General features: G+C 31.2%; 1 protein-coding gene across 1 annotated transcript; it reads left to right on the top strand.

Annotated features, from left to right (window-relative positions):
- The first annotated feature begins 20,634 nt into the window (after positions 1-20,634).
- Positions 20,635-34,051, top strand: LOC142231414 (uncharacterized). Its single transcript, XM_075302022.1, has 4 exons — positions 20,635-20,677; positions 20,919-21,859; positions 21,909-22,059; positions 33,876-34,051. Exons 1-4 carry the CDS (start codon positions 20,635-20,637, stop codon positions 34,049-34,051), a joined length of 1,311 nt encoding a protein of 436 aa, XP_075158137.1.
- The last annotated feature ends 28,278 nt before the right edge of the window (positions 34,052-62,329 follow it).

Below are 62,329 nucleotides of genomic sequence, written 5' to 3'. Positions count from 1 at the left end.
TACGTATGTATGCTCTGTTGTCTCATAACCAAACGGATATAACTTTTTTAAAAATTGTAAAAGACTCATCTTCAGAGTGGTGAGGTTAAAACAAAGTGGAAAGAACCAAAGACATGTACAGTGGTCAGGGACAGTGTTAACGTTGTGCCACTTTAGTGTCATATTTTCTTCAGGTGATGATACTTGTTACAATTTTGTGCCACTTTTGCAAAATTATTACTAAAGTTTATTTTATTTTTGTTATTTGCAATTAGTTAGGTAATTTTGGAGGTGCCTATAGCAACAGTTTATTAAGAAATATTTATTCAACTTTTAGTGTTAGGTCATTTGGCACACACACACTTGGCACAATATAACAATGCCTTCGTTTCTCCATTCACTTTTTTCTACTATTTTAAAAATAACAATTGACTAGTTATTGTATTCTGCTATTACTTTGATAAAAAAAAAACTATACAATTTTAGAAGAAAAAAACTATGTTGAAATGTGAAGCAGTCAGCAGTTATAAATGGAACGAGGTCACTATCATTATTACGAATTGTTTCAATTGAACTACATGCAAGGATAAATTGAGGTTTATTAACAATTGGAAAAGCATGGACACATACCAATAATTGTAAGTTTATATCAAAAGCTAGGACATTTTAATAATTTCAATTTTAAAAATAAATTCTTAGTTTTTTGTGATTTCAGTTTTGTCAGTCCTTCCTTTCACATTCATTATACGTTTTTATACCCTCCACCATAGGATGGGGGGTATATTAACTTTGTCATTCCGTTTGTAACACATCGAAATATTGCTCTAAGACCCCATAAAGTATATATATTCTGGGTCGTGGTGAAATTCTGAGTCGATCTGAGCATGTCCGTCCGTCCGTCCGTCCGTTCGTCTGTTGAAATCACACTAACTTCCGAACGAAACAAGCTATCGACTTGAAACTTGGCACAAGTAGTTGTTATTGATGTAGGTCGGATGGTATTGCAAATGGGCCATATCGGTCCACTTTTACGTATAGCCCCCATATAAACGGACCCCCAAATTTGGCTTGCAGACCCTCTAAGAGAAGCAAATTTCATCCGATCCGGCTGAAATTTGGTACATGGTGTCAGTATACGGTCTCTAACAACCATGCAAAAATTGGTCCACATCGGTCCATAATTATATATAGCCCCCATATAAACCGATCCCCCGATTTGGCTTGCGAGGCCTCTAAGAGAAGCAAATTTCATCCAATCCGGCTGAAATTTGGTACATGGTGTTAGTATATGGTCTCTAACAACTATGCAAAAATTGGTCCACATCGGTCCATAATTATATATAGCCCCCATTTAAACCGATCCCCCGATTTGGCTTGCAAGGCCTCTAAGAGAAGCAAATTTCATCCGATCCGGCTGAAATTTGGTACATAGTGTTAGTATATGGTCTCTAACAACCATACAAAAATTGGTCCACATCGGTCCATAATTATATATAGCCCCCATATAAACCGATCACCAGATTTGACCGCCGGAGGCTCTTGGAAGACCAAAATTCATCTGATTCAGTTGAAATTTGGTACATGGTGTTAATATATGGCCTCAAACTCCCATGCAAAAATTGGTCGAAATCGGTCCATAATTATATATAGCCACCATATAAACCGATCACCAGATTTGTCCTCCGGAGCCTCTTGGAAGAGCAAAATTCTTCCCATTCGGTTGAAATCTGGTACGTGATGTTAGTATGTGGTATCCAACAACCATGCAGGAATTGGTTCCTATCAGCCCATAATTATATATAGCTCCCATATAAATCGATCCCCAGAGTTGACCTCCGGTGCCTTTACGAGAAGCAAAATTCATCCAATCTGCTTGAAATTTGGTACGTGGTGATCGTATATGATATTTAACAACCATGCCAAAAGTGGTCCATATCAGTCCATAATCATATATAGCCCCATATAAACCGATCCCGAGATTTGGTTTTGGAGCCTCTTGGAGGAGCAAATTTCATCCGAGTCAGTTGAAATTTGGTACATTGTGCTAGTATATGGTCTTTAACAACCATGCCATATCCGTCTATAGTTATATATATATCCCTCAGATAAAGCGCTTTCCAATCACACAAAAATTGGTCCATGTCAAGTTCATAATTGTATGTAGCCCCCATATAAGCTACCCCCATATTTCAATTCTGGCTCTCTACGTACCGTGCAAAAAGTCCATATCGATTCGTAATTATTTGTAGACTTAACTATACATAACTTTTTTGTCTAATACATATATACCACGTATGGACTAACTCACAATTTAGAAAACGATGTTAAAAAGCTTTAAGATACCACAACCCAAGTAATTCGATTGTGGATGACAGTCTTCAGTAGAAGTTTCTACGCAATCCATGGTGGAGGGTACATAAGATTCGGCCTGGCCGAACTTACGGCCGTATATACTTGTTTCTACTCTTCTTACCACGACTTAGGTTATCCGCTTTGCTTGAAATGTTCATATTTGGGCGAAGAAAATTCCCTCCTTTTCCGACCACTTTTTTTAAGGTTACTTGGGATATCTAAAATGGTTTCCAGCAAAAAGCCGCTACACTTTTTTGATATTTTCCCGGGGAGGAAGAATCCTATTTTTTAAATGAATAGAGAGATTTTGCGCTATTCTTTTAAAAAAAAACCTCTCCGATATATTTGACATTTATAGGGAACGTGGTAGAAGGAGTATTCACAGAACAAAATTTCCTTAGTTAAACTAACTCTAAATGTAACTTATTTTTATTGGAAACAATTTATTTGCTAGTAGTTATATTTTATTATTTTTATCGAAATTTTCCACAGCTTAATGAAATCTTACTTTTTTTAAGTATGTCTCAAAAATTTTATGAACTAAACGTGAGTATAAAGTTCAATGACCGTACACATAAGTTCAATATGAACTAAAGCAAAAGAAGATTTTCGTGCGATTCCCAAAAATAGTAAGAATGAACTACTGTATGGTTCAAATGGTCATGATTTGGCGCCAATGATTTTCTTCCTTACTTGTAGTTAATTTTTTCTTCTATGAGAGTATGTAATTTCGTGAACTGCAGTTAAAAATTACAACAGGGCATTAAAATTTCCTGGTTCTAACAACGCTATGTGGAAATCTCAAAATGTGGAGCAAAATTTAGTTCAATTTTCGTGCGAGGTAGTTCATTCTTCCCATAAAACAGTTCACTTTTTTTCGGTGTATGATTTTTCGATATCAGATAGGGGAAGTGTACGTGATGCTTCGAAATCTGGTCAAAAATATTCTACCAAAATTTTAACAACTTTAAAAAATCTTGTTATGCGATTTTTCATCAATTTTTTTTTTTCAAAATCTTATTTCTATAGAAAATTTTATTAGAATTTAATTTTAATAGAAAATTATGTCAAAATTTTATTTTTATAGAAAATTTTGTCAAAATGTTATTTCTAGAGAAAATTTTGTCAAAATTTTGTTTCTATAGAAAATTTTGCCAACATTTTATTTCTATAGAAAATTTTGTCAACATTTTATTTCTATATAGAGAATTTTGGCAAAATTTTATTTCTAAAGAAAATTTTGTCAAAATTTTATTTCTATAGAAAATTTTGTCAATATTTTATTTCTATAGAAAATTTTGACAAAATTTTATTTCTAATAGAGAATATCATTTCCATAGAAAATATTGTCAACATTTTATTTCTATAGAAAACTTTGACAAAAATTTATTTCTGTAGAAACCTTTGACAAAATTTTATTTCTTTAGAAAATTTGGACAAAATTTTATTTCTAGAAAATTTTGTCAAAATTTTATTTCTATAGAAAATTTTGTCAAAATTTTATTTCTGTAGAAAATTTTGTCAAAATTTTATTTCTATAGAAAATTTTGTCAAAATTTTATTTCTATAGAAAATTTTGTCAAAATTTTATTTCTATAGAAAATTTTGTCAAAATGTTATTTCTATAGAAAATTTTGTCAAAATTTTATTTCTATAGAAAATTTTGTCAAAATTTTATTTCTATAGAAAATTTTGTCAAAAATGTTTTTCTATTAAAAATTTCGTCAACATTTTATTTCTATAGAAAATTTTGTCAAAATTTTATTTCTATAGAAAATGTTTCCAAAATTTTATTTCTATAGAAAATTTTGTCAAAATTTTATTTCTATAGGAAATTTTGTCAAAATTTTATTTCTATAGAAATTGTTTTCAAAATTTTTTTCTATAGATTTTTTTATTTCCATCGAATTTTTGTCTATAGAAAAATCTGTCAAAATTTTATTTTTATAGAAAATTTTGGCAAAATTTTAGTTTTATAGAAAAATTTGGCAAAATTTTATTTCAATAAAGAATTCAGTCAAAATTTTATTTCTATAGAAAACTTTGACAACATTTTATTTCTGTAGAAAACTGTGATAAAATTTTATTTCTATAGAAAATTTTGTCAAGATTTTATTTTTATAGAATATTTTTTAAAAGTTGTATTTATTATTTAATTTATTATAAATAAAAATTATAATAAACTTATTTATTCGGTAACTAGCAACTAGAGGCTATCGGCCTAAGAAATTTTTTTAAAAATGATATTTCTGTAGAAAATTTTATAAAAATTTTATTTCTAAGAAAATTTTGCCAAAATTTTATTTCCATTGAAAGTTTTGTCAAAATTTTATTTCTATAGAAATTTTTTGAAACATTTTTAAAAATTTTATTTCTATAGATAATTTTTAAAAAATTTTATCTCTAAAGAAAATATAGTAGTAATTTCTCTAAAGAAATATAGTAATAATTTTAATAGAAAATTTTGTCAAAAAATTATTTCTATAAAAAATTGCATCAAAATTTTATTTTAATAGAAAATTTTGTCAAAATTTTATTTTTATACAAAATTTTGTCAAAATTTTATTTCTAGAGAAAATTTTAACAAAATGTTATTTCTAGAGAAAATTTTGTCAAAATTTTGTTTCTATAGAACATTTTTCCAACATTTTATTTCTATAGAGAATTTTTTTCTTTTTCCATTCTTTTTGTTTTGTTATTGTTGGTTTTGTTCTTTAAGCATTCAACCACCTTGCAGTCTATAGGGCTTTGCCCAAATAAATTTGACAAACATTCTTTTCCTCTGTTGGTTAAGCTACACTTGTAGTTTAGTCAAAGTATGGTTTTAAGCTGCAATAAAAACAACAACAAAATTTTATTTCTATCGAAAATTTTGTCAAAATTTTATTTCTACAGAAAATTTTGTCAAGATTTTATTTCTATAGAAAATTTTGTCAAAATTTTATTTCTATAGAAAATTTTGTCAAAATTTTATTTCTATAGGAAATTTTGTCAAAATTTTATTTCTATAGAAATTGTTTTCAAAATTTTTTTCTATAGATTTTTTTTATTTCCATCGAATTTTTGTCTATAAAAAATCTGTCAAAATTTTATTTTTATAGAAAATTTTGTCAAAATTTTAGTTTTATAGAAAATCGTGGCAAAATTTTAGTTTTATAGAAAAATTTGGCAAAATTTTATTCTGTCAAAATTTGATTTCTATAGAAAACTTTGATAACATTTTATTTCTGTAGAAAACTGTGATAAAATTTTATTTCTATAGAAAATTTTGTCAAGATTTTACTTTTAAAGAATATTTTTTAAAAATTGTATTTCTATAGAAATGTTTTATTTATTATTTAATTTATTATAATTAAAAATTACAATAAACTTATTTATTCGGTAACTAGCAATAGAGGCTATCGACCTAAGAAATTTTTTAAAAATGATATTTCTGTAGAAAATTTTGTCAAAATTTTATTTCTATAGACAATGTTGTTAAAATTTTATTTCTTTACAAAATTTTATAAAAATTTTATTTCTAAGAAAATTTTGCCAAAATTTTATTTCCATTGAAAGTTTTGTCAAAATTTTATTTCTATAGAAAATTTTGGCAAAATTTTATTTTATTATTATTTATTTTATATTTGTCAAACCTTTATTTCTATAGAAATTTTTTTTTTAAATTTTATTTCTATAGATAATTTTTAAAAAATTTTATCTCTATAGAAAATATAGTAAACATTTCATTTCTACAAAAAAAATGGCAAAATTTTTATTTCTATAGAAAATTTTGTCTAAATTTTATTTAAAAAAATGTGAACATTGTATTTCTACTAAAACCTTGCCAAAATTTTATTTCTATATAAAATTTTGCCAATTTTGTATTTCTGAAGAAAATTTTCCCACAATTTAATTTCAATATAAAACTTTGTCCAAATTTTATTTCTATCAAAAATTTTGTCAAAATTGTATTTCTATAGGAAATTTTGTCAAAATTTTATTTCTATATAAAATTATGTCAATATTTTATTTCTATATAAAATTTTGTCGAAATTTTATTTCTATATAAAATTTTGTCGAAATTTTATTTCTATAGAAATTTTTTTAAACATTTGTAAAAATTTTATTTCTATACAAAATTTTTAAATATTTTTAAAAATTGTATTTCTATAGACAATTTTTTAAAAATTTTATATCTATAGAAAAAATTGTTAACATTTCATGTCTATAAAAAAAAATTTTTTTAGTTTTTATTTCTCTAAGAAATTTTGTCAATATTCTATATAAAATTATGTCAATATTTTGTTTCTATATAAAATTTTGTCGAAATTTTATTTCTATAGAAAATTTTTTTAAACATTTGTAAAAATTTTATTTCTATACAAAATTTTTAAATATTTTTAAAAATTGTATTTCTATAGACAATTTTTTAAAAATTTATATCTATAGAAAATATTGTTAACATATCATGTCTATAAAATTTTTTTTTTTAATTTTATTTCTCTAGGAAATTTTGTCAATATTTTATTTTATATAGAAAATTGTGTAAATTTGAAACTTGCTATTGCAAAATTGAAAATTTTTATAGAAATTTTCATTAAAATTTTATTTTTGTAGAAAATTTTATGTCTATAGCAAATTTTTTCAAAATTTTATTTCTATTGAAAATTTATTTCAAAATTTTATTTCCATAAAAAGTTTTGACAAAAATTTTATTTCTATTGAAAATTTTGTCACAATTTTATCTCTATTGAAAATTTTGTCACAACTTTATTTCTTTTGATTATTTTATTTCTATAAAAAGATTGGTCAAAATTTTATTTCCACAGAAAATTTTGTAAATTTGTAAATTTTCTCTTGAAAATTTTGTCAAAATTTTATTTCTATAGAAAAATCTTCAATTTTTTGTAGAAATGAGAATTAATAGTCTTTTGTCATATTTACAACACTCAATACAAAAGTTTTCTTTAAGTTTTATAATGCTTTTGCTCATCTTTCGATTGCTTTTCTATTGGCCTAAAGGGAATCGATTGTGAAAACAAAATCAATAAAATTCTATAACCGAAGGTAATGCTACTACATAAATGTATCCAGAGTAAAGTTTTCAGTTTCATGATTTTTTAGATTTTCTCTCACATAGTTTCTTCTTAACAGTTTCCTTTGATTCCCGGCCCCCATATATAAGTCATCACATAAAATTTCCTTTCCCCAAGCGTATTATTCTTATGCATGACAGGCCATTGACTTTTAGTACCTCTGCAAACAGAGCACCAAGCAAAAATGTAGAAAGAGCATTTGAACATAGAACGAAAAAAAGCACCAAAGAAATTTCTTAAGAAAATCAAATGAACAAAAAAGAAAACAGGAAATATGACTTCGTCTATACTTGGCGTAGCAAAATTTCACAAACTTATGGAATTTTCTTATTTTTCACATCTGAAGTATGGACTGCAAATACATTTTCTAATTGAAAATGTTAAAGAAATTATTTAGCTATAGCAACCAAAAGCAAAAACAAAAACTATACTACCAAAGTTTCCAGGCAATTCAAATACCAACCGAAAAGTTTTCATGAAGAATTTTGGCATTTTGTCAAAATCCAGACCTTCAACCCGCTCGCTATCTCATGTGATGAGTGTAAAAAAGAAAAAAAAATCAAGAAAATTTTCAATATCCACTCTTCTTTACGTGTTATATGGCAATTTTGAATATTTCTCGAGTGAGAAGGAAATTGTCCTAAATTTTCCAGCAAATTGAAAATTTCCTGTTCCCAGAGAATTAGCTACACATGCATACAAATATAACATTATGGTTTCATATGAGCATAGAAAACCAATGGGAATCCAATGGGAGAGAGTGAATGAAAAAAGCCTAAAAATATGCTACATAAGTTTCACACACATTTCGTGTAACAGAGAATCCTGTTTTACTTGTTTCGGATATTTGTTAAATGTTTTTTATATGCGAATACCTAGCGGAAACACATGTGTTACACGTTATCAATTTTGATTGATATCCTAGATTTGCAGAAAAAATGTTTGTGCTGGAGACATCCCTATTAAAGCAATTTCATTTTGGATATGTACGAGTGTTATCACGCAAGACTAATGTTGATGTGGGAATTGGATAAATGCAAAGATTTGTTTTTCTTTTAAAAGAAATTATCACAAATTAATATTTTTTTGCTACACTCAAAAAAATCACCGCTCAAAAAAATCACCACAAAGAAAGAAGAATAAAAAAATTAGGTTGATTTTAGAAAATCAAATCAAAATAAAATTTATAACAAATGCCGCTACAATGCCAATATCACAAAAAAAAAGATTATATATTTTTCCGACAATTATATTTCATGCATTAGCGTAGCTAGACAATTTTCCTAGGGGGGCCTATAGCCCTTCTAGCTGAAAATTTATAGACTGAACTTATAGGATCAATTATTGTTTTATTTCATAAAAAAGAATACAAAAATAGACATCAAAATAATATATAATAAAGCAACTAAAAGTAGTTCCACACTTTTCCCAGCAAAAAAATTGGAATTTGTTTTAAAGGCACAACTTTAAAAGCACTTCCAAAAATGTCCTCACAAAGAAGTTAATTATATTAACTACACAGGAAGTTTTTTACTTCAGTTTTTTTCATATTTTAATGCGTAATTTTTGTTTTCTTTTTTCAAATAGTTAAAAAAAAAGATTAAGAATAAATAAAATGGTAAAAATTATTCAAATTTTGCCACAAAAATGCTAAATCCATTATAGAAAAATCGATAATTTTTGAAAATATTCAAACAAGCGTTAGAATGCATTAAAAATCATAAAAAAATATAAAAATTATTATAAATTAATGTTTGTTGAAGCTCGAGGTCTTTATAAATATTTATATAATTCTAACAAAAGGTCGACCAAAAATCAAATAAAAAACGAATAAATAATAATTATTTATTTGGGAAAATATCACACAATTTTTTAGTTCACATGCAAAACTCTAAATTCAGATCACACCGTAAGAAGTGATGCAAATGTATTGCAACAGCTGTTGAAACGGTGGACATTCGTTCTATGACGAGTTCCTATTACATTCATCGCTTCTCCGCCAATTTTGCACCACTTCCGGACCCAAAAAGAACATTTTCACTTCTTTTTTGGCGACGCTTTTTTGCAGCATTAGTAAGATATTAATTTATGAAAGAATAGTTTTAATACCAATTAATATTTTTTAATTAAGATGACTAAACCAGACTAAACAATATAATAAAGGAGCTTTACAGCCTGTTGTATGTCGAATGAGCTCTGTGGATCAACAAAAATGGACACAAACAGCTGAATTTATAACCAAAAAACAGCTGTTTCTTTGCATTTCAGTCGATCGATTGAACTCGTTCGACATACAGAAACAGGCTGTTAGTTATTCAACTAAACCATAAGTTCAATCACAGCTCTATTTCATAAATATCAGACTTCAAACATTGCCATGGACAACTGCTACCACAACCCAAGTAATTCGATTGTGCATGAAAGTCTTTAGCGGAACTTTGTGCGGTTGTATATACTTGTTTAATTTTTATAAAAATGTAAAATCGTAAATAGGTTTTCAAATTCTGGGGGGGTGCTAAATTTTTTGTGGGGGAGTCTAAGCCCCCTCCCCAGAGGCCTTCCTACGCTTATGATTTCATGTTAGCCTGATACCGAAACAGGCAATTGACGTCCAAATGCATTATATCTAATTATACAATTATTTTTCGAGCTTCATGGACAGATTAAGGAACATGGTTAACAGAGCCATTGAAAAGAAAACGCCAGATGCAAATCTATACACGCCTGGACTGTACATGTTTCGGTTCGGGCGAACCAGGCGTGTATAGATTTGTGTCTGGCGTTTTTGACAATTTTAAAAAATTCATTTTTTTTTTCATCTGTTAAAGAAAATTTTGTTGTTTAAAGGAAACAAGTAAGGAAAGTCTAAAGTCTGGCGAGGCCTACATATTATACCCTGCACCATTTTGTAGACCCACATTTTCGATACCATAACAAATCCGTCAGATCTGTTGGGTGCTATAAATAAAGGTTTGTGATCCCATATACATTTATTTAAATCTGACTGGATATGGACAAAATTTCATAGGCTTCTACAAAATCTATAGACTTAAAATTTCAGTCGACTAATGCCCTGGGGTGGAACACAATGGTAGTAAAAAAATGTGGCAAACATTTAAATCTGAAGAGATTTTTAGGCAAATTCGCAAAGTGTATTTATGATTTATCGCTCGATAAATATGTATTAGAAGTATAAGAAAATTTGAGTCATTCTTACAAAATTTCGACTTAGCAGTGGCGATTTTTCAAGGAAAATGTTTCTATTTTAGCAATTTTTGCCAAAATCAGAAAAACATATATATGAGGCAATATCTAAATCTGAACCGATTTTAACCAAATTTCACACGTATAGTTACTTAATTCTACTCTCTGTGTAAAATTTAACTTAAATCGGATTACAAGTTTTACCTCTGTTGTCATATGAGCGTACGGACAGACAGACGCACATGGTTAGATCGACTCAGGAGTACGGTTGTCACAGTTGGTAGAATTCTACCAAAAGTGATAGATGTTTTACTTTTTGGTAGATTGGTAGAATTCTTGATGTTTTGACAGATTTTGAACAATATTTTGCTCCAACTAATGGTACTTCATACATTTTCTATACAAAGAAAACTTTGACAAAATTTGTATAGAAATAAAATTTTGACAAAATTTGTATAGAAATAAAATTTTGACAAAATTTTCTATAAAAATACAATTTTTACAAAATTTTCTAAAGAAATGAAATATTGACAAGATTTTCTATAGAAATACAATTTTGACAAAATTTTCTATAGAAATAAAATGTTGTCAAAATTTTCTATAAAAACAAAATTTTGACAAAATTTTCCATAGAAATAAAATTTTGACAAAATTTTCTATAGAAATGAAATATTGATAAATAAAATTTTGACAAAATTTTCTATAGAAATGAAATATTGACAAAATTTTCTAAAGAAATAAAATTTTGACAAAATTTTCTAAAGAAATAAAATGTTGTCAAAAATGTTTTTAGAAATAAAATTTTGAAAAAATTTTATATAGAAATATAATGTTGTCAAAAATTTTTTTTTGGAAATAAAATGTCAAAAAAATTTTAGAAATAAAATTTTGGCAAACTTTTCTATACAAATAAAATTTTCTTTAGAACTCAATTTTAACAAAATACAACTTAGAAATAAAATTTGGCAAAATTTTCTATAGAAATAAAATTTTCATTCGTTTTGTTTTGTTATTGTTTGTTTTGTGCTTTTAATCATTATTGTGGTTTTAGATTTCAGCTTAAAATCATGCATTGACTAAACTACAAGTGTAGCTTAACCAACAAGAGGAAAAGAAAGTTTGTCAAATTTATTTGGGCAAAGCCCTATAGGCACACGTTTCAGATTTACCACATTCCTCATCAGCACCCTCTACTTGCAGCAAATCTATTAACCAATTATCAGAATAAAGTCAGGCAGTTCATTAAACCCAACAATGAACCACCCTTGAACCTTCCGAAATAAAGTTTTACATGATAGCCGGCTTATGCCGAAATAAATTCGTACAAACATATCTCTTTTTCTTTGCCACCGTTAAATCATCGATTTAAGTGCAGTTGACTGGGTTTATTTTTAGCGTGCTTCCTCTTTTTTCATTCGTTTTATTTTCTTTTTGTTGGTTTTGTTCGTTAACATTGTTGTCGTTTTTGATTTCAGCTTAACACCATGCATTGACTAAACTACAAGTGTAGCTTAACCAACAAGAGGACAAGAAAGTTTGTCAAATTTATTTGGGCAAAGCCCTATAGACTGCAAGATGGTTGGATGGACGCACGATTCGGAATTACCACATTCCTCATCAGCACCCTCTACTTGCAGCAAAACTATCAACCAATTATCAGAATAAATTCATTATTTTCCTCTGTTTGTTAAGCTACACTTGTAGTTTAGTCAATGCATGGTTTTAAGCTAAACAACAACAAATAAAATTTTGGCAAAATTTTCTATAGAAATACAATTTTCATAAAAGTTTCTATAGAAATAAAATTTGGACAAAATTTTCTATAGAAGTGAAATTTTGGCAAAATTTTCCATAGAAATAAAATATTGACAAACTTTTTTTTTAGAAATACAATTTTGGCAAAATTTTTCATAGAAATAAAATATTGACAAAATTTTCTATAGACTCAAATTTTAACAAAATACAACTTAGAAATAAAATTTGGCAAAATTTTCTATAGAAATAAAATTTTGATGAAATTTTCTATAGAAATAAAATTTGGACAAAATTTTCTATAGAACTCAAATTTTAACAAAATACAAATTAAAAATACAATTTTGGCAACATTTTGATAAAATTTTATATAGAACTAAAATTTTGATAAAATTTTATATAGAAATAAAATTTTGATAAAATTTTATATAGAAATAAAATTTTGAAAAAATTTTCTATAGAAATAAAATTTTAACAAAATTTTCTACAGAAATAAAATTTTGACAAAATTTTCTATAGAAATAAAATTTTGACAAAATTTCTATAGAAATAAAATGTTGACCAAATTTTCTATAGAAATAAAATGTTAACAAAATTTTCTATAAAAAAAAATTTTGATGAAAATTTCTATAGAAATAAAATTTGTACAAAATTCTCTATAGAACTCAAATTTTAACAAAATACAAATTAAAAATAAAATTTTGGCAAAATTTTGATAAAATTTTCTATAAAAATAAAATTTTGATAAAATTTTCTATAGAAATAAAATGTTGACGATATTTTGTGTAGAAATAAAATTTTGATAAAATTTGCTATAGAAATAAAATTTTGATATCACTTGGAAATTTGTTTACAAAATTTTGATAAAATTTTCTATAAAAATAAAATTTTGATAAAATTTTCTATAGAAATAAAATTTTGACGATATTTTGTATAGAAATAAAATTTTGATAAAATTTGCTATAGAAATAAAATTTTGATATTACTTGGAAATTTTTTTTTTTATAGAAATTAAATTTTTACGAAATTTTCTATAGAAATACAATTTTGACAAAATTTTCTATAGGTACGACGAGCAGGTTGCGGTTTCGCTCTTAACAGTAACATGAAAAAATATAAACATTTTCTATTTCCAGATTTTTTCCATTTATTTACATTCTAATGGATAGGCAAAAATTCTAAGACGATATAACCATGCCCGTCTCTCGGTTGTAGTCACGCTACAGCCTTCAAAAATAATGCTATCATCATGAAATTTGACACAGAAAAACTGTTTTGAGCTGCTTAAACCGATTTTGCTGGTAACAAAAAAATGCCGGATATCAATCTACAAAGGCTTAGCTATACATGTTTCATTGCTGGCTGCAGCGAGTTTCCATAGATCCGTCGGGAAGAGACTTTTCATTGGTCTTTAGAAAATTTGAAAAAAAATGTATATGTTTAAAAATGGAGGTTTTTTTTCTGTGTGCCAAAGTTCACCTACATATACTCCTTACAAAAGCTATGAGATATTTTTATATTCTTACCTTAAATTTGTTATTGAGATTTACATTACATGTAAATTATCCATTCGCTGAAATTAAAGAAAATTTAAGTTTTATAATTAATAATGGCAAAATAATTTTTAACAATTCAGTGTAACTGAAATTGCATAGTGTCGCCAGATAGATCGATGTTATTAAAATTAATGAGAAATTAAGACAAAGAACTCAAGGGTATTTGGCTACTAACAGTTTGTACTTTTTTCTTCTTTGAACTTCTTAAATACTGCTCGTATTTAGGTTTTTGTTTTTGGAAATATTAGAGATGTACAATCTACAAAAAACATATATTTTTAGTTCTTAAACAAATGTTCACTCTATATACTTTGTATATAATTTAATACAAACTTACTGGCAAACTTATTACACTCCCATCTAAGCTACTAATATTTTGGTCATTATGAATTGAAAATGTAGAATTTTTCCTTCCATTTTAAATTTGTATCAAAAAACGACCAAGATATTGGTCACTATGAATTCAACCTGCCAGCAAAAAAATGTTCGTTTTTGATCTGGAAGCATCTGGTGCGAAATTGGGGCAGAAGCAATGAGTAGAACGCATGCCCACAATTTCAACATTGAATTTACATCACTTCTGAAGCTGTGATCGGATGTGAATTAAATTTTTTTTTGATATTTTTCCAAAAAAAAAAAAAATACTTTTTTTAATTTACTTTTTTAAATTTCGCAATTGTTGGATTGGATATTGGTTTTTTATACCCACCACCATAGAATGGTGACGGGGGTATAATAAGTTTGTCATTCCGTTTGTAACACATCGAAATATCGATTTCCGACTATATAAAGTATATATATTCTTGATCAGGGAGATTTTCTAAGACGATATAAGCATATACGTATGTCTGTCTGTTGTAATCACGCTACAGCCTTCAATAATGGGGCTATCGTTCTGAAATTTGGCACATATTCGTCTTTTGTTTGCAGGCAAGTCAAATTCGAAGATGGGCTATATCGGTCCAAGTTTTCATATAGTCCGACCTCCCGATTTAGGGTATTGGTAGTTTTTATCCAATTTGCCTGAAATTGAAAATCTAGAGGTATTTTAGGACCATAAAAAGGTATGAAAAACATGGGGCGTGTCGGTCCATGTTTTGGTATAGCCCCCATATAGACAGATCTCCCGATTTACCTTCTTGGGCTTCTAGAAACTGTACTTCCTTTCCGATTTGCCTGAAATTTGAAAATAAGAGGTATTCTAGGACCATAAAAACGTGTGCCGTAAATGGTGCCATTTGGTCCATGTTTCGATATAGTCCCCATATAGACCGATTTCCCGATTTTACTTCTTGGGCTTCTAGAGACTGTATTTACTATCCGATTTGCCTGATATTGAATATCTAGAGGTATTTTAGGACCATAAATTGGTGTGTCGAAAATGGGGTGTATAGGTCCATGTTTTGGTACAGCCCCCATATAGACCGATCTCCCGATTTTACTTCTTGGGCTTCTAAAAACCGTGATATCAATCCGATTTACCTGAAATTTGAAATCTAGAGATATTTTAGTACCAAAAGTTGGTGTAGCGCAAATGGCGCTTATTGGTCCATCTTTTGATGTATCCCCCATATAGACCGATCTCCCGATTTTTCTTCTTGAGCGTCTAGAAATGGTATATACTGGTCCATTTACCTGAAATTGAAAATCTGGAGGTATTATGGGACCACAAATAGGTGTGTCGCAAGTGGGGTGTATCGGTCGATGTTTTGGTGTAGCCCCAATATAGAAAGATATCCCGACTTTATGCCTTGGGCTTCTAAAATCCGTAGTTTTTATCCAATTTGCCTGAAATTGGAACTCTAGAGGTATTTTAGGACCATCAAAAGATGTGCCGAAAATGGTCCATATCGGTCCTTATTTGGTTATAGCCCCCATATTAGAGGTGTGCACGTGAGTAAACGTTTACTCACGCACACTCACGACTGAAAAATCATACTCACGCACACTCACGCACGATATCTTTGGTAGGACTCACGCACACTCACGAAAATAAAATTTGCACTCACGCACACTCACGCACGAAAACGTCGTGGCTCACGAAAAATATCGTGACTCACGAATAATTTTATGATTAATTTACCTTACAGAAGTGTCTGAAAACATGAGCATTATTAAAATAGAGAGTGTTATTAAACTCTTAACATCCCAGGTGCCACTAAAATTATAATTGAATTTAACTCTTAAGCGTTTTATGTTGGTGAGCAGGAATATTTTCATGAGAGTAATTCGTACGCACACTCACGATTTTCGTGACTCACGCTCACGCACGACATTTTGGTTTTTTAATCACGCACACTCACGCCGCTGTCATGAGCGTGACTCACGAATCACGAAAATTTTTGTGAGTCACGACAATTTCGTGTCACGTGCACACCTCTACCCCATATAGACTGATCTCTCGACTATACTTCTTGGGCTTCTAGAATTCGTAGATTTTACTTAATTTGTCTGAAATTGGAATTCTAAAGGTATTTGAGGACCATTAGGAGGTGTGTCGAAAATGGTGAGTATTGGTCCATGTTACCTCCCGAATTTATTTCTAGGACTTTATTTTTAATATGGTGTGTGCCGAACCATGTTGTGGCTCGACACACACCATAGACCGATCTCCCGATTTAACTCCTTTGGCTTATAGAAACCGTAGTTTTTATCCAATTTACTCGAAAATGTAAATATACTGGTATTGTAGACCCTCAAAAATCTGTATCGCGTTTATTTTAAACGAACCATTTGGTAAGGCATCGATATAGACCGATTTCTCTTCTTGACGGTACACCCAAAGAAAAATATTTTCCTCCGGAATGAAATTTTAGACAAACGAAATTACCATTTCGTATAAAGTATTTTCGTTTAGAGCAAATTGTCTCTAAAATTTGTGTCAAAAGGAAACTTTACTTGTCAAAAATGTCGTTCCTCAGAAAAGAAAACTCTTTTTTCAGTGTATAGCAGGCGCACTGCTCAAGAAATTTGCTTGAGACTGAAAGTACAATTTCCAGATTTTGCTAGTCGCATCCATTTAAATAACGACGGTAAAAATCTACAGATTTAAGATTTAAAATCAAACAAAAATGGTTCTTCTAAATCCAGAATCTGATCTAGTCTCCATAGGTAGAATCTTTAAATTTATCTTCGGGAAGCGTACTGGATGAACTAATTTGCTGGGGAAAATATATGTCATCAAACCCCCGAAATTTTATATATTATCAACTAACGTGCTACGACGAAGGGGCTTAAAAGGAAACTATTATATTTGATTCATGGTGGTGGGTGTTTAAAATTCGGCCCGTTTGTATTTACTTGTTTTTTCATCAAAATTTTAATAATTTATACCATTCTATTATATCTTGCCCTGTTTTTAATCTATTTGAAACAAAAAAAATTAAAATTATCCATTAACAAGTATATACAGCAGTAAGTTCGGCCGGGCCGAATCTTAAATACCACCACCATGAACCAAATATTAGGGTTTCCTTTGAAATGTCAGGAGGGATTGAGGACACTTCCCGAAGATAAATTTAAGGATTTCACCTATGAGGACTATATCAGATTCTGGATTTATAAGAACCATTTTTGTTCGAGTTTTAGAGGAATCGTTAACATCTCTTGTAAGTGTGCAAGAAAATTATAAAATAACGTCTTGATTTGAAATCTTAAATCTGTAGAAGTAAAATCTGGAAATTTTACATTGAGTTTCAAGCAATTTTCATGACCTTCTACACCCTCAAGAAGTGAAGTCGATCTATATGGAGGCATTACCAAATGGACCGATAAAAACTTAATCCGATACACGTTTTTGTGAGCCTAAAATACCAGAATATTTACAATTCCAGGCAAATCAGATAAAAACAACGGTTTCTAGAAACCCAAGCAGTTAAATCGGGAGATTGTCCTTATGGGGGCTATACTAAAATATGGACCGATACTCACCGTTTTCGGCACACCTCTTTATGAGCCGAAAATACCTCTAGATTTCCAATTTCAGGCAAATAGGATAAAAACTTCGGATTCTAGAAGCTCAAGAAATAAAATCGGGAAATCGGTCTATATGGGGGCTATACCAAAATATGGACCGATACTCACCATTAGCGGCACACCTCTTTATGGTCCTAAAATACCTCTAGATTTCCAATTTCAGACAATTTGGATAAAAGCTACGGTTTCTATAAGCTCAAGACCCCAAATCGGGACGTCTTTTTATATGGGGACCATACCAAAACATGGACCGATACTAACAATTTTTGGCACACATATTTGTGGTCCTACAATACCTCTAGATTTCCAATTTCAGGTAAATTGAATAAAAACTGCGATTTCTATAAGCCCAAGAAGTAAAATCGGGAGATGGGTCTATATGGGGGCTATACCAAAATATGGACCGATACTCCCAATTTTTGGCACACGTATTTGTGCTCCTACAGTACCTCTAGATTTCCAATTTCAGGTAAATTGAATAAAAACTGCGGTTTCTATAAGCCCAAGAAGTAAAATCGGGAGATCGGTCTATATGGGGGCTATATCAAAACATGGACCGATACTCACCATTTTTGGCACACCTCTTTATGGTCATAAGATACCTCTAGATTTCAAATTTCAGGCAAATTGGATAAAAACTACGATTTCTATAAGCCCAAGACCCCAAATCGGGAGGTCGGTTTATATGGGGACTATATCAAAACCTGGACCGATATAGCCTATCTTCGAACTTGACCTGCCTGCAGACAAAAGACGAGTTTGTGCAATATTTCACTACGATTGCTTCATTATTGAAGACTGTAGCGTGATTACAACAGACAGACGGACAGACGGACATCGTTATATCGTCTTAGAATTTCTCCCTGATCAAGAATATATATACTTTATATAGTCGGAAATCTATATTTCGATGTGTTACAAACGGAATGACAAACTTATTATACCCCGTCACCATTCTATGGTGGTGGGTATAAAAATATGAAAAATAACTTGCTGTGTATGTATAAATCAAGAACATTTTTGGGTGGACATTTCTGAAAGTGTTTTTGCAATTGTGCCTTTTGAATAACTTCCAAATTTTTTACTGAGCCTTTATATCTATATTGATTGTGTCTCAATGTTTGCAGTTGTAAATTACTCGTGTATTTATTTAGGTTGTCACCAGATGAGGTCAAAAGTGAGTTGCTTTGGGACAAAAAGTATTTTACAAATGTCCATAACATTTTTGTTTGTTTATTTAGAAGGATGGACGGACAACAAAAGCAAACACTTAAGGCAACTTCAGAAACGTCTTCAAAGGGAAAAAAGAAAATAAAATTGTTTATGACAATATCCATTTGCTAAGAATTTAAAAGGAAATATTTAGAAATGTAGGTCAAACTTTTCATGAAAAGAAAGCATTTTCGAAAAACTTCATCTTTTTTAAAATAAAAAACAAAATTCACTATAAAATTTTGTAGATGTCATGTCCTTACAAAAAAATTTTAATCTATACTTGTATCCTGTTTGTATACCTTGCATTTTGTTGTTTTATAGTTTTAGTTTGTTATTTTTAATGTTTTTTACATATGCAATAGAAATATGAAGTTTTTACATCTTGGTCAAAAGGGAAATTTTGCCTTGGCATAGTCCAATGGCCCCAACAACTAAACGATCTAATTTAAAGTACATACTGTGCAGCATGAAAAATGGGTTTCATATACCCACATACGTTCGTATGTATATGTGTAGTTAGTGCAATGGGTTTTTGTAATTTTAGTCTTGTGTTCTGTACACTACGCATACACACTCTACCTCTATCTCTCTCTCCCAAAGGGAAGTCATTCGGACACCAGTGCGTATGATGTATGTGCAACAGCAATGTTCTGAGAAATATTACGTATACGCACAGCTGGATGTATGCCCTTCGGTTAACAGGCTAATGTAAACAAATGGGATGATGACCCATTTAAACGTGTAAACTGAACTAACAAATTGAGGTTAACAAAATAACCAAGAATTCTAATGAAACCATAGAAGAATAAATTACATGGAATATAATGTTTTTGTGGTATTTCTTTAAATTTTTAGAAAATGAGAAAATATTTTAAATTTGTAGGGTAGTAGAAAAGAAAAATTTTAGTTCGAAAAATTTTTATTAACAGGAATTACTGTATTTTTTCAAGGACCAACCCATATAACAACCTAGGCATATTGGTATAAGCCTAATTTGCCATTTCGTTTGCAACACACCGAAATATTGTTTTCCATAATATAAAGTATATATGTTCAAGATCAGGATGAAATTCAATATGACTAAACTACAGTAATCCTGAAACTAGGCACTTAGAAAATTTTGTCAATATTTTATTTCTATAGAAAATTTTATTCAAATTTTATTTTTATGGAAAATTGTTATAAAGAAAAAATTTTCCAAATTTTATTTCTATAGAAAATTAAACAAAACAACCACCAAACACAAAAGTATTGTAAAATATTATTTCTATAGACAAATTTGTCAAAATATTATTTCTATTGAAAATTTTGTCAAAACATTAACATTAACAACGATTGGTTTGTGAATAAGACATAGAAAGATATACCGAGAGAGGTACAATGGATACTCTCACTAGGCCCCAAAACACGCTCTCCAGATATATAACAAACACAGTGGTACAAACACGAAAATATTTAAAGTACAATGACGACATTCTCATTCTAAGTGCTGACAAAGGGGGAAAACAGTGACAATGAACAAAATGGACTACGATTTAAAGATGAAGAAGATTGTACATGATATGTGTACGTATAAGCGATAAAAAGTGGATCCAACTTCGAGACTTCAGACAAAGAATAATAAATTAGTGGATAAACTATTTAACCTTCACAATTTTTAGTGCACAGGAGAAAAACAAATTGACCAGTAGGACCGCAATAACGCCAAGGATTTATGGACTACCAAAAATACACAAGGAGTGAACACCATTACGACCTATTTGCTCGTCAATTAACTCGCCATCGTATAATCTATGTAAATACATAGTAAACATATTAAAAAATATTACGGAAGATTCGAATGTGAAAGACTCGATAGCCTTTAAGACCAAAGTGAACAATCTGTTTATAGAAGATGGCGAAATTTTAATCTCCTTTGACGTTGTATCCCTGTTTCCAAGTATTCCCATAAACTTGGCGATTCAGGCGATTGAAAGAAAATGGACGAAGATTGAGCACCAAACAAAAATACCTAAGGACGTATTCATAGATTTAGTAAAATTTTTCATTAAGGATACAAGACATTTCAAATATGAGGACAAGGTTTATGAACAACTAAAAAGCATGCCCATGGGATCCTTCGCTTCACCAATTATAGCTGACATAATTATGGAGGAACTTTTGGACGACGTATTTGAGAAGATAACTAAACCACGTATAATAACTAAGTGTGTAGATGACATATTCGCGATAATAAAAAGATCAGACGTCGAAGAAACACTAAAAGCTTTAAACTCTTACAATCGACAAATTCAATTCACGAAGGAAGAGGAACAAGATCAAAAATTGCCATATCTTGACGCAATAATACACAGACAAGGCAATCAACTTAAATTAAATTGGTACCAAAAACCAACAGCTTCGGGACGTCTATTTAACTTTTATTCAAATCATAGCAAACGTATCATAATCAATACTGCGACGAACTTCATCAGGAGACTATTCAACATTAGTGATCCTAGTTTTCTTTTCGAAAATGGAGAGAAAATCAAAAGAATACTGACCAATAATGATTTCCCATTAAGGACAATTCAAAATCTAATATATAAAGTAAAATCAAAGCAGATTAACAACAAAGATGGAAATACCGAAAAAGAACTTAAAATGTACAAGCCAGTGACATATATATCTGGCTTTTCGGAAAGACTGCGCAAGTCTAATTTGTACGACAAAAAGAAATATCAGCTCGCGTTAAAAACTACGAAAACAGTAAATGGATTATTTAGTAAAACTAAAACTAAAATCAAAAATTTATAAGATTAAATGTAAAGGTGACAAATCCAATTTATGTAGAAAGACATATATTGGTACTACAATGACAAAACTGAAAACTAGATTATCTTCTCACAAATCGGATATTAAAGCCACTGAAAAACCCATGGAGCAAAAAACAGCGCTTGCGGCTCACTGTGCGCTGACAGGTCACAAGCCAAACGTAAAAATTCTAGACCCGAAAACAACTACAGACGCAGATTTACTCTTGAAATGCTGCACATTATCAACACTCCACCTGACGAGAGAATGAATTACAAGAAAGACATTGAGAACTGTGCTCGAATATATAGACATACAATACAAAAACATAAGAGAAATTTAGATTCAATGTAAAACAGAGTGTGAAGCTGTGCACACCAGAATAAAAAATAAATAAAAACATCAATCCTATGTTTTTTAATCGACCTATAGCCGAAACTATGATAAGTATTGCTTAAAAATAAAATAAAAAGGTCAACGATAATCAATCAGAAATAAAATTTTATTTCTATAAAAAATGTTCTTGAAATTTTATTTCTATAGAAACTTTTATCAAAATTTTATTTCTATAGAATATTTTGTCAAATTTTTATTTCTATAGAAAGTTTTGACAAAATTTTTTTTTTTGTATAGAAAATTTCATTTCTATAGAAATAAAAATTTGACAAAATATTCTAATGTCAAAACTTTTCTTTCTATAGAATTTGTTTTAATAATTGGTTGATATGTTTGCTGCAAGTAGAGGAAACTGATGAGGAATGTGGTAATTCCGAAAAGTGCGTCCATCCAACCATCTTGCAGTCCATAGGGTTAAGCTACTCTTGTAGTATAGTCAACCCAATGGTTTTTAAGCTGAGATCAAAATAACAAATAATTTTGTCAAATTTTTATTTCTATAGAAATTTTTTTCAAAATTTTATTTCTATATAAAATTTTGTCAAAATGTTATTTCTATAGAAAATTTTGTCAAAATTTTTTTATAAAGATTTTTTTTTCAAAATGTTATTTCTATACAAAGTTTTTTTCAAAATTTTATTTCTATATAAAATTTTGCCAAAATTTTATTTCTAAAGAAAATGTTGTCAAAATTTGATTTCTAAAGAAAGTGTTGTCAAAAATTTTATTTCTATAGAAAATTTTGTCACAAATTTTATATAAAGATTTTTTTTATTATGTCTACAGAAAATTTACCAAACAAAAAAAAAAAATATTTTGCAAAATATTATTTCTATAGAAAAATGTTGTTAAATCTTATTTCTATAGCATATTTTGTCAAATTGTTATTTCTATAGAAAATTTTGTCAACATTTTTATTTATGTAGAAAGTTTTGTCAAAATTTTATTTTTATAGAAAGTTATGTCAAATTTTTATTTCTATAGAAAATTTTGTCAAATTTTTATTTTATAGAAAATTTTGTCAAATTTTTATTTCTATATAAGGTTTTGTCAAATTTTTATTTCTATAGAAAGTTTTGCTAAATTTTTAGTTCTATAGAAAATTATATATATAGAATATTTTTTTAAAATTGTATTTCTAAAGAAAATTTTTTCAAAATCTTATTTCTATAGAAAATTTTTTAAAAATTTTATTTCTATAGAAAATTTTGTAAAAATTTTTTATTAAGAAATTTTTTTTCAAAATTTTATTTCTGTTGTTTTTTTGATTTCAGCTTAAAACCAAGCATTGATTAAACTTCAAATGTAGCTTAACCAATAAAGGAAAAGAATGTTTGTCAAATTTATTTGGACATAGAAAACGTTGTAAATTTTTTTCATATATAAAATATAAAAAAATATTATTTCTAAAGAAAATGTTGTCCAAATTTGATTTCTATAGAAGTGTCAAAAATGTATAAAGATTTTTTTTTTCAAATATTATTTCTACAGAAAATTTACCAAACAAAAAAAATATTTTGCAAAATAATATTTCTATAGAAAATTTTGTTAAATTTTATTTCTATAGCATATTTTGTCAAAATTTTATTTCTATAGAAAATTTTCTCAAAATTTTTGAAGAAAGTAGTATGAGACTTTCTGTAAAAAAGGGAAAACTAAAACCTTGGCAGAAAGTGGCAGGTCACTTTCTTTTAACAGAATAAAAGGGAGAAGTCATAGCTCATGACTTCTATAGAGAGTTTTTGTCAAAATTTTTGTTTTTATAGAAAATTTTGTCAAATTTTTATATCTATAGAAATATTTGTAAAATTTTTATTTCTATAGAACATTTTGTCAAATTTTTATTTCTATAGAAAATTTTGTCAAATTTTTATTTCTATAGAAAATTTTTTCAAAATTTTTTTCTATAGGAAATTTTGTGAAAATTTTATTTCTATAAAAAAAAATCGTAAAATTTCATATCTATAGAATATTTTTTTTTATTTCTATAGAAAATTTTGTGAAAATTTTATTTCTATAAAAAAATTGTAAAATTTCATTCCTATTGAATATTTTGGCAAAATTTTATTTTTATAGAACATTTTCTCAAAATTTTATTTCTATAGAAAATTTACGCAAAATTTTATTTCTATAGAAAGTTTTGTCAAAATTGCATGCCCGCCTTGCATACACACTATAGCTTTTAATAGAATAATTGTGTAAAAATTTAATTAAACGGAAGTATTTACAATTAAATACAATTACACAAATAAAGCCAAGCAAATATATCATGAATGCTATGGAAAATTTTAGCTTTGACCAATTTGAACTCAGCGCATTATGCATTTGTTTATCGTTCACGTATAGCTACCCCCGCTCACTATGTCGCAGATCAATTATATATAATTTCTTTGCCTTAGAAAATATCAAGAATTTTCAACAATTTGGCATTTCAATTATTCAATTTTATATGTAATTGTAATTGAAAGGCAACTGCTGGTTCATTCATTTGTACACAAAAGTCTACAAATTGTCATGGTATCGGTAACAAAAGGCTTATAGTGAAATTTGAATTCACTCGTTTGTGGCGACCGTATGGATTACAATGGAGTTATTGATGTTTCAATAGTTGATTTTAGTTTTAGTTTGAAGCTTTGACACGCCAATAACTGCAAACACTAAGAATGCCATAGAATTTGAATAGAAGTGAGGGATCTGAATGGTTCTCCACCCAACAAAAAAAGTTTGTGAAAGCAAGAAACTAGCTGAGATTGGCATGCAATAATTGAATTGCAAAAGTAATTTCAGTGAATTTAACTTTTTTTGAACAAAAAAAAAATTTAGTTGAAATGTATTTTATTGTAGCCTAAAGCAGAGCTTCCATAATATTGTCGAAATGTCATGGGGATCAATTGATTTTGATTTCACTACATTTTCTTAGAAAATAAACAATTTTAAGATTACTAAATTTTTGGAATTTTAACTTAAGAATTGTTCGTTCAACTTAGTTCGTATCCTTATTTGATGTGATGAGGCACTTTGGAGATTCAGAAAATGCCAAACTTCTGAAATTTTAAGTTATGAAAATTTCTACCGGTCGATTATCACGGATGCCATTCATGCCAAAAATAATTTACCACAAATTTATTAAATTAGCGACATAAACCAAGAAAATCATAAATCATTAAAGCAGTTTTGTGAATTTGCGTAAAGGATTTGAGATCACATTTTGAGAAAATTCTCTGATGAAACAAGTTTTGACAAAATTGGACAAAATTTTCTATAGAAATAAAACAAAATTTTCTTTAGAAATAAAATGTTGACAAATTTTTTTCAATAGAAATAAAATTTGTACAAAATTTTCTATAGAAATAAACTTTTGACAATTTTTTTCAATAGCAATAAAACTTGTACAAAATTTTCTATAAAATAAAATTTTAAAAAAATCTAAAAAAATAAAATTTTAACAAAATTTTCTATAAAAATAAAATTTCGAAAACTTTTCTATAGAAATAAAATTTTGACCAAATTTTATATAGAAATAAAATTTTGACAAAATTTTCTAAAAAATAAAATTTTGAAAAAATTTTCTATAGAAATTAAATTTTGACAAAACTTTCTATAGAAATAAAATTTTGACAAAACTTTCTATAGAAAAAAAATTTTGACGAATTTTTTCAATAGAAATAAAATTTGTACAAAATTTTCTATAGAAATAAACTTTTGACAATTTTTTTCAATAGCAATAAAACTTGTATAAAATTTTCTATAAAATAAAATTTAAAAAAAAAATCTAAAAAAATAAAATTTTAACAAAATTTTCTATAAAAATAAAATTTTGAAAAATTTTCTATAGAAATAAAATTTTGACCAAATTTTCTACAGAAATAAAATTTTATCAAAATTTTCTATGGAAATAACATTTTGTCAAAATTTTCTATATAAATAATATTTTGATAAAATTTTCTATAAAAATAAAATTTTGACAAAATTTTCTATACAAATAAATGTTTAACAAAATTTTCTACAGAAAAAATTTTCAAGAAATTTTCTATAGATGCAAGATTTTGACAAAATTTTTTATAAAATAAAATCTCGACAATATTTTCTATAGAAACACAATTCTGACAAAATTTTCTATAGCAAAAAAATTTTAACAAAATTTTCTATAAAAATAAATTTTTGACAAAATTTTCCATAGAAATAACATTTTGACATAATTTTCTATAAAAATAAAATTGTGACAAAATTTTCTATAAGAATAAAATTTTGACAAAATTTTTTATAAAAAGAAAATTTTGACAAAATTTTCCATAGAACTAAAATTTTGACAAAATTTTCCACAGAAATAAAATTTTGACAAAATTTTCTATAGAAATAATAATTAAAAAATAAAATTTTGACAAAATTTTCTATAGAAAATAATCTTTGACAAAACTTTCTATAGAAATAACATTTTAACAATCAATACAATTTTGACAATATTTTCTATAGAAATAAAATTTTATCAAAATTTTCTATGGAAATAATATTTTGTCAAAATTTTCTATATAAATAATATTTTCACAAAATATTTTACAGAAATAAAATTGTTACAAAATTTTCTATAGAAATAAATTCTTAACAAAATTCTCTACAGAATTAAAATTTTCAACAAATTTTCTATAGAAGTAAAATTTTAAAAAAATTTTCTATAGAAATAAAATTTCGACAACATTTTCTTTAGAAATACAATATTGACAACATTTTCTATGCAAATAAAATTTAGAGAAAAATTTATATAGAAATACAATTTTGAGAAAATTCTCTTTAGAACAAAATTTGACAAAATTTTCTATAAAAATAAAATTTTAACAAAATTTTCCATAGAAATAAAATGTTGACAAAATTTGCCATAGAAACAAAATTTTGACAAACTTTTCTTTAGAAATAAAATTTTGACAAAATTTTCTATAGAAATAAAATTTTGAATAAATTTTCTATAGAAATAAAATTTTGACAAAACTTTCTTTATAAATAAAATTTTGACCAAATTTTCTATAGAAATAAAATTTCAACAAAATTTTCAATAGACATAAAATTTTGACAAAATTTTCCATAAAAATAAAATTTTGAAAACATTTTCGATACAAAATAGTTGACAAAATTTTTGGAAAATTTTCGATAAGACCCTATTTCTAAAATCATATTGAAAAAACTTTCTAAAGAAATAAAATTTTTGACAAAATTTTCTATAGAAATAAAATTTTGACAAAATTTTCTTTAGAAATAAAATTTTGACAAAATTTTCTATAGAAATAAAATTCTGAATAAATTTTCTATAGAAATAAAATTTTGACAAAACTTTCTATAGAAATAAAATTTCAACAAAATTTTCAATAGACATAAAATTTTGAGAAAATTTTCCATAGAAATATAATTCTGACAAAATTTTCATAGAAATAACTTTTTGAAAAAAATTTTCTATAAAAATAGAATTTTGATATAAATTTTTATAGAAACAAAATTAAAAAAAAAAAAATGATAAAGATTTCTATGGAAGTTAAATTTTATACAAAATCTTCTATAGAAATTAAACTTTGACAAAATGTGCTACACAAATAAAATTTTGTCAAAATCTATATATATATAAAATTCAAATTATGTTTGTTTATTTGTTTGTTTGTTTGTTTGTTTATTTGTATGTTTCGGGTTGGCGCGAAAACGGCTGAACTGATTTACTTGAAACTTTCAGAGATCGCGGGGTGCACTCATGTGCTGAAAATAGGGTACCTCATTTTTTGACATATGGTCGCGGAGAGGAACCTCCCCTTTGTCCGACTTTTTGAAAATTAGACCAAAGTTGACCGATTTGCTTGAAATTTTCATTGAAGATTGGGGTTGGCATCTAGACAAAGATCCGCTACTTTTTATTTCGATATTTGGTGGCGGAGGGGGGCCTCCCCTTTGTTCGACTTTTTTTTAAGTACAGTGAAAAAACTAAAATTCTCTAAATTATCTGCGATTTACAGAGAACATGTGGTGAGGATATGGAATTAATATGGGGTACCCGATGATTTCATATGTGGATGGGGAGGGGGACCTCCCCCTTGCCCTACTTTTTGAAACTTGGAACAAAATTATGCGATTTGCTTGAAATTTTCATTGAATGTTGGGGTTGGCATCTAGACGAAAATCCGCTACATTATTTTTCGATATTTGGTCGGGGAGGGGGACCACCCCTTAGCCAGCCCGAATTTTTTTGTTTGAAAGTACAAACAAAACTAAACTCCCCCGATTGAAATTTTACGGAAAAAATGGGTTTTGAAATTTATATCAGGTTCTTGATTTTTTAATAAAAATAAAAGGGCATAGGGAGACACCCGCTTCTCTTAAGTACATACAGAGAAACAATTAAACTTTTACCGAATTACTTGAAATTTACAGAGGACTGGGGAGAGGTTACGATATTAATAGTTGATACTTGATTTTGTGATATTTGGACGGAAGAGAGGCCGCCCTTTTAGGCTTATAATTTGCTTGACATTTTCTGGGACGTTTACAAATGATACGACAACACAAAAAGTTGTTTTTAAACAAATAATTTAAAATTGGATTTTTTTTAAATTCTACAGCTTTTTGGTAATTTTTTTTTTAATTTTGGTAGATTATTTTTGGCACTAGTGGCATCCGTGTCTGAGATGGTACCGAAAATGTAGATGTACAATATGGTGCAGGTTATAATATAACCGGTCCAGCTCGACTTGCTTGCTTCTAATAAAAACAAGTAAGGAAAGTCTAAAGTCGGGCGGGGCCGACTATATTATACCCTGCACCACTTTGTAGATCCAAATTTTCGATACCATATCACATCCGTCAAATGTGTTGGGGGCTATATATAAAGGTTTGTCCCAAATACATACATTTAAATATCACTCGATCTGGACAGAATTTGATAGACTTCTACAAAATCTATAGACTCAAAATTTAAGTCGGCTAATGCACTAGGGTGGAACACAATGTTAGTAAAAAAAAAATATGGGAAACGTTTAAATCTGAAGCAATTTAAAGGAAACTTCAAAAAATTTTATTTATGATTTATCGCTCGATATATATGTATTAGAAGTTTAGGAAAATTAGAGTCATTTTTACAACTTTTCGACTAAGCAGTGGCGATTTTACAAGGAAAATGTTATTATTTTGACCATTTTTGTCGAAATCAGAAAAACATATATATGGGGGCTATATCTAAATCTGAACCGATTTCAACCAAATTTGGCACGCATAGCTACAATGCTAATTCTACTCCCTGTGCAAAATTTCAACTAAATCGAAGCAAAAAATTGGCCTCTGTGGTCATATGAGTTTAAATCGGCCGAAAGCTATATATTGGAGCTATATCTAAATCTGAACCGATTTCAACCAAATTTGGCACGCATAGCTACAATGCTAATTCTACTCCCTGTGCAAAATTTCAACTAAATCGGAGCAAAAAATTGGCCTCTGTGGTCATATGAGTGTAAATCGGCCGAAAGCTATATATTGGAGCTATATCTAAATCTGAACCGATTTCAACCAAATTTGGCACGCATAGCTACAATGCTAATTCTACTCCCTGTGCAAAATTTCAACTAAATCGGAGCAAAAAATTGGCCTCTGTGGTCATATGAGTGTAAATCGGGCGGTCAAAAACATAATTTCTATACGAATGTTGTGAGTTAAGTTGCAAATATGCTTTGGATTATTTAAAATGGCCCTAAGGCATAAGATGGAAGACGGTGTTAGAAGGTTTTAAGATACCTTGCCATCGTCAAGCGTTACCGCAACCCAAGTAATGCGATTGAGGAAGGCAGTGTTTAAAAGAAGTTTCTACGCAATCCATGGTGGAGGGTACATAAATTTCGGCCTGGCCGAACTTACGGCCGTATATACTTGTTTTATCTCATGAGGAAATTTTTCTATTAAAATTCATCTCATGAGAAAATTTTTCTATAAACATTCATCTCATGACACACATTTTCTACAAAAATTGCGTCAATAGTAACCGAGGCAATTTTATTTGCATTTTTGGCAATAACATATTTTATATGTGAATATAGCATTTCGATATATCGATAAAAAATTTAAATCCCTGACCCATTATGTCACACTTCTACTGGCCTGACCCATAAATAAAATTCCATCAAATTATATTTCACCATTATATCTAATAGCATGCTTCAGTGCTGTACATATACGCAGCTGCTTTAACCTGTACATGGTATGACTGCCTCTTTTCCTGCGATTAGTTTTAGGATTTTGTTTATTTTAGTACAGTCAATCATATAAATGACTACGTCGTTGCCTCACCTGAAGTGGACAAATGAAGGCCATGTAAATTTTAAGCAATTTGCAAGTATATTAGAAAAACTGCAAAGAGGCTCTGGCCTATACTACTGCCGGATATGTTAACATGAGTAAGAGCGACGTGCTTTGTCGGTTTTTCATTTTGTAGATTTTTTTTGTTTTTGACGAGTTTTGACAACACATGTTACATAATTTCATGAGAATAATTTAAGCCTATAAGATCATAAATTCTTAGGTTCATTATTTTAATGACTTCCTTAGGAAATGTTGAGAACTAAAATTTACTTTAGTATGTATGAGAGACTTTATTCGGCTATCACATAAAAAATAAAAAGAATGAAAAATCTTAGAGCTTTAAAAAAAACTGCTGAGAATTATGTTGGCCTTATGGAAAGAAGTCAACCAATACTCATATTCATATGAACCCTAAAATCACTATCACGTATTGATTGACTTCCATCTAATATATTCCAATCATGAGCCAAATACGTTTTTGGAAATACTCAGATGAAATCCCCAGACAGTTTGAATAAAATTTAGTATTCCACAAATGCTTCAAGATTTTCATATAGACTGAAGTACCCTTTTTGTTAGGCCATTTACAAGAGGTCAATCCATAAAAGCTAGACAGTCAAGTTATAGTGGGAGTTTGTATTTAAAGCAAAAGTCCATAAAGCGTTTCCCAATAAGAGGTGTTAAGAAAACTTCAATGTTAAATAAATGCCGAGTTGTTTATTTCATACGAGAGTTGCCATTTACATTTCGCGATTAGAGAACAAAAACAAATATTAATCATTGAAAATTGCTTTATTGTTTTTTCAAAATATTCCCCATTAAGATCTATGCAGTTTTACCACTCCCCTTGAGGTATCTCCCACACTTGCATTGTGAACGTATCAACCGCTTTTTCAGGTGGCAAAAAATGTTGACCTCTCATTTTATTTTTTAATTATGGGAATAAAAGAAGTCAATCGGTGCCAATTCAGGACTATACGGCGGATGACCCATCAAATCGATGTTTTGAGCGCCTGAATTCTTGGAAGACAACTCGCAAACAAATGGTTGTGTATGATGTTATTCTAGTGCTACGATTGTGACATGTCCAGTTTTTCCGAAAAAATAGGCGATCAATTACTTGTCACGAGGTTATAGACGCGAATTGAAGCATTTATTTCGACCAATTGACACCAACTTTTTTCTGAACGACTAATAAATTATGGGGGCTCCAACCACGGTTGCCTCTCTAGCCGAAAATAATCTACCAAAATATAAAGGAAATATTACCAAAAAACTACCAAACGAAAAAACTACTTTTTAATTGTATTTCTATTTGTCAAATTTTTTTTCTATAAAAAAAATTTGTCAAACTCTTATTTCTATAGAAAATTTTGACAAAATTTTATTTCTAGAAAAAATTTGGCAAATTTTTATTTCTATAGAAAATGTTGTCTAAATTTATTTCTATAGAAAAATTAGTAAACATTTTACTTCTATAGAAAATTTTTTCAAAATTTTATATTTTTAGAAAATTTTATCTTAAATTTATTTCTATAGAAAATTTTGTCAAAATTTTATTTCTGTAGAAAGTTTTGTCAAAATTTTATTTCTATAGAAAACTTTGTCAAAATTTTATTTCTATAGAAAATTTAGCCAAAATTTCATAGAAAATTTTGTCAAAATTTTGTTTCTATAGAAAATTTTGTTAAAAATTTTATTTCTACAGAAAATTTAGCAAAAATTTCATAGTAAATTTTGTCAAAATTTTATTTCTATAGAAAATGTTATCAAAATTTTATTTTGGTAGAAAGTTTTGTCAAAATTTTATTTGTATAGAAATTTTTGTCACAATTTTATTTGTATAGAAATTTTTGTCACAATTTTATTTCTATAGAAAATTTTTTTTTAAATTTGAGTTCTATAGAAAATTTTGTCAAAATTTTATTTCTATAGAAAATTTTGTCAAAAATGTATTTCTATGCAAAATTGTATCAATTTTTTTTTATATAGAAAATTTTTTCATAATTGTATTTCTATAGAAAATTTTGTCAAAATTTGATTACTCTGGAAAATGTTGTCAAAATTTTATTTCTATAGGAAATTTCGTCGAAATTGGACTCAGGAGTGTAGTGATGGAGCCATGTTTCATCCATTGTCACATATCGGGTGTATTACGAGTTAACAGCTGCAAATACCGCTCAGAATCATCAACAAGTTGTTGTTTTTGGTTAAATGTGAGCTCGCGCGGCATCCATTTTGCACAGAGCTTCCGCATATCCAAATATTGATGAATGATATGACCAACACGTTCCTTTGATATCTTTAAGGACTCTGCTATCTCGATCAACTTCATTTTACGAACATTCAAAATCATTTTGTGGTATTTTTTGATGTTTTCGTCGGTAACCACCTCTTTCGGGTGTCCACTGCGTTCACCGTCCCCCGTGCTCATTTCACCACGCTTGAATTTTGCATACCAATCAATTATTGTTGATTTCCCTGGGGCAGAGTCCGGAAACTCATTATCAAGCCAAGTATTTGCTTCCATCGTATTTTACCCTTCAGAAAACAGTATTTTATCAAAACACGAAATTCCTTTTTTTCCATTTTTTTCACAATAACAAAAGTTGCTTCACAAAAGACGCTCTATCTCACAAACTAATTGACTTACAGACGTCAAATTTTGACACGAATCATTTGAAGGTTGGTACTATATAAAAATAATATGCATTTAATATTAGCGACGCCATCTGTGTGTCAGACCGGGGACTTATCAGCCAAACTGTTATTATTTATACGTTAAATATTTTTTCTTCTTTTGGACTCTTTTTTTTTTATTCTTATACTTAATTTTACACACATAATTAGTCAAAATTTAGGGGGCCTACTAGGGAGCCTAACCTAACCTAACCTATGTGCCCACTTATTAAACCAAACTCATTAAAGCAGAGCATGGAAAGATCCAAATTGCATTGCATTTTACTTTATTTATAAACATGAAAAATTTAAACGGAGTTTATGTTGCTTTATTCCAGCAAAACATCCACGAGCATACGTATATTACCTAAATGCAAAGGCTGGCTGAGGGACTTAACACATAAACACAAACGGTTGCTTTAAAAATTCCCTCTGGTATATATAAATACATTGCCACACACAATCCTATCTCCATCTCTATTGTATTGTTAATATAGCACAACTCTCTCTCTCTCTCTTTCTATCTCTCTGTGGACCATTTGTTAAAAAATCAACCCATAATACTCCAATCACTAAGGCTATATTAAATCTCTCACCCATGTTCCAAGAGCAACAACAACAACATGTAACATTCTGCCCAACATATTTTTGCTTTTATCAAGGCAAAAAAGTCTCCAATATCCCCAGAATGAAAATCGTCATAAAAACAAACAAACATTTGATAAATTATTAAGCCTTCGGTTGGGCTCTTGAATGTTTGCACAAGATGTTTGATATTTTGGCAAGATTAAAATGGTCATGGTGAGGTCGAAAATAGATTGGCCACAATATCTGATGATTCCTATTGGTGGTGGCCATGACCATAATGACTATGATGATGAGCATGATAAAAGGGATAATAATGATTCTAATGATGAAGATAAAACAAGACTTTTGCCAATAATAGATAATATTTTATTCGCTGTTGAGAACAAAATATGGTCAGATCATTTCCCAATAATGGTAAAAATAGTTTTCAAATACGATTTAGAAAGAATAGAAAATATGTCACTGTTGCCAAAAATAACTTGGAATGATTATGCTAAAGATCAATACCAAAGTACTTTGTTTGCAAATATTTGTAACGCTGCAGACCCAAATCAAATGAGTCTCAGTGAGATATGTGAAATAATAAAACAATCTTCTCCAAAAACCAGCAGAAAACGGTCTTTTGAACCAAAATATAAATGGTACGATAACGAATGTAACAGAGCAAGAATAGCGAGCTTCAAACTGCTAAAAATTTTTAGAAGAACTAAAGATTTGGAAGACAAAAAACGATATATTGCAGCACAAAAACATTACAAAACAAGTAAGGAAAGTCTAAAGTCGGGCGGGGCCGACTATATTATACCCTGCACCACTTTGTAGATCCAAATTTTCGATACCATATCACATCCGTCAAATGTGTTGGGGGCTATATATAAAGGTTTGTCCCAAATACATACATTTAAATATCACTCGATCTGGACAGAATTTGATAGACTTCTACAAAATCTATAGACTCAAAATTTAAGTCGGCTAATGCACTAGGGTGGAACACAATGTTAGTAAAAAAAAAATATGGGAAACGTTTAAATCTGAAGCAATTTAAAGGAAACTTCAAAAAATTTTATTTATGATTTATCGCTCGATATATATGTATTAGAAGTTTAGGAAAATTAGAGTCATTTTTACAACTTTTCGACTAAGCAGTGGCGATTTTACAAGGAAAATGTTATTATTTTGACCATTTTTGTCGAAATCAGAAAAACATATATATGGGGGCTATATCTAAATCTGAACCGATTTCAACCAAATTTGGCACGCATAGCTACAATGCTAATTCTACTCCCTGTGCAAAATTTCAACTAAATCGAAGCAAAAAATTGGCCTCTGTGGTCATATGAGTTTAAATCGGCCGAAAGCTATATATTGGAGCTATATCTAAATCTGAACCGATTTCAACCAAATTTGGCACGCATAGCTACAATGCTAATTCTACTCCCTGTGCAAAATTTCAACTAAATCGGAGCAAAAAATTGGCCTCTGTGGTCATATGAGTGTAAATCGGCCGAAAGCTATATATTGGAGCTATATCTAAATCTGAACCGATTTCAACCAAATTTGGCACGCATAGCTACAATGCTAATTCTACTCCCTGTGCAAAATTTCAACTAAATCGGAGCAAAAAATTGGCCTCTGTGGTCATATGAGTGTAAATCGGGCGAAAGCTATATATGGGAGCTATATCTAAATATGAACCGATTTCAACCAAATTTGGCACGCATAGCTACAATGCTAATTCTACTCCCTGTGCAAAATTTCAACTTAATCGGAGCAAAAAATTGGCCTCTGTGGTCATATGAGTATAAATCGGGCGAAAGCTATATATGGGAGCTATATCTAAATCTGAACCGATTTCAACCAAATTTGGCACGCATAGCTGCAATGCTAATTCTACTCCCTGTGCAAAATTTCAACCAAATTAGGGTAAAACTCTGGCTTCTGGGACCGTATTAGTCCATATCGGGCGAAAGATATATATGGGAGCTATATCTAAATCTGAACCGATTTCAATAAAATTTGGCATACTTGACTATAGTGCTAATTGTTCTTCTTGTGCAAAATTTTAGGCAAATTAGGGTAAAACTCTGGCTTCTGGGGCCATATAAGTCCATATCGGGCGAAATATATATATGGGAGCTATATCTAAATCTGAACCGATTTCTTCCAAAATCAATAGGGATCTATTCTGAGCCAAAACACATACTTGTGCCAAATTTGAAGTCGATTGGACTAAAACTGCGACCTAGACTTTGATTACAAAATGTGTTCACGGACAGACGGACAGACGGACAGACGGACAGACGGACAGACGGACAGACGGACATCGCTATATCGACTCAGGAGCCCACCCTGAGCATTTGTGCCAAAGACACCATGTGTCTATCTCGTCTCCTTCTGGGTGTTGCAAACATATGCACTAACTTATAATACCCTGTTCCACAGTGTGGAGCAGGGTATAAAAATATGTAGCACTAAAAAATATATATATTACAACACAATTGCGAGCAAATTAAACTGTGTAAATCAGTCAAAGGAATGGTGGAAAATGGCGAGAGAAATACGTAATCAAAGGAATCTGGTTGGAACGGGAATTACCTCCGATATATTTAGACGCCATTATGATGAATTGCTGAATAGCAATGAAGAAACTACCTTAATTTATTATGCGCCTCCATTCAAGGAAGATTTTGACTTAGATAGACCATTTTCTAACTCCGAATTAAACCAAATTCTGTCCAAAGTAAAGAACAATAAGGCCCCAGGCGAGGACAGAATACCCTTTGAGTTTTTCAAAAATGGTACAGACATATTCCACAACTGTCTTCTTAAAACATATAATAATATTTATGCAAGTGGAAAAATTGACCCCGTATTCACAAAAACAATAATTTATCCGATATATAAGAAAGGAAATATTAGTGAGGCGGCAAATTACAGAGGCATATCATTTATGAACTGCGCAGCAAAAATATTTATGGGTTTAATAAATGAACGGCTCTATAACTGGGTAGAAAACCATGAAATTTTAAACGAATACCAAGCTGGATTTCGAAAAAAATACTCTACAATCGATAACATTTACAATCTTTCTGCGATAGTCAACATAAAACTAAGAGAGAGGAAGAAAGTATATGCGTTTTTTATAGATTTTAAAGCCGCTTTTGATAATATATCAAGGCAAGCTTTAATATATAAACTTTTCCGAATGGGTATATCACATAAATTAGTGACTTTAATAGAGAAAATATACAGCAAGACTAAATCAGCCGTGTGGAACGGCAGAGAACTCTCCGAGTACTTCGAAACGAAAAAAGGAGTAAAACAAGGATGTCTGCTATCACCATTATTATTCGCTCTTTACATCAATGATATGCATGATTTTCTGGAAGGTGGTATATATGTGGAGAATATCAACATTAGACTTCTTCTATATACAGATGATATTGTTCTGCTAGCAGACGATATAAATATCCTACAAAACATGATAGCAAAACTTGAAATTTATTGTAAAATGTGGAGTTTGGAAGTAAATTTATCAAAATCTGAAATTATGGTCTTCAGAAATGGAGGAAAATTAAGTAGATATGAGAGATGGACATACAACGGATTGGAAATAAAAATAGCAAACGAATTTAAATACTTGGGGGTCACATTTACACCAAAAATGAAATTCAATAAGCATGTGAAAAATAGAAACAATGAAGCAAAAAATGCAATAAATGCAACATGGAAACAATTTATAGGAAGAGAGGATATAAGCATGAATGCTAAGTGGAGATTGTTTCTTGCTGTCTGCCGATCAATCCAGGCATATGGGGCACAAGTTTGGGGGTTTTCTCACTTCGAAGAAATTAATATGGTACAGCGATATTTTCTAAAACGGATTCTAAGAGTACCAAGTCATACCCCAAATTATATATTAATGCTTGAAACGGAAGTGGAGGACACCCAAATTTATACACTGGGACTTCATTTGAAATATATAGAAGATACCCTGTTCCATTACTCACAAAAAAGACTCCCAAATAGACTTTCTGAGATAGTATTCCATCAAGCTTGTTTCTGGGCAAAAGAATTAAAAACACTGTCACAAACCTTTAATCTGCCATGGCCAAATGTATCCTCTTTATCGGACTGGAAATTATTCGCACAAAATTTAATAAGTAGCATAAAACAGCAGAAGAATGAAGAAAGACTGAACCGAAAACAGGATAGTCAAAGTTTAAGGTTATATAAATATTTGAGCTCAAGCAAGGCTCACATTTATTTAAATGAAAAGTATTCATATGAAAAGGTTGTGTGGATTTTTAAGGCTCGAAGTGGAATGATTCCTCTTGGATATAACCAATTTGATACTAGCGAACAGAACAGAATATGTAAGCTATGCAATATGCGTGAGATTGAGACTCTTCAACATTTCTTGGGAATATGTCCTGTCCTCAGAGAATATAGATCTGTCATATTTGGGAAACCCACGGTGTACATGGAGGAAATTATAAAAATACTTGATGGAGATGGCGAAGGAGACTGGGATAAACTAGTAAACTACCTACAAATCTGCTGTAAATATCGGCAATTTTTGATTAATGAATATCATTAAAAAAAAACAAGTAAGGAAAGTCTAAAGTCGGGCGGGGCCGACTATATTATACCCTGCACCACTTTGTAGATCCAAATTTTCGATACCATATCACATCCGTCAAATGTGTTGGGGGCTATATATAAAGGTTTGTCCCAAATACATACATTTAAATATCACTCGATCTGGACAGAATTTGATAGACTTCTACAAAATCTATAGACTCAAAATTTAAGTCGGCTAATGCACTAGGGTGGAACACAATGTTAGTAAAAAAAAAATATGGGAAACGTTTAAATCTGAAGCAATTTAAAGGAAACTTCAAAAAATTTTATTTATGATTTATCGCTCGATATATATGTATTAGAAGTTTAGGAAAATTAGAGTCATTTTTACAACTTTTCGACTAAGCAGTGGCGATTTTACAAGGAAAATGTTATTATTTTGACCATTTTTGTCGAAATCAGAAAAACATATATATGGGGGCTATATCTAAATCTGAACCGATTTCAACCAAATTTGGCACGCATAGCTACAATGCTAATTCTACTCCCTGTGCAAAATTTCAACTAAATCGAAGCAAAAAATTGGCCTCTGTGGTCATATGAGTTTAAATCGGCCGAAAGCTATATATTGGAGCTATATCTAAATCTGAACCGATTTCAACCAAATTTGGCACGCATAGCTACAATGCTAATTCTACTCCCTGTGCAAAATTTCAACTAAATCGGAGCAAAAAATTGGCCTCTGTGGTCATATGAGTGTAAATCGGCCGAAAGCTATATATTGGAGCTATATCTAAATCTGAACCGATTTCAACCAAATTTGGCACGCATAGCTACAATGCTAATTCTACTCCCTGTGCAAAATTTCAACTAAATCGGAGCAAAAAATTGGCCTCTGTGGTCATATGAGTGTAAATCGGGCGAAAGCTATATATGGGAGCTATATCTAAATATGAACCGATTTCAACCAAATTTGGCACGCATAGCTACAATGCTAATTCTACTCCCTGTGCAAAATTTCAACTTAATCGGAGCAAAAAATTGGCCTCTGTGGTCATATGAGTATAAATCGGGCGAAAGCTATATATGGGAGCTATATCTAAATCTGAACCGATTTCAACCAAATTTGGCACGCATAGCTGCAATGCTAATTCTACTCCCTGTGCAAAATTTCAACCAAATTAGGGTAAAACTCTGGCTTCTGGGACCGTATTAGTCCATATCGGGCGAAAGATATATATGGGAGCTATATCTAAATCTGAACCGATTTCAATAAAATTTGGCATACTTGACTATAGTGCTAATTGTTCTTCTTGTGCAAAATTTTAGGCAAATTAGGGTAAAACTCTGGCTTCTGGGGCCATATAAGTCCATATCGGGCGAAATATATATATGGGAGCTATATCTAAATCTGAACCGATTTCTTCCAAAATCAATAGGGATCTATTCTGAGCCAAAACACATACTTGTGCCAAATTTGAAGTCGATTGGACTAAAACTGCGACCTAGACTTTGATTACAAAATGTGTTCACGGACAGACGGACAGACGGACAGACGGACAGACGGACAGACGGACATCGCTATATCGACTCAGGAGCCCACCCTGAGCATTTGTGCCAAAGACACCATGTGTCTATCTCGTCTCCTTCTGGGTGTTGCAAACATATGCACTAACTTATAATACCCTGTTCCACAGTGTGGAGCAGGGTATAAAAAAAAATTAATTACAATATTAATACGCTATGCGACTGACGTAGTTGTTTTGTTTACATAGTCGCAAATATATAACAAATCTTCTTAAATTGAATATTATGTATAAATGTTCCTTTAAACAATTGTATAACTGAAGATAACTATTGTATTCAATAAAGAAGTACTTAACTAACTAAACTAACTAATAGATAATATTCTGACAAAAAAAGAACTACAACCAAATGTAAAATAATTTTTTTTATACAAAACGGAAAAATTAATGAAATAAATATAAAAAAGTGAAATGACAAATAGCCTGTTCATACGATTACTGGACAAAAACAAAAAAAAATTAGCAAGGAAAAATTGATGAAAAAATATGAAATAATAAATAAACTCTTTCAGTAGTTTACTGGACCCAGACAATCAAGAATATTTTTAACACAAAATTTATTTTATTCCCCATAGGATGGGATGGATATATATGGGAGCTATATCTAAAACTGAACCAATTATGCCAAATTTGAAGTCGATTGGACTAAAATTGCGACCTACACTTTGATTACAAAAATGTTTTCACAGACGGATGGACGGACGAGGCTAGATCGACTCAAGGGCCGGCCCTGAGCAATATTGCCAAAGACACCATATGTCTATCTCGTCTCCTTCTGGGTGTTGCAAACATATGCACTAACTTAAATACCCTGTTCCACAGTGCTGTGCAGGGTTTAAAAATAAGGGATTTATTTAGAGACCACCCTCATCCTTCCCCGGAATTTCAGGAAAATCGATGAAATAATGTTTTCGAGTCTCAAAATGGCGGGTATGGGGTATCTCCTTCTTCCCGTCTAACTCCCCCCACGTACTCTGTAAATGTCAAGTAAATCGGAGAAGAATAGTTTTTTGTGTCCCATTAAAAAAGAGCCGGACAAAGGGGGTGTCTCCCTCCCCGTCCAAATATGAGACATGTATATAGGGCTGTAAGTTCGGCCAGGCCGAATCTTATATACCCTCCACCATGAATTGCGTAGAAAGTTCTACTAAAGACTGTCGTCCACAATCGAATTACTTGGGTTGTGGAAATACTTGCCGATGACCTTGCCATCTTAAAACTTCTTAAAATCGTCCTCTAAATTGTAAGTTAGTCCATACGTGGTATATATTGAACACAAAAGATATATATAAGTCTACAAATAATTACGAACCGATTTTTTTTGTTTGGCATGGTTGTTAAAGACCATATACTAACACCGCGTACCAAGTTTCAACCGGGTCGGATGAATTTTGCTTCTCCAAAAGGCTCCGCAGGTCAAATGTAGATACCAGTTTATATGGGGCCTATACACTAACAGAAAAAGTTTCGTTATATTAACGAAATGTGTCGTTAAAAGTCAGCCAATGAAACAAATTCGTTAATACAACGAATTTTTTCGTTAATATAACAAATTTTCTGCCAATCAACGTAACGTTTCGTACTATTAACGAATATTTTCATTGTATTAATGAAAATGTTTCGTTATATCAATGAAAATTTTTCGTTGGCTGACTTTTAATGAAATTTTCTTTGTGTGTATGTAATTGTTAACCGATATGGAGTAATTTTTGCATGGTCGTTAGTGTCCATATAGTTACGTAAAAACTTCAAATGAATCGGATCGGAATCGGCTATATATAATTATCGCCCGATATGAACCAATTTTTGCTCGGTTGTTAGCGGCCATATACTAGCACAATGCAAAAATTTAAACCAAATCGGATGAATCTGGGGGTGGGTTTTATATGGGGGCTATATATACTTGGACTGATATGGACGAATTTTTGCATGGTTTTTAAAGACGAAATTTGGTTCTCTTAATGGCTCCGCAAGTCATATCTGGGGATCGATATGGACCAATTTTTGCATGGTTGTAAGAGACCATATACTAACACCATGTACAAAATTCCAGCCGGATCGGATGAAACTGGCTTCTCTTAGAAGCTCCGCAAGCTAAATCTGGGGAATTTAAACCGAATCGGATGAATCTGGGGATGGGTTTATATGGGGGCTATATATACTTGGACTGATATGGCGAATTTTTGCATGGTTTTTAAAGACGAAATACTTAGACCACGTACCAAATTTCAACCAGCTCTCCAAGAGCCTCCGGAGGTCTCCAGCTACTCAAAGAGCCTCCGGAGGTCAAATCTGGGGATCGGTTTATATGGGGACTATATATAATTATTCACCCATATGGATAAATTTTTGAACGGTTGTTGGGGACCCTATTCTAAATACACGTACCAAATTTCAGCCGGATAGGATGAAAGTTGCTTCTTTTAGATGCTCCGCAAGCCAAATCTGGGGATCGGTTTATATGGGGGCTATAATAATTATGGGCCGATATGGACCAATTTTTGCATGATTGTTAGAGACCATATCCTAACACCATGTCCTTTTATATGGGGGCTATACGTAACAGTGGACCGATATGGCCCATTTACAATACCATTCTACCTACATCAATAACAAGTACTTGTGCCAAGTTTGAAGTAGATAGCTTGTTTCGTTCGGAAGTTAGCGTGATTTCAACAGACGAACGGACGGACATGCATAGATCGACTCACAATTTCACTAAAGGGTTATACGGTCAAAATTTGGTCAAGGGAAAACGCGTGTAAATCGGTGAAATCGTTTATTTAAAAAATCAAATTAAATTTCTTTTTCAAGTTCAATTAGTATAAAATTCAGGAAAAATATTCAGTTAGGCTTTCGCTTTTCCAAATCCGAATTGCCGGGCCTCACGCTTGACACCTGCCATCAGATTTTGTACAGCCACCTTGTCCACCTTCTTCGCCGCAGATAGCCAGTTTGCCTTGAACTGCTGCTCGTCCTTAGCAGTTTTCTTGGTCTTCTTTAGGTTCCGCTTGACAATAGCCCAGTATTTCTCAATTGGGCGGAGCTCTGGCGTGTTGGGAGGGTTCTTGTCCTTGGGAACCACCTGCACGTTGTTGGCGGCGTACCACTCCATGGCCTTTTTACCGTAATGTCAAGATGCCAAATCCGGCCAAAACAGTACGGAACAACCGGGTTTCTTCAGGAAAGGCAGCAGACGTTTATTCAAACACTCTTTCACGTAAATTTCTTGGTTGACAGTCCCGGTAGCTATGAAAATGCTGCTTTTCAAGCCACAGATACAGATGGCTTGCCAAACCAGATGTTTCTTTGCGAACTTTGCCATTACCACGCAGTCAAACTTCGTCAGCATCGTCGTGTACAGCCTCCTGGATCGCGCTTTGGCCATCGTATTCTGCTTATCATCGCGATTTGGAGTCACTACCTTCTTGTAAGTCGATAGTCCGGCTCGTTTTTTGGCTCGATGCACGGTTGTAGACGATACACCCAGCTTATTTGCGGCATCTCGGAGAGAGAGGTTAGGGTTTCGCTTGAAACTACCGGCAACTCTCTTTGTCGTCTCAGCGGCTTCCGGTTTGCGATTTCCCCCCGATCCAGACTTCCTGGCTGTCGACAAACGTTCCCCAAACACTTTAATTACATTTGTAACGGTTGATTTGACAACTTTTAGCGATTTTGCCAGCTTTGCGTGCGAGTAGCTCGGATTTTCGTGATGCGCGAGCAAAATTTTGATACGCTGCTTGGACGGCATTTTGACAACTGAAGAGTGAATTCCAAAATCAAAATAGGAGCAACATTCTACACACACACACCTTCAAAATGAGGGGTGTTCAGGTTTTTTAAATGCAAAGTTGAAAGAAATACGTCAAGTTTATATTGACCAAATTTTGACCGTATCACCCTTTACGACCCAGAATATATGTACTTTATGGGGTCTTAGCTCAATATTTCGATGTGTTACAAACGGAATGACAAAGTTAGTATACCACCCATCCTATGGTGGAGGGTATAAAAACGATGCCTCGTATTTATTTCATAACCTCTTCCCACGTGCCAGTCTAGCAAAGGGAGGTCCGCTCGCAATGAAGCCGTGTCAATACCCTGATGTCTTGCATTATTTTCTTGCTTAAATCTTTGAAATTATTTCTCTCAAAGCCCACATATGAAATTTCAAAATTGTCATAATTCCAGCTACACTTTACCGACATTCATCACATTCGTATTTCCAGCAATCCATTATGAATTTTCAAAAAGTTTCATTTAGACAGCATCAATTAAAACCGGAAAAGATATCTTCAAACATTTCCAAAACCATCTGCCTTTATTCATAACTACCAAAAATACAGAGAGAAATTCATCTTTTCCTATCTGACTTATGGTTTAGGCATGAACATTTTTCGAAATCCAAGCAAAAAAATGAAATTACTCTCGCAAATAACAAGGATAAAAAAAAACAGAAAGAAAGTTCACTTAATACCCATAAATCCTCAAAGTATTCCCATCAAGCTGCAAATCACACCAAGTGTCATAGAGACAGATGTACAAAATCCATATGCACATGGAAGGATCTTAAAATGTAATTGGATTTATGGATATGTGAGTGTTATTGATTGGTCCATTTATCCAAACTAAAACATGGGGATTTAAAGACGAGTTATGAAACAGAAGCAGAAGCTTAATAAAGGAGCTGCTGATGAAAAAAGAGAATCTTATTCATTTTTTTTTTATGTTGATGAGATAAATATCACAATAGCCATTGGACTATTCTTAATACGTCAAAGAAAACGCAACTACATAAAGCAGTAAGTTGGGCCGGGCCGAATCTTAACCCTTTAGGATAGGTAGGATAGGTTATGTGGCAGCCCGATATATCAGGCTCACTTAGACTATTCAGTCCATTGTGATACCACAGTGGTGAACTTCTCTCTTATCACTGAGTGCTGCCCGAATCCATGTTAAGCTCAATGACAAGGGACCTCCTTTTTATAGCCGAGTCCGAACGGCGTTCCACATTCCAGTGAAACCACTTAGAGAAGCTTTGAAACCCTCAGAAATGTCACCAGCATTACTGAGGTGGGATAATCCACCGCTGAAAAACTTTTTGGTGTTCGGTCGTAGCAGGAATCGAACCCACGACCTTGTGTATGCAAGGCGGGCATGCTAACCATTGCACCACGGTGGCTCCCTTAACCCTTTGATTACCGACGTCCACTACAGAGGTTATACGAAATCAATGAAAAATACGCAATTTCGAGACTTCTACCGTACGTCTCTCGTAAATGGACATTCATACCAAAACTATAGCTGATATTATTACAGAATCTTTTTTGTATTTTTTTCTCAAAACTTTTGCATACTTGACGTGTGCAGCAAAATTTGACTTTGTGTTAAATTCGAAGACGAATTTAACGCAAAATATGACCCGATTTTTTTTAAATCGGTCCATACATATATATGGGGTTATATCTAAATTTGATCAGATTTCTCCAAATCCAAAAGCGTTCCTCCTTGAAGTAAATAATCACCCTGTATCAAATATCATCAAAATCATTTAAACATCTCGTTTAGGAGTGCTAGAAAATGCGAAGAAATAACACTAAAAGTATGGTCACACTGGACAAAAATGTTCCCAAAATGAGTGTCAAACATTTTCTAGGCACACTTTCGAAATATCTGTATACCGTTCTTGAAAAATACTCTTATCGTGATGTCACATATCCAATATGAACTAAAAACTTTTGCTGGTTTGGCTGTGACGATGAATTCTTTTTCTGTCAAATATTTGTTTCATAGCTTTTGTAGCTATTTACACCTCACATCTAAACATTTACTTAAAATACCGCTAGATTTACAATTTCAAGATACTTGGATAAAATTTACCAGGATGACCAGAAATTCAAAGCGGAAGATAGGTCTATACTGGGCCTATAATAAAATAGAGACAGTCCTATTAGGCATCCCTATTTATGGACCTAAAATACCTCCCTACCTGGGTGTATTAAATATGTCCATATAGTAGAAATAAAATTTTGATAAAATTTTGTAAAGAAATGACATATAGAAATAAAATTTTAGAAAAATTTTCTATAGAAATAAAATTTTGATAACGTTTTCCATAGAAATATAATTCTGACAAAATTATCTCTAGAAACAAAATTTTGACCATATTTTTAATACAAATAAAATTTTGACCAAATAGAAATAAAATTTTGACAAAATTTTTTATAAGTGCAATATCATTGAAAATTGTATTATTATTTTTTTTTTAATTTCGGTCATACTATCAAAGTGACAAATTTTTTTGTAGAAATAACATTGTGATAAAATTTTCAATAGAAATAAATTTTGAAAAAATTTTCTACAGTAATAAAATTAAAAAAAAAAATCTATAGAAATAAAATTCTGTTGTAATAACGAAGCAGATCCACTTTGTTAGTTTTAAGTACTTTATGTTTTTGTTTGAATCACTATAGCGTTGAATTTCAAATATTGCTTTTCATGTATATGTCAAATATTCAATATACACATTTTTCATTCTCATATTTAAACTTCAATAAAATAACTTATATTCCAACTGCCGTTTAAACATTTTAATAGGTTATGGGCCCAGAAAGGCAAGATTAATTGGAATTGTGTAATATTAAGAAAGCGGAAAACGCGAAGTTATTTTAAATCGTCTAATCGCGAAGTTTTGTTGTTTAAATTGAGAAAATGGCTGGTGTAGTTCGTATAGAGCCGTTGAACGCGGAAAACTATGACACGTGGAAAATGCAAATGCGAGCAATTTTAATCAAAAATGATTTGTGGTCATACGTGGATGAAAGTACTACATGTCCAGCGGATGCTGTAGAAGAAGCCAAATGGAAAAGGCAAGATCAGAAAGCAGCAGCGGATATAACTCTTGCGTTGAGTTCTTCCGAATTGGGGCTAATTACAGAATGTCAAACAGCAAGACAAATATGGTTAAGGCTGGAAGCTACATATCAGTCGAAAGGTCCAGCGAGAAAGGCAACTTTACTAAAGAAAGTCGCATTATCTCGGATGCGTGAAAATGATAAAGTTCGGGAACATCTTAATGAATTTTTTGACGCTGTATCAAAACTTAAAGAAATTGGTGTCATAATTGGTGATGAACTTTTGGCTATTTTGCTATTATATAGTCTTCCGGATTCCTACGAAACTTTTAGGTGTGCTTTAGAAACGCGTGACGAATTGCCCAAACCGGAAATTCTTCGAGTGAAAATTTTGGAAGAATCTGAATCGCGAAAATCAAAAGAGGAAAACGATCAAAGTAATGCAATGTATGCCAAGAAAATAAATAAAAACCAGAGTCAATCAAAAAAGAAATTTAGCGGTAACTGTTTTAAATGTGGAAAAACCGGTCACTTTGCGAAAAATTGTAAATTGAGATTCGATAAAAATACACAAAGTGCAAAAACTATTGTAGAGGGACATAAAGATCCAAATGTGAGTTTTACATCTACCGAATCGGGATTAATGAGTTTTAATGACCAAACGAAATGGTGTTTAGACAGTGGATGTACATCACATATGAGTGCTAGAAAAGAAATTTTCAAAGATCTGTCAAATGTAAATAAAACGCTTAATTTAGCTAATAATGATTCTACAAAAATTAGTGGTGTTGGCAATATCGAAATGTTAATAAACAATGACGGTACTAATACAAATATGAAATTAAAAGATGTTTTATATGTGTCGGATCTACGCACAAATTTATTGTCAATTTCGAAAATTACTGCCAATGGCTATGAAGTGAAATTTCGTAAGAAAGATGCTGTAATAACCGATAATAAAAATAAAGTGTGTCTTCGTGCCGAAAGAGTGGGAAATTTATATTATCTCAAAAATTCTGAAAACATTGCAAATTTTGCGGAGCCAAAAACCGAAATAGACTTATGGCATAACAGAATGGGACATTTAAATGAAAATGATTTGAAAAACATGGCAAAAAGTGGGGACATTTATGGATTAAATTTTAAATTAGATATGAAATTATCGACATGTGAAGTGTGTATAAGCGAAAAGCAAACACGAGCTAGTTTTCCAAAGAATACTGATCAAAGGAGCAGTGAAATTCTCGACATAGTGTATAGCGATGTTTGTGGTCCTATGAGATGTGTATCCAACGGTGGTGCAAAATATTTTGTCACATTTATAGATGACAAAACACGATGGTGTGAAGTATATTTTCTGAAAAATAAGTCAGAAGTTTTCTCCGTTTTCAAAAAATACAAAGCTTCAGCAGAAAATTACACGGGTAGAAAAATAAAGGCACTACAGACAGACAATGGCCGCGAATACTGCAATCGTGAATTTGATGTTTATTTGGAAACAAATGGAATTAAACGTCGTTTAACAACACCGTATACGCCGCAGCAGAACGGAACGGCGGAACGTAAAAACAGGACATTAGTTGAAATGGCGCGTTGTATGATGAAATATGCTGATTCTCCGCCATCATTCTGGGCAGAAGCCATACATACCGCATGTTACATTAGAAATAGATGTGTTACAAAGACAAATGGTGAAATACCATATAAATTGTGGACTAAGAAAAAACCGTCGGTACAACATATGAAAACTTTTGGTACTAAAGGATACGTTTTAAATAAAAATCCGTCGAAAGGAAAATTTGAGTCTCGATCTAAACCATGCGTACTAGTCGGATATTCGTCAGAATCAAAAGCTTATCGAATGTGGTCAAATGAAATGAAAAACGTAATTATCACTCGAGATGTGAGATTTATAAACGAAAGAGGATTTAAAGGAAATTTTGAAGAGTTTTACGAAAATATTGAAGTAGAACTTGAAACTGAAATGCAAGAAACTGAAAATCAAAATGAAAGTGAAAATCGTTTTGAAGAAAATATCAGCAATGAAGAAGAATGGAATGTTGAAGATACCGAACCTTCTGAAAAAATTGTTAAACGTGGTAGGGGACGCCCGAAACTACAAAAGTTAGGTCTTCGTGGACGACCAAGAAAGATTTTTCAACCTGCAGACAAAGTAATAGAAGAAGAAGAGAACATTTATTCTGAACAATCAGAAGATGACTTCGAAGAATGCGAATTTGCTTATTTATCAAATTTGTCCGATCCTATGAGTATAGAAGAAGCTATGAAAACACCAGAATCTAAGAATTGGATGAAAGCAATCGAAAACGAATATTTAGCTTTAATTCGTAATAAAACTTGGGAAATTGTTGAACGTCCAAATGATAGACAAATTATAGGAAATAGATTAGTTTTCAAAACAAAAAATGACGGAGCTGGTGGTACTAGCAAGAAAGTTCGTCTTGTTGCTAAAGGCTATGCACAACGTCCTGGAGAAGATTTTCATGAGACGTACTCTCCGGTTGCAAGATCATCCTCTATACGTTTGCTAGCAGCTTTAGCGGCAGAATTTAATCTGGAAATACATCAAATGGATGTTATAACAGCTTATTTGAACGGAAAGCTTGAAGAAAGAGTATATATGGAAGTACCAGACCAACTGGAAACGATATTAAGTAAGCTAAAGTCAGGTAAAATAAATGGTTCAGTATTAGAAAAAGGTCATAAAACACAAGTCGAAGAGACGGGAAGCAAATGGTTAGAAGCTCTCCAGAATATGAACAACCCTGTATGTCTTTTGAAGAAATCTTTGTATGGTTTACGTCAATCGGGTCTTATGTGGTACAATGAACTTACCAAAGAATTAATTAAATTTGGTCTAAATCCAAGCAAGAAAGATCCATGTTTATTCTCGAAGAGAGAAGGTGAAAAAATTCTAATTTTATCAATATATGTTGACGACTTACTATTAGCAAGTAACGAACCCGAATGGATAAGAGATATTAAGGTATTTTTATGCAAATCCTTTGAGATGAAAGATCTTGGTCCGGTTTCACGTTGTTTAGGAATCCAATTCAGGCAGGATATTAAATCAAAAACAGTTTCCCTATCTCAACGTAAATATGCGGAATTAGTTTTGGATCGTTTTGGTATGAATGAGTGCAAACCTGCATCGACTCCTATTGAAGCAAATTGCAAATTGTGTCTACCGGAAAAGAAGGACGAGAAAATAATGTCCAGATTTCCTTATCAAAAGTTAATTGGAGCTTTGATGTATCTGGCGGTAACAACACGGCCAGATATCGCATATGCTGTGAATTTTATGAGTCAATTTAACTCCAACTACAAAGAAGAACACTGGAAAGCGGCAAAAAAAATTTTGAGGTACATTCAAGGTACTCTAGACTACGGCTTATTATACAGAAAAACTGATACGAACTTATATGGAGTAGTTGATGCCGATTGGGGCGGAAATATATCAGATCGTCGATCCTATACCGGATATGCATTTATGCTGGGTGAATGTGCTATAAGCTGGGAGGCGCGAAAACAGCGTACCGTTTCATTGTCAAGTACTGAAGCAGAATATGTTGCAATTACGGACGCAGTTAAAGAAGCTCTTTACATCAAAAGTATACTCAATGACATCGGAATTGAATTTGATGAAGTCACATTATTCAACGACAGCCAGAGTGCACAAAAACTAATAAAAAATTTTGGATACAGTGCAAGAACCAAACACATCGACATTCGACACAATTTTGTACGAGACTGTATTCAAACCAATAATGTATCAATTGAATATTTAAGAACTGAGCTTATGCCAGCTGATGTACTGACGAAAGGACTCAACAAAAACAAGCATCAATACTGTTCTAAAAATTTAGGATTAACATCTTTACAACAGCCGAATTTGTAGTGTCTCTACTTCGAGGGGAGGTGTTGTAATAACGAAGCAGATCCACTTTGTTAGTTTTAAGTACTTTATGTTTTTGTTTGAATCACTATAGCGTTGAATTTCAAATATTGCTTTTCATGTATATGTCAAATATTCAATATACACATTTTTCATTCTCATATTTAAACTTCAATAAAATAACTTATATTCCAACTGCCGTTTAAACATTTTAATAAATTCTGACAAAATTTTCTATAGAATTAAAATTTGGCAAAATTTTCTATGGAAATAGAATTTTAACAAAATTATTCCTAGAAATAAAATTTTGACAAAATTTTCTATAAATTCAAAATTTTATTTTTTCCAAATTTCAGTCATACTATCAAAGTGACACAGAAATAAAATTTTGAAAAAAGTTTTTATAGAAATAAAATTCTGACAAAATTTTCTTCAGAAATAAAAAATGTTGTACAGAAATAGAATTTTAACAAAATTATCCCTAGAAATAAAATGTTGAAAAAAATGTCCATAAATTCAAAGTTATAATTTGCAAAATTTTCTATAGAAATAAAGCTCTGACAAAATTTTTTATAAATGCAACATCAGTGAAAAAATTTTTTTTTTAATTTCGGTCATATTATCAAAGTGACAAAATTTTTTGTAGAAATAAAATTGTGATAAAATGTTCTTTAGAAATAAAATTTTGAAAAAATTTTCTACGGTAATAAAATTTAAAAAAAAAATCAATAGAAATAAAATTCTGACAAAATTTTTAATTGAAATAAAATTTTGACAAAATGTTCTACAGAAATTGAATTTTAACAAAATTACCCCTAGAAATAAAATGTTGAAAAAAATTTCCATAAATTCAAAATTTTATTTTTTCTAAATTTCGGTCATACTATCAAAGTGACACAGAAATAAAATTTTGAACATATTTTCTGCAGAAATAAAATTTTGACAAAAATTTCTATAGAAATAAAATTTGGCAAAATGTTCTATAGAAATAAAATTTTGATACAATTTTCTATAGAAATGACATTTTGACAAAATTTTTAATAGAAATAAAATTTTGACTAAATATTTTATAAATGCAATATCATTGAAAATTAATTTTTTTTTTGAATTTCGGTCATACTATTAAAGTGACAAAAATTTTTGTAGAAATAAAATTTTGATAAAATTTTCTATAGAAATAAAATTTTGAAAAAATTTTCTACAGTAATAAATTTAAAAGAAAAATCAATAGAAATAAAATTCTGACAAAATTTTCTATAGAATTAAAATTTGGACAAAATTTTCTATAGAAATAGAATTTTAACCAAATTATACCTAGAAATAAAATGTTGAAAAATTTTCTATAAATTCAAAATTTTATTTTTTCTAAATTTCGGTCATACTATCAAAGTGGCACAAAAATAAAATTTTGACAAAAATTTCTATAGAAATAAAATTTGGCAAAATGTTCTATAGAAATAAAATTTTGATACAGTTTTCTATAGAAATGACATTTTGACAAATTTGTTAATAGAAATAAAATTTTGACAAAATATTTGATAAATGCAATATCATTGAAAATTAATTTTTTTTTTTAATTTCGGTCATACTATCAAAGTGACAAAATTTTTTGTAGAAATAAAATTTTGATAAAATTTTCTATAGAAATAAAATTTTGAAAAAAAATTTCTACAAAAATAAAATTTTGAAAAAAATTTCTATAGAAATAAAATTCTGACAAATTTTCTATAGAAATAAAATTCTGACAAAATGATATAGATATAGAATTTTAACAAAATTATCCCTAGAAATAAAATGTTGAAAAAATGTCCATAAATTCAAAATTATAATTTGCAAAATTTTCTATAGAAATAAAGCTCTGACAAAATTTTATATGATATTTTGACAAAATTTTTAATAGAAATAAAATTTTGACAAAATTTTTTATAAATGCAATATCATTGAAAATTTTATTTTTTTTTTAATTTCGGTCATATTATCAAAGTGAAAAAATTTTTTGTAGAAATAAAATTTTGATAAAATTTTCTATAGGAATAAAATTTTTAAAATAAATTCTACAGTAATAAAGTTTTGAAAAAATTTTCTATAAAAATAAAATTTTGACAAAATGTTCTACAGAAATAGAATTTTAACAAAATCATCTCTAGAAATAAAATGTTGACAAAAATTTCCATAAATTCAAAATTTTAATTTTTTAAATTTCGATCATACTATGAAAGTGACACACAAATAAAATTGTGAACAAATTTTCTGCACAAATAAAATTTTGACAAAATTTTCTATAGATCTAAAGTTCTGACAAATTTTTCTATTGAAATAAAATTTGGCAAAATTTTCAATAGAAATAAAATTGTGACAAAATTTTCTATAACAATAAAATTTGATAAAATTTTCTAAAGAAATAAAATTTTGACCAAATTTTTAATTGAAATACAATTTTGACCAAATTTTTAATTGAAATAAAATTTTGACCAAATTTTTAATTGAAATAAAATTTTGACCAAATTTTTAATTGAAAAAACAATTTTGACCAATTAGAAATAAAATGTTGACAAAGTTTTCCATAAATTCTAAATCATTGAAATTTTTTTATTTTTTTTTTTTAAATTTCGGTCATACTATCAAAGTGACACAGAAATAAAATTTTGAACAAATTTTCTGCAGAAATAAAATGTTGACAAAATTTTCTATAGAACTAAAGTTCTGACAAAATTTTCTATTGTAATAAAATTTGGCACAATTTTCTATGAAAATGGCATTTTGACAAAATTTTTAATAGAAATAAAAGATTGACAAAATTTTCTATACATGCAATGTCGTTGAAAATTTTATTTTTTTTTTAAATTTCGGTCATACTATCAAAGTGACAAAATTTTCTATAGAAATAAAATTATGACAAAATTTTCAATAGAAATAAAATTTTGAAACAATTTTCTACAGCAATAAAATTTTGAAAAAATTTTCTATAGAAATAAAATTATGACAAAATTTTCTATAGAAATAGAATTTTAACAAAATTATAAATGTTGACAAAAATTTCGATAAATTCAAAATTTTAATTTTTTAAATTTCAGTCATACTATCAAAGTGACACAGAAATAAAATTTTAAACAAATTTCTGTGCATAAATAAAATGTTGACAAAATTGTCTATAGAAATAAAATTTGGCAAAATTTTCTATAGAAATAAAATTTTGATAAAATTTTCTATAGAAATAAAATTCTGACAAAATTTTCTATTCTATTCTTTTCCTCTGTTGGTTAAGCTACACTTGTTGTTTAGTCAATGCATGGTTTTAAGAAGAAACCAATAAAAAAACAACAATGATTAAACAAAAAAACCAACAATAACAAAACAAAACGGTAGAAATAAAATCTGACAAAATGTTCTATAGAAATAAAATTTTGACCAAATTTTCTATAGAAATAAAATGTTGACCAAATTTTTAATTGAAATAAAATTTTGACCAAATTTTTAATTGAAATAAATCGGCTATAGAAATAAAATTGGGCAATTTTTCTATAGGAATAAAATTTTAACCAAATTTTCTATAGAAATAGGAATTTAACAGCATTATCTCTTGAAATAAAATTTTGACAAAATTTTCTGCAGAAATAAAATTGTGACAATAGAAATAAAATTTTGATAAAAATTTTCTATAGAAATAAATTTCTGACAAAATTTTCTATAGAAATAAAATTTTTACCAAATTTTTAATTGAAAAAAAATTTACCAAATAGAAATATTTTTTTTACAAAATTTTCCATAAATTGAAAACCATTGAAAATATTTATTTTTTTAAATTCCGGTCATACTATCAATGTGACACAGAAATAAAATTTTGACAAAATTTTCTATAGAAATAAAATTTTGATAAAATTTTCTATAGAAATAAAATTCTGACAAAAATTTCTATAGAATTAAAATTTGGATAAAATTTTCTATAGAAATAAAATTTTGTTGTTTTTTTGATTTCAGCTTAAAACCATACGTTGACTAACCTACAAGTGTAGCTTAACCAACAGAGGAAAATAATGTTTGTCAAATTTATTTGGGCAAAGCCCTATAGACTGCAAGCTGGTTGGATGGACGCACGTTTCGGAATTACCACATTCCTCATCAGCATCCTCTACTTGCAGCAAACCAATCAACCAATTATCAGAATAAATAAAACCCAGCCAACTTCTCTCTAATCGATGATGTGATAGTGGCAAAGGAAAAGAGAGATGTTTTTATTTCGGCATAAGCTGGCTATCAATTTAAGCCATTTTTCGGAAGGTTCAAGTGTGGTTTATTGTTGGGTTTAATGAACTGCCTGAATTTTTCTGATAATTGGTTGATAGTTTTGCTGCAAGTAGAGGATGCTGATGAGGAATGTGGTAATTCCGAAACGTGCGTCCATCCAACCATCTTGCAGTCTATAGGGCTTTGCTCAAATAAATTTGACAAACATTCTTTTCCTCTGCTGGTTAAGCTATACTTGTAGTTTAGTCAATGTATGGTTTTAAGCTGCAATAAAAACAACAACAATGCCTAAAGAACAAAATCAACAATAACAAAACAAAAAGAAGGGAAATAAAATTTTAATAAAAATTTCTATAGAAATAAAATTTTGATAAAATTTCTATAGAAATAAAATTTTGATAAAATTTTGTATAGTAATAAAATTTTGATAAAATTTTCTATAAAAATAAAATTTTGACTAAATTTTTTATAGAAATAAAATTGTGACTAAATACTCTATAGAAATAAAATTTGGCAAATTTTTCTATAGAAATGAAATTTTGCCAAATTTTCTGTAGAAATAGAATTTTAACAAAATTATCCTTAGAAATACAAAATTGTCCATAAATTCAAAATCATTGAAAATTTTAATTGTTTAAATTTCGGTCATACTATCAAAGCGACACAAAAATAAAATTTTGAAAAAAATTTCTGCAGAAATAAAATGTTGAAAATAAAATGTTTCTATAAAAAAAATTGAAAAATTTTCTATAGAAATAAAATTTTGATAAAATTTTCTATAGAAATAAAATTCTGACAAAATTTTCTATAGAAATAAAATTTAGCTAAATTTTCTGTAGAAATAAAATTTTGACCAAAATTTTAATTTAAAAAAAAAAATTGACTAAATTTTCTATAGAAATAAAATTTGGCAAATTTTTCTATAGAAATAAAATTTTTATTAAATTTTCTATGAACTCAATATCAGTAAAAATTTTAATTCTTTAAATTTCGGTCATATTATCAATGTTCATTGGTTAGGGTGAAGTGCCTGTCCGATTTATTTTCAGGCTCACTTAGACTATTAAGTTCATTGTAAGTTCTCCCTTTTTGTAGAAGTGATAACTTTCCCTTGTTAGTGCAAGCTAAAATTATCAAAACATTAAAAATTCGACACACTTACAATTCAAGGGATATTTATACACGCAAACAATTGTCGCTACTAGGATCATAATATACAATAGTGAATATATTGAAATAAAGTGCTAAAATAAAAAAATAAAACATTTCTTCGAAGAAGACCCCTTTTTTTCATACTACCCACAGAAGTCCAATCAACATTTTAAAATACGATTTTTTTTAATTTGGTAGATTTATGGCAGAATTCTGTTGGATTAATTTTGCGTGAGTGGCAACCGTGGTCTAAGACCAATTTTTCGATGTTTTACAAACGTAATGACAAAGTTAGTTAGTTAGTATACCCCCCATAATATGGTGAAGTGTGTAAAAATTAATTTTTGTTTGGTCTAAAATCGATATTTCGATGCAATACTAATAGAATGTCATACGTTTTACATTCTCCATAATATGGTCACAGGTAGACAAAAACATTTCCCATATTCTTCATTCTCTCATACTCATACACTCATATATTCAAAGTAAACATTGCCTTTTTTGATTTCATAAGAAACTCAGATCATGATTATACAGATTATACATTTGCTTATCACCAAACTCAGTCTATTTTATAGCATATTTGCCTTAGTTAATGTGGCATAAAACGAAGACAAATGTTACAGCAGTTGAAAGCAGACAAAAGAAAAGAAATGGCAATGGCAAATGATGCTGTTTTTTTTTCTTCCAAGAAAATCATAATCACCATTATGTCAAGATTTGCAGCAAAGTGTTAGGATTACAAGTGTACTTAATCTCTCTCTGGTGAACAGTTTGTGTCTGTTGTGGACATGTATGTGTGTGAAAAAAATTTCCTTTCTTTTTTCATCTACATCTAGAAGATAAAACAGTTATAAATAAACAAAAAAACAACAACAAAATGAAGATTAACATTTTGATATAGGTAACCAAAATTTATGTACTCGGCTTAAATTTACAATTCATTGCATACTTTTAGGAGATGTAGGTAAATGATATTGAATCCACACTGAAAATATATTGTCGTGAGGCTAAAGACGCAAAATTCGGATTCAGGTTTTAGAATCTCAATTTTGCTTAGCATAGAAGACACATTTCTTAGATATAAAGTTTTTTCTTTTCCAAAATTCGATAAACTTTTCAATGAAGTCGTTTTGTACGGTGTCGAAAATTGGTCGTCTTAGTATTACCGAGGACATCATATCATATAATCGACTCTACTACCTATGTTGGTATGCAGCTTGTAAGTACTACGATTGCATGATGATTGGTATTTTATGTGAGATTCGATTCGTTGATAAGTACGTCGGTTTCTTAGGTTAGGTTAAGGTTAGGTTAAAGTGGCAGCCCGATTAAGATTCAGGCTCACTTAGACTATTCAGTCCATTGTGATACCACATTAACTAAAAGTACCTATTACATATGGGCACTTCTAGTTTTAACCGCTGAACTTTCTCGATTATTTTCTTCTGTTGAACCAACCAGATTGTTCCAAAAACATTAGCAGACTGCTTAAGTTAACGTTTTCTAGGTCCTAGGTCTAGGTAATCTGAAGCTATATTCCCCTAAAATTTGCTTACGCCTTACACAAAATGCAGGACACTCACACAAGAGGTGTTTTATTGATTCCTTTTCCTCCGCATCATGACAGCTCATACAATAGTCATTATACTTCGCACCAATAGTTTTTGCAAAATCGCCTATCAGGCAGCGACCCATTATAGCAGATATCAGGAGTGATATCTGACGTCTCAAGAACACTACCATATCTAGTGTGCGGTTTAAGTTTAAATGGGGCCATATTTGCTTGGTGTCGTTACAACCCTTGCAATTCTCCCATCGAACATTTGCCATCATGACAGCCTTCTCACGCAGTAAGAGCTTGCAGGTAGCCAGAGGCATACCAACAGATTCTAGTTCCCCTGGAATATGTAAGGTAGTTCCTAGCCTTGCTAGCTCATCTGCTTCGCAGTTCCCCGGTATGTTCCTACGGCCAGGCACCCATATTCGGTGAATATTGTGCTGCTCAGCCATCTCATTGAGAGATTTGCGGCAGTCTATGGCCGTTTTCGAGTTGAGGAACACAGAGTCCAAGGATTTTATTGCAGGTTGACTGTCTGAGTATATATTAATGGCAATATTGCTTGGAGCATTACTTCTCAGCCAATTCACCACTTCTCTTATTGCTAATATTTCATCCTGAAAAACACTACAGTGATCAGGTAAAATTTTCGAAGTTCCAGATCTTTAGAATATACTCCGAAACCCACTTGTCCATCCAATTTGGAGCCATCAGTGTAGAAATCTATATATCTCTTATTCCCCGGGGTCCGTGTACAACACGCCTCACTGTTGGGAATTAGAGCCTCAAACTTATTGTCGAAAAGTGGTCAAAGTGTAATCCACTACGTTAGGCACATCTGGCATTATTTTGAGGACCGAACTGGGACCGTAACTTTCTTCCGACCACAGCGATAGCTCGCGCAACCGCACAGCCGTTGTTGCAGCTGACTGTGTGGCCAAAATGTCTAAAGGCAATAGATGCAGTATGCTGAATGCACCTGAGATACACAAGCACGCCATACGCTGAACTTTGTCTAAACATGTTGGCTGGTGAAGTGCCGGCCACCAGACTACAACACCATATAGCATGATAGGTCTAACCACTGCCGTGTATAGCCAATGTACAATTTTTGGTTTTAGTCCCCACTTTTTCCCTATTGCCTTTTTGCACGAGTATAAAGCTACCGTTGCTTTCCTCGCCCTTTCTTCAATATTAAGCTTAAAGTTCAGCTTCCTGTCCAAAATAACGCCAAGGTATTTTGCACACTCACTAAAGGGAATTTCAATACTCCCTAAGGAAATGGGCCTAACCGTGGGAGTTTTGCGATCTTTGCAGTACATGATTAGTTCTGTCTTTGCAGGGTTTACCCCAAGACCATTATCTTTCGCCCATTTCTCAGTCATCCGGAGGGCTCTCTGTATAATATCTCTAACTGTTGATGGGAATTTTCCCCTGACTGCTAGCGCCACATCGTCTGCGTATGCCACCACTTTTATCCTTTCTTTTTCTAGAGTAACCAGATGGCTATTTATAGCAACATTCCAAAGAAGAGGTGATAGAACTCCTCCTTGAGGAGTACCTCTGTTCACATACCTTTGTATGTTTGCTTGTCCTAGTGTGGCTGAAATGCGTCTCTTCCTTAGAAGTTCGTCTAACAGTCTAAGTCTACCTGGATCAACATTCAGAGTTGTCAGTCCATTTAATATCGTGCTCGGATGGACGTTATTGAACGCTCCTTCGATGTCTAGAAACGCCACGATTGTGTATTCTTTGACAGATATCGAGGTTTCAATAAAGCTGACTAGTTTATGTAATGCGGTCTCAGTAGACCTGCCCTTCGAGTATGCATGTTGTCGTTTCGACAGCAAACTTGAATCGACGCTAGTTCTAAGATAATCATCTATCATCCTCTCCAGAGTCTTAAGTAGGAATGAGGATAAGCTGATTGGTCGGAAATCCTCCGCAATCGAGTGAGAGGCTTTGCCCGCTTTAGGTATGAAAACGACTTTTGTTTCCCTCCACTTTCCTGGAATATATGCTAAGTTGATACATCCTATATATATCGCCGACAACCAGTGGATAATTCTGTCAGCCACCGCTTGTAACTCCGCCGGAGTAATTCCATCAGGTCCGGGGGATTTAAATGATCCAAAGCTTTTTAACGCCCATTTTATTCTAGATTTCGAAACAATTTCCTCGATAAGAAATGACCGCTGAGCCACTGTGGCACCGCCAGTACATGGTTCAACCGTCTGATTTCCGGGAAAATGTGTGTCTAATAGTACCTTCAGCATCTCCTCACTGGACGTTGTCCAATTGCCCTCCGATGTTTTAATGAAACCTGGAGCGGAGTTCGTGGATTCTAGCACCTTCCGTAGTCTGGAAGCCTCGGACGTATTCTCAATGCTGCTGCAGTAATCATTCCAAGAGTTATGCTGAGCCTTTCTCAGTTCTCGTATCTTATATCCTCTCAGATTCTTCTTGTAAGCGTCCCAATCCATCGTAGGACAGTAGGACCGAGGGTCTCGGTGGTGCAGCAGTAGGTCCGAAAGTATCTGTGGTGGAACAGCAGGCCCGAAGGTCTCTGCGGTGGAGCAGTAGGTCCGAAGGTATATGTGGGGGAACAGTAGGACCGAGGGTCTCTGTTGTGGAACAGTAAACCCGAAGATCTCTGTGGGGAACAGTAGGACCGATGGTCTCTGTGGGGAACAGTAGGCTCGAAGGTCTCTGTGGCGGAAAAATAGGACCGAGGGTCTCTGTGGTGGAGCAGTAGGTCCGAAGGTCTCTATAGTGGAACAGCAGGCACGAAGGTCTCTGTGGTTTGGGGAACGGTAGGACCGAGGGTCTCTGTGGTGGAACAGTAGACCCCAATCTCTCTGTAGGGAACAGTTGGCTCGAAGGTCTCTGTGGGGAACAGTAGGACCGAGGGTCTCTGTGGTGGAACAGTACACCCGAAGATCTCTTTGGGGAACAGTAGGACCGAGGGTCTCTGTGGTGGAACAGTAGGCACGAAGGTGTCTGTGGGGAACAGTAGGACCGAGGGTCTCTTTGGGGAACAGTAGGCTCGAAGGTCTCTGTGGGGAACAATAGGGCCGAGGGTCTCTGTGGTGGGGCAGTAGGTCCGAAGGTATCTGTGGTGGAACAGCAGGCCCTAAGGTCTCTGTGGTGGAACAGTAGGTCCGAAGGTATCTGTGGTGGAACAGCAGGACCGAGGGTCTCTGTGGGGAACAGTAGGCACGAAGGTGTCTGTGGGGAACAGTAGGACCGAGGGTCTCTTTGAGGTATATTAGGCCCGTGGACCTTTGTGGTGGAACAGGGGGCCCAAAGGTCGCTGTGGTGGAACATTAGCCCTGAAGATATTTATACTGGAACAGTAGCCCCGAAGTTATTTATGGTGGAGCAGTAGGCCCAAAGTTCTCTGTGGTGGAACAGTTGCCCAGAAGTTATTCATGGTGGAACAGTAGGCCCAAAGGTTGCTGTGGTGGAACAGTAGGACCGATGGTCTATGTGGTGGAAAAGCAAGCTCGACCGTCTCAGCAGGCCCGAAGGTCTCTGCGGTGGAGCAGTAGGTCCGAAGGTATATGTGGGGGAACAGTAGGCCCGAAGGTCTCTATGGAGGAATAGCAGGCTCGAACGTCTTTATGGAGGAACAGTAACGTAAATACAATTGAATGCTGTCAAATTCAGTATGTCCTGGATTGTTATCGCAGTAACCATTCCTCTTGTGAATAGGCAACCATAACCCAAGAATGTAAAGATTGACCTTCACATTCTAGAACGCGAGATCCAGCGTTATAAAAAAAGCCTCTTGATCAGACAGTCCCGTGGATCTTTGTGGTGGAACAGGGGGCCCGAAGGTCGCTGTGGTGAAACATTAGTCCTGAAGATATTTATGCTGTAACAGTAGCCCCGAAGTTATTTATGGTGGAGCAGTAGGACCGAGGGTCTCTGTGGTGGAACAGAAGGCACGAAAGTCTCTGTGGTGGAACAGTAGGCCCGAACGTCTCTGTGGAGGAACAGTAGGACCGAAAGTCTCTGAGGATCTATTTATTTCGCGTCTGTGAATAAATTTCTCAAACGTCGTCAAAAAGATGAAATATGGTAAAAATATTCAGATCCAGTGTGGACACCTCGCGTAAATACCATTAGATGCTGTCAAAATCAGTATCTCCTGGATTTTTGTCGCAGTAACCATCCCTCTTGTAGATAGGCAACCATAAACCAGGAATGTAAGGGTTGATCTTCACATTCTAGAACGCGAGAACCAGCGTTGTAAAAGAAGCCTCTCGATCAGGCAGATCAGAGAAGGATTCATGAAGATACAGTTTACAAGACAGACTAGTTTTGCATCAGATAAGATCAGGCAAATGCCTCAATTCCTTCCCATCTGTAGCCAAGGGCTACATAACACTCATCAACTTGTCGCTTGCCCTGACACACCTTCCCTATACACCACCAGATCACTCTGAATGCATCCTATCTTAGTCGCACAGTAATAACTAAACACACTGTTACAACAAAACAACATTTAACTTTTTATTTTTATTTAGAATTGCATTGCAA

This window comes from Haematobia irritans, chromosome 3 (assembly GCF_050003625.1).
Source record: "Haematobia irritans isolate KBUSLIRL chromosome 3, ASM5000362v1, whole genome shotgun sequence".
NCBI lineage: Eukaryota > Metazoa > Arthropoda > Insecta > Diptera > Muscidae > Haematobia > Haematobia irritans.
This window is presented reverse-complemented; position numbering and strand designations above follow the sequence as displayed.

Excerpts from the sequence above, each read along its gene's own strand:
- LOC142231414 (XM_075302022.1), top strand. The coding sequence starts at position 20,635 with ATGGACTACGATTTAAAGATGAAGAAGATTGTACATGATATGT. Across the intron at positions 21,860-21,908 it reads CGTTAAAAACTACGAAAACA|ATTAAATGTAAAGGTGACAA; the intron begins GTAAATGGATTA and ends AAAATTTATAAG. Across the intron at positions 22,060-33,875 it reads AACAGCGCTTGCGGCTCACT|GCTATATTAAATCTCTCACC; the intron begins GTGCGCTGACAG and ends CCAATCACTAAG.